We start from the raw sequence: 65,479 nt of genomic DNA, 5'->3' as shown, positions 1-65,479 counted from the left end.
TGTGGGGTGCAGACCCAGGGGCTGGTGTAACTCACCAAAGGGGGTATTGTGGAAGACGGACTGCACGTAGATTGTGAGGCAAGAGGCTCTGAAGGGGTGGAATGTAGAGAAGTGTTACCACACCGAGATTTCGGCAGTAGGTGGCAGGTTCCCACCTCATTTCCTGTAGAGAATGACTTAGCATGCTATTGTATCAAATGAACTCGTACAGAATATGGCACCTGTACACCATTATGGCAGAAAGTGATGAAGAACTAAAAAGTCTCTTTATGAAAGTGAAAGAGGAGAGTGAAAAAATTCAGACAGCTGCCGCTTTTGTTTGCAGAGCTGTATAAGGTCGTGCGGAAGTCCCTGGCTGCTGCACCAGCCACCCACAAATAAAGCATGTCAGAAATCTTCTAGCTCCCCAGCTCACTCCTTACTTACTCAGGGTTCAGTGAAGGGCACAACACAGGTCATGGGTGAACAGCCGACCTGGTGACAGGGGTCTTTCACAGACACACAGAGCGTCACTTCATGAAGTCCAGGAGCATGTGATGGAGGCGACAGGGGCCAGAGAAGTGGGGAGGGTCTTCAGAGAGCCTTGTGCGTGCTTGTCCAGCTTGATGCGGGGCTGGTTGTACAAGTGAACACATATGGAAAAGTCCTTCAAGCTGTACTTTAGTACACTTCATTGTTTGTGTATTACAACTATGTACATTACACTCAAAAAAAGGGAAAGATGGAACATTTCTTCTTTGAGTCAGTCTTCCCATATCCTCCAAAACTAGGCCAGGAGGTTTCAATGTAAATTCTCTGCTTTTGTTATAATCAAGTCTCATTTTTCAATAAATTAATCTGAAGTGCAAACTTTTCAGTCTGAAGTGCAAACTCTATTGGTTAGTGATATAATATTGTGGTTAAAGGAGCAGATTCTGGGACTTCCCTGGTGATCCAGTGGCTAAGACTCTGTGCTCCCAGTGCAGGAGGCTGGGGCTCAATCCCTGGTCAGGGAACTAGATCCCACATGCTACAACTAAAGATCCTACAGTTCAGTTCAATTCAGTTCAGTTCAGTCGCTCAGTCAAGTTTGACTCTTTGCGACCCCATGAACCACAGCACGCCAGGCCTCCCTGTCCATCACCAACTCCCAGATTTACCCAAACTCATGTCCATTGAGTTGGTGATGCCATCCAACCATCTTATCCTCTGTCATCCCCTTCTCCTGCCTTCAATCTTTCCCAGCATCAGGGTCTTTCCAAATGAGTCAGCTCTTCGCATCAGGTGGCCAAAGTATTGGAGTTTCAGCTTCAACATCAGTCCTTCCAATGAACACTCAGGACTGATCTCCTTTAGGATGAACTGGTTGAATCTTCTTGCATTCCGAGGGACTCTCAAGAGTCTTCTCCAACACCACCGTTCAAAAGCATCAATTCTTTGGCGCTCAGCTTTCTTTGTAGTCCAACTCTCACATCCATACATGACTACTGGAAAAACCATAGCTTTGACTAGATGGACCTCTGTTGGCAAAGCAATGTCTCTGCTTTTTAGTATGCTGTCTAGGTTGGTTTTAACTTTCCTTCCAAGGAGTAAACATCTTTTAATTTCATGGCTGCAGCTATGAAGTGAGCCACTGTTTCCCCATCTATTTGCCACGAAGTGATAGGACTGGATGCCATGATCTTAGTTTTCTGAATGTTGAGCTTTAAGCCAACTTTTTCACTCTCCTCTTTCACTTTCATAAAGAGACTCTTTAGTTCTTCATCACTTTCTGCCATAAGGGTGGTGTCATCTGCATATCTGAAGTTATTGATATTTCTCCCAGCAATCTTGATTCCAGCTTGTGCTTCCTCCAGCCCAGTGTTTCTCATGATGTACTCTGCATAAAAGTTAAATAAGCAGGGTGACAATATACAGCCTTGACGTACTCCTTTTCCTGTTTGGAACCATGTCCAGTTCTAACTGTTGCTTCCTGACCTGCACACAGGTTTCTCAAGAGGCAGGTCAGGTGGTCCGGTATTCCCATCTCTTTCAGAATTTTCCACAGTTTATTGTGATCCACACTGTCAAAGATTCTACATGCTGCAGCTAAAAGATGTTGTATGCCACAATGAAGACTGAAGATCCCACTACAAGTAAGACGTGGTACAGCCAAATAAATAAATATATTGTATGAAAAGGCGCAGGTTCTGGGGCCAGACTTCCTAGGCTTAAATCGTATTTCTGCCTCCTACGAGTGGTATAGGCCTGAAGAAATTGTTTAACCAGTTTCCTCATTTGTAAGATGAAATATTCATATAACCTATCTCACAGGAACGTTGATTTAAATGAGTTACTGTATGAAAAGTGCTCAGGATGTCAAGAACAGAAGAGTGCATGCTGCTGTCGTTGGTGCTCCAGGCCCTCATCATCTGCCCCTTCTCAGCCTCCCACCATCACCTCTCCCCCTTCATCTTCTGGTCTCCACTCGCTCAAGTGAACTTACCCATGCTCTTTTACTTCTTGTCTTTTCCTGTGCCACTGCTTCCACCTGGAATACTGTTCCCCCACCCTGGAGCACCGAACATGTAGTTTGAACACCAACAAAGCAGGGATCCCCCCCAAAAAAAGAAAGCGAGGGAAAAAATACCTAAGGTGTTTGATGGTTGATATCCATCCCCCCAGCCCCCAGGACAGAGGAGTTATTATGGGAAAGCCAACACTTTACTGAACCGCATTGCACCTGTATTGTGGCCTAGAGTTATTTGTATTTGGGTTACATTTCAGCGGTGGGAAGAGACACAGCATAGTCTCTCCAGTACTCGGGGCTCTTACAGACCTTCTGAGCAGATTGTATTTTCCAAAATGGCCACAAAGATATCACCCATCCTACATCCTCTGATGAAGTGACATTGATATAACCACCACGAGAAGCAGACTCTTCACCTATGGCGGATTCATGTTGATGTTTGACAGAAAACAACAAAATTCTGTAAAGCAATTATCCTTCAATTAAAAAAAAAGAGAAGCAGACTCTTCCCTCAAACCTGGGAGAACTTTTGACTGGCAAAATGAGGCCATTTGCTTCCAGATGAAGGTGGGATAGCTTTCTCCTGGTTCCTTCAGGATGCTTACTCTTGAAATCCAGCTGAGGACATCCAGGCTGCATGAAAGGTTCTGGTAACCCTATTTGTGGCTCCAGCTGGTGTCAACCATCTGATGTTTCAAGGTTGAACCCAGTGCCAGCCACCTCTGTAAAACTACAAGAGATCCTGAGAGAGAACATGCTCGCCAGCCCCACTGACCATGAGAATTTGTCATACAGAAATAGATAACTGGAATGGCTTTCACGGGTGCTCCTCCCACGCTCTCTTTCCCTATCCGGATAATCCTATTTGTTTTTCAAGACCTGGTCCCAGGGACCCACCCTGACCTCTATGGCTGGGTGAGCTGCCCATCACCTGGACCTGTGCAGCCTCTGTGCACCCCTCCTCATGTTTCCACCAGGCCTGATAACCACTGTCGAATTGTCACATAACCCCACTTAAAACTAAACTTCTATGGACAGTGACTGCATTTTTCATCCTGTGTTCCCAGTGGCTAGGACAGAGCTAGAAAAAAAAAAGTAGGAACTGGGGACTTCCTGGCTTCCCATTGGTTAGGACTCTGCACTTCCACTGCATGTGTTCCATCCCTGGTTGGGGAACTAAGATCCTCCAAGCCTCATGGAGCAACCAAAAAATAAAAGCAGGGGCTTACCAGTCAAGCAATGGCTGGAATATGGCAGACAGGGTCAGAGTGGGCTTAGAGAAAAGATTGCCTAGTTCCCTGTTCCAGCTGGGCAACCCCAGGCAAGTTAACCAGCTGTTCTGTGTTCAGTTTCAGGACTACGATAATGGTTGAAGGAAAAAACCCTGTGTACGAGGTTTTTTTTTTTTTTGCCAATATGGGAAATGCAAGATCTTAGTTCCCTGACCAGGAATCAAACCTGTGCTTCCTCCTGCAGAGGAAGTATAGAGTCAACCACTGGATCACCAGGGAAGTCTCCTTATGTACAAATTTTGAGCACTGAGTGAAAATAAGGCATACATTACTTTCATGTAATGCATAAAGTCTGGTTTCCAGAAAAACTGGCTAGCAGATGAAAAGGGATACCATGTAGAGTTCAGATTATTATATACAATCAAATCTGATGGGGTAGTCTTTTTTATGAAAACCAGATATTCCTATCTTATTCATAAAAATCAGGATATGGTTTGTCTGAGATGCCAGGTTTTTGGTGTTTGTGCTTCAAGGATTTGGGGAGGCTTCTTCATCTCGGCCTGTCTCAGAATCCAAGGTTTTTAGAAATGTAAACCTTTTTACTTTTTGTAGTATAAACATCTTTTGGTGAGGCAGGTTTAAGAGTGGTGCATCAGTATTAGGATAGAGCTAGTCTCTGTAACCACTTCATTGATCTGTCAGGAGGGTGTTTATATTAATGGAACACTGCTTGGTACAGAGTGTGTGCTAAGTCGCTTCAGTTGTGTCCAACTCTTTGTGACCCTATGGACTGTAGCCTGCCAGGCTCCTCTGTCCATGGGATTCTCCAGGCAAGAATACCGGAGTGGGTTGCCATGCCCTACTCCAGGGGATCTTCCCTACCCAGGGATTGAACCTGTGTCTCCTGCATTGGCAGGCGGGTTCTTTACCACTAGACCCACCTGGGAAGCCCATCTACAGAGTAAGTATGCAATAAACATTAGTTGTTGCCATTACTGTTTGTATCACCGCCATCCTCATCCTCAAAGGCTGACAAAGCCAGACTGCCAGTGCTCGTTCTGCCACAAAAGCTCTGAGCCTAAATAGGGCCCCTCACAGGAAATTAATGCCTATTTCACAGGGCTGTTGTGACAATTACACAAAAGTGTGGATGGTAAAGTGGTTGTATCAAGAAATAGAAGAGGTTATTACTATCTTAAATATTTTCCTAAAGAAAGTTAAATACAGGATAGCTTAATTTCAAAGAAGAAAAATTCAATACACTCCTCAGTTTCATGTCAGTATTAAGTAAGATCCATATTCAGTCTTTGCTCCATTTCTGCCAGCAAAAAGGCACTTTACAGATGTGTTCTTTGCATGTGATGTTGAGTAGGAAGCTATTTCAGAGCCAGACCTTAAAAACTGGAAGTCTTAACAAAGGGAGCTTCAGAAAGAATTGAAGATGTGTTAAAGAGAATGTTCTGCACCATGAAGTGTTTAAATTAATCTATTTAGGGACTTCCCTGGTGATCCTATGGCTAGAACTCCATGCTTCCAATGCAGGTGGCCTTGCTCAGGGAACTAGATCCCACATGCTGCCTATAAGTGTTCTCGTGCTGCAGTTAAAGATCTTGCAAGCCACAATGGAGACAGAAGATCCTGCATGCTGCAACCAAGACCTGGCACGGCCAAATAAATAAATAATAAAATATTTTAAAAAATAATCTATTTAAAATAACCAATCTTAAATAATGTAGTTTTTAAACAGTTTGTTATAATCACAATTTAAAATAATTAGTTTGATGGGATGGTGAGTTGAGCGTGGTCATAAAATCCCATCCTCTTATGCAAAATTGGGACTGGTGTGACTATAACTTGTTTGTGATTAAAATAAATTTTTCTTGCAAGTGTTATTTGAACACAGAATCTTTAGAAACTGTTGCCACATTCTGCAAAAGCAAAAAAAAAAAAAAAAAAAAAACCTGCAGAAAGGATATTATTTCTACAGGGTTATATTAGTTGATAGTTTGTGGCTCTGGGGGAGTCTTGTAATTGAAATCTGTGTATTTTTTTTTTTAATCTGTGTATTCTTAATAGGATTTATCTGTTACATCTGACGACAAGGATCATTGGCCCCTTTCCTTTTCCCACGTGCATGACAGAAAATGTCCAACTCTCCTAGGATTATTATTTAACAATGGGTTTGAGAGTTTAGATGAAGAGTATGAACTCTGCTGATTAAGAAACTGTGATCATTCAAACTGCTCAGGACAGAAGCTGACAGTAGCATCTAGAAAAACTTTTCCCCTGACACCACAGTTTTAGTGTTTGAATATAGTGGGCAGTACTAATTTCAAACTGAAAACCAAATAATACTTTTGGAATTACTTTATTAACACAATTATGGTTAGAAAGTCATAACATAATTTGGAGAAATTTTAACATTTCAAGATATTAATCACCACCACTTTTTCTATCTAAAATAGTTGAGGAAAAGAGCAACCAAGAAAACCAAAATTGATTAATATACACAAATATGATCAAAAATAAAAGTATGCATATTTATTAGTATGCTTTTTAAAAATAAATGCCTTAAATTATTAAAAAAAAAATTTGGCAGGATCTTTCCGTTGCAGACATGTGGGATCTAGTTCCCTAACAACAGATGGACCTCAGTCCTCTGCATTGGAAGCAGAGTCAGCCACTGGACCATCAGGGAAGTCCCATTAATGATTTTTAAGTATTAAATAATATATAATTAATTCTTATTATAAAATAACTCAAATATTACAGGTGTTCTCCTTCACCACATATTAACTATGATTGATGGATTTGTTTCTTCCAGCCCTTTAATATACACCTACATACAGTCTTATTTTTCAATAAACATTACCATACTACTTGTATTTTTCCATAACTTGCTTTATTCATGTATCTTATATAATTTCAATATTAGTGTTGTTGTTATCGGCTTCCCAGATGGCTCAGTGGTAAAGAACCTGTCTGACAATGCAGCAGATGCAGGTTCCATCTAAGTGGTAAGGATCCTTGCAGAAGGAAATGGCAATCCCCTTCAGTATTCTTGCCTGGGAACATCCCATGGCCAGAGAGGCCTGGCACGCTGCAGTCCTTGGGGGTCGCAAAGAGCCAGAGGCGTCTGACAGACAGCACAGCACAGCATTGATACTAGCGCTTAGAGACCTACGTCATCCATTTTTACAGCTGCATAGCGTTCCCTGCAAAGTCTAGTCCTCAGTTTACTGAATCATTCATTTGCCTGTTAATGGTCAGTTAGCATGTTCTCGGGAGAAGGCAATGGCACCCTACTCCAGTACTCTTGCCTGGAAAATCCCATGGACGGAGGAGCCTGGTAGGCTGCAGTCCATGAGGTCGCCGGGAGTCGGACACGACTGAGCGACTTCACTTTCACTTTTCACTTTCATGCATTGGAGAAGGAAATGGCAACCCACTCCAGTGTTCTTGCCTGGAGAATCCCAGGGACCGGGGAGCCTGGTGGGCTGCTGTCTATGGGGTCGCACAGAGTTGGACACGACTGAAGCGACTTAGCAGCAGCAGCATGTTCTCAGCTTTTTTCGCAATAGGAAAAGAAAAGGCTGTGTTAAACAGTGTCAACCGTGACTCAGTTGGGAACTGCTTTGCAAGGATATATTGTGCTTTACTTTTATTTATGTATAAGGCTGTTCTGATTACAGGGCATTTGAAATCATTGCTTACAATTCAAGTAGAGAGCATAGAAATTCTCCCATGTTTGGATGACCAAATTCATAAAAAAAGTGCTTGATATTAGGGGCACATTCTTGAAACCGAGTCATATTTGTAAGAACAATAATACTGGAATACTCATCATATGTAACATTAATAGAGATGAATCACATAGAATTTGTAATTAACTTAAGATTTCAGAGTTCACTTTTTTAAAACTGACACTCCTTTAACACATCCTTAATGTGCCTTACTTCACTCGTGTTTTAGTCTGAGAATGATTGCATTAGATTCTACTATAAAAATTTCTTTGGGTTAATTAGCTAATTAAACATTTATATTTGAAGACCTGCATATAACCAGAGGGCACTGCTGGATACAGACTTTAATAAAACAGAAAAATCATTACCATCATGGAGTTTTCGTGCTACTGAGGAAAACAGTTAATTTTTTCAAAAAGTGAGTAAGTTCTTTGGGTAAGGAAATGAAGGACTGGTGGGGGCGGGGCGGGAATCGTAAAGTCCAACAGGCTGGAAGGAAGGCCTCGCCGAGCAGGCGGCGGGCAGGTGGCCCACGCCGCCGGGTCGCGAGCTCCAGCTGCCAGAGCATCTTTTATTTCTGTCTTTTCTCTCCGGATGCGGGGCGCATTTGAGCGACCCCGAGAAACCCGCACCTGCCCTCACGGACATCCCGTACCAGCGGGGCCGGCCCGCAGGTGGACAGGACCGCTCGGAGGTCGCGGGACTCGCGCTCCCCGGGCTGCGAACGTGCTGCCCGACGGAATGGCGACAAGTGGGCCGAACTGGACAGAGTCCGCAAATATGTGATACTCTGCTTCCCACCCGGAAGGCCTGACTATGTGGAGCACCAGTCCGAACTCACCGGATCCGACTCAGCGGACCGCTACCGGGCCCGGCCCAGCAACCGCCCGCCCCTGCCAGCCAGTCCCTGCGGCAGCCCAGCCGGCGCAAACCAGCCCCGTCCCGCCTCCGCCCGCGCCCCTCGGAGGGCGGGAAGTAACCAATTCTCGTCAGAAGTCTCCTCCGCCGACCAATGGCGGGGAGACGGGGCGGGGCCTCCGCAGCCCCACCCCGCCCGGCCAGCCCGTGGGGGAGGGGCGCGCCTAGCGCACGCGCGCCGGCCGCGATGACGTAGCACCGCCCCGGCCTCGGCGACCTGCAAGCGCCTCGCGGGCGGTGCCCGCCACTCAGTCGCGCTGCTCCGCTTTGTCCCGGGCCCGTCCATCAGCCGGGCCGCCTGCAGCCTCGCGCCGCGCTGGCGTCGTCCTCGTCCCCGCCGGCGCCCCGGCCCGAGCCGGACGGCGAGGCCATGGACGCGGAGCTCGTGGTGACGCCGCCGGGCTGCGCGCACCTGGGCAGCTTCAAGGTGGACAACTGGAAGCAGAACCTGCGCGCCATCTACCAGTGCTTCGTGTGGAGCGGCTCGGCGGAGGCCCGCAAGCGCAAGGTGCGCCCCGGCGGCGCGGCTCCGAGGCGGGGGTCGTGCCTCCGCCGTCCCCTCCCCCACCGCCTGCGGCCGGCGGGGGCGGGGTGGGCGAGGGCGGACGTGGGGGGCGGTCTTTCCCGGGGCTGCCGGGTGGGAGGGGGAGGGTCTCCGACGTCGCCGCGCGGGGCGTGTCCTGGGGACCCTCCGGCGGGGGCGGGGCGGGGACGCAGCCGCGGAGGGTGCGGCCTGTGCCGCCCACGGTGTGCTAATTCTCCGCGGTCCTGGCGGGTGCTTGGGGGTCGCTGGGCCTGGCGGTCGGGCGGGGTCCCCGGGACGCGAGTACAGCCGCCACGCGCCTGGGGTGTGCAGAGACGCGCGCCGCTCAATTCAACTCTGGGCGCAGAGTCCACAAGGACGCCCTCCCCCCATTTCAGCGCTGGGCGCAGAGTCCACAGGGACGCCCGTCCCCCCACCCCCCATTTCAGCGCCGGGCGCCCTCGAGACGCAGGATCCACAAGACACCCAACCCCTACATTTCAGCGCGGGGCGCCTCCCCGGCCCAGATCAGCGGGGACCCCCGCCCCTCCACTTAAGCACAGGCCAGAGTTCGCAAGGACGCCCACCTCCCCCCCCCCCCCCCATTTCAGCGTGGGGCGTCTCCCCGGCCCAGGTCAGCAGGGACCCCCGCCGTTCCACTTCAGCGCGGGGCTCCCTCGGGTCTCAGGGTCCACAAGACGCCCCCCCCGCCCCTTTTCAGCTCGGGGAGCTCCCGGCCCAGGTCCGCAGGGACGTTCCGGGATGCGGCCCCTCCCACCAGGTGTGCGCGAGCGCAGATGCCGAGCGCCGCCGACCGTGCGCTTGGAGTCGCGTCGCTCTTGGCATAAGGGGATTTACAGGTTGCCTGTCGCTGCGCAGGAGCGGTGTAAAGAGGACATGTCTGACGGCACGGGGGGCCGGGGGGCCGGGGGGCCTCCTGTCTGACGCGGGCGCCTCCCCGAGGGAGCTGTACTCGGTGTCCTGCCTTTGGGCTTGTTAGCTATTTGGAAATGAGAAAATGGCGTTATTCCCTCCTACCTGAAGAAAGCATGTTGTTTGGTGTAGGGCGATTTTGCATTTCGCAGCCCGAGGGCAGGCGCTGTTAGGCAATGTCCACCTTGAATAGCATTTTTTTATGGTAAAACTAACATCTGCTGACCACGTAGGGAATGTTAAGCACCAGTTTTCTTTCTTTTTATCAGTGTGGGTGTTGGGAAGAACTGGCTCTTAGGATGAACTGAAATCGGAGATAAAACAGGCTTCTACTAGGATGGGAGTGAGGTTCTTGCTTATGGAGTTGTGTGCCCTTAAAATAAATCACTTGGTTGATTCTGTTCTAAAGGCGATAATCTTGTTACTTACTGCTCCATGTTGTTGGTTAAGATGTGTAATTTTTTAATATTGCTTCAAGGAGTCAAGTTTAACCCCTCGTTAACTTTGCCGAATTTCCTGAGGAAAGATTCACTTTTTGTTGTTGTTGTTACATGTGACTTGGATTAATCTTCTAATGTTAATTGCTTAGTTTGAAAATTGTTGACACACGTCTGTATTACTCGCTAATGAGAACTTGAGCCGCAGAGAGACAAGAAGTGAGGTAGGAGCCTCTTTCAGAACTCGGGTCTGTCGGGTGTTGCCGGGCGTTATGGTCATACCCCGCCAGTGAATCCTTGTGTCCTCCATCCATATTCCCTGAATGTTGGGGACTCCGTGCACTTCTAGAATCCTGGTGGCCCAGCCAAGAAGGAGTTTGGTTTGAGAAACAATAATGTACATTTGGTAATTTGCAGAGGTTTCACAGAAGAGGTGCAGGCTTAGTAGTTTGGTTTTAACACTGGAAAGTTGCCTGTAAAATACTTCAACCTAAGTTAAACTTCATTGAGGTTGCTCAAAGAAGCTACAGTGAAGTCTCAGCTATAGTGTAACTACAGGAGTTCAAACCCTCCTTTAAGTAGAGGTGGGTTATGACTTCTGTATCCAAACTCTGCTGCTGCTCTTGGTGGGAACGATCAGATTTGAGATTTGAGGACTCAGTACTGCTGTACTTTTCTGGCGTGGTACTTGCCACTTGAGGGATTGTATGTGAAGATGGAAACCAACAATGAGGACAGCAGGAATTTTCAGTTCCCCTGGTTGTTATGAGTTAACCCAATCTGTATTATATTTAAATAGATATATAGACATTTTGGGGGGACAGGTAATGTTTTTTAAGCAATCATTTCTCTCTTTTTGAACTGTTTCTGTGATTCTGAAGTTTTCCTCAAAAACAGCCTTTTCTGTAGTCATAAGAAGTGTTTTTACTGAACTACTTCACCACAGGTGAGGAGGCATCAGAACTCGGGCCATTACTGATTCTGGTGTAGTTTGGACAGTAATCTGGAGGATGACAAACCACTTTTGAAGTCTTCTCAGTACAACATTTGGTGACAGCATTTCTAATCCTTTGGGTTGCAAATCTCTGAGGGGTTTTTTGAGGAAAGGGGCTAGAGACCGTGTCTTTTTGTTTCTGGGTAGTCAATATTTTAGAACCATGGTTCAAGCCTTTGGTTGTGGTGTGGAAAGGGAGGCATTTCAGATGGAAAATGGTCTTATTTATCTTGAGTCAGTGTTACTTTACCATGTATTTTAGGAAAAGGTTTAACTCTAGGGTTCTTACTGGTCACCTCTTTTAATCAGTGTTGCTTCAATTCTAGAGTCTGAGATCTGAATGAATCTCTTATGTTTGAACTTTTTAGTAGAACTCATCTTTGGAGAGTAACAGTTCTGCTGTCACTGGCTTAGACAAAATACCTGGAGTGACAGCATACAGCATCTGGTAGGTAGATGGTAGACTTAGCTGTTAAATGTCCAGTGTTACTGACTGCAGTGACTAGTCTTTTTCAACCAGGCACTTAGATGATGGTGAGAATGCTGCAGACAGCTGTCTCCTGTCCCTTCAGTTTTGGTTTTTAGTTCATTTTTTGGATATGTCCATTCTTTTAAGTAAAAGGTTTTCTTTTTCAGAACTTCTTGCTTTGAGGAATTAACTTCTGCTTTATTCATTGATGAATTAGTTCTTTCAGGTTATTACACCTGAGCATTGCAGCACTCACAGGGAGCAGGAGACAGGCGGTTCCAAGTAAAAGATCTAAAATGAAAACATTGTTCCTTTTGAGGTAATGTAGATTAACCTGCTGTTGTGAAAAATAGAGAACCTTGGGGGTTTATCCTTATGGTAACATCCAGCAAGACTAATTCACTGTTAAAACCATTTGCCCACGTGGATACAATCCACAGCTTTATTTCTGATTTCTCTGGTTTCCACTTTTGCTTATTTGTGTGTGTATTTAGTTCTATGCAGATTAATAACTAGTTTTAGATTCAGATTTTAGATTTACAGAAAAGTTATCAGAAATAATACAGATGGAGAAGGAAATGGTAACTCCAGTATTTTGGCCTGGGAAATCCCATGGACAGAGGAGCCTGGTGGGCCCCAGTCCCTGGGGTTACAGAGTTGGACACGACTTAGTGACTAAATAACAGCAGAAACAATGGAAGTTCTAGATGATATATGAGAACAAAAAGTTATAATGAATGGGGAGTTGAGGCTGAAACAAAAATCCTATTGTTTACAGATGTGATTATTTAGAAAAACCAAGATAAACTGTAGGCGAATATTTTTTAAAAAGATGATACAGAGAGCTCCTGTATCAATCTCTAGCATCTCGCTGATGGTGAAGTTTTTACATTTCTGTGGTACGTTTTGTTACAAGTAATGCATAAGCTTGATATCTCATTATTAACTAAAGATCATATTTTATTCAGGCCTGATTAGTTTTTCTCTCGTCCTGTCTCAGGAGATATTTGGTCCGTGTCTCCTCAGGCTCCTCTGTTGCCTCTGCCACCCGGCTTGTGGGATCTTAGTTCCCTGACTAAGGATTGAACCTGCACCCCCTGCAGTAGCGTCCTAATCACTGGACCACCAGGGACATCCTTTTGTCTTTTCTCTCCCCTGTTTTCCCCCCTCGGCTCCTCTGGATTGTGATGGTTTTTCAAGTTTGCCTTTTGTTTGTTTTTAATGACGGCAGTGGTTTTGAGGAGTATTGATCTGGTATTTTGTAGGATGTGTCTCAATTTGGATTTCTCTGATGTGTTTCTCATGGTTCACAGCTGTGGTTCCAGGTTTGGGGGGAATCTGGAGCCCTGTTTGTGAAGGTCCGTGCTCTGTGCGGCAGGCGCAGGGTCAAAGTGCCCCCACCCCCGCCCCAGCCCATCTTCCCTGGGTGCTGTCCCAGTGTGGATGTTGTGTCTCGGTCTCCTTGCCCCTCTCATTCCTACAGGGACCTGCTGAAGAGCTCCAGGCTTTGCCAGGATCATTCCTGAGTCTGGATTTGCCAGCTGCAGGCTTAGGTTTCATGTTTTGTCATGTTTTGTTCTATTTCCTGTAAGTTGGCAGCCAACTCAAAGGCTCCATCGGATCTGAGTTTGGTCCTCGGGCAAGATCTGGAGTGGTGCTCTGTCTTTCCTGAAGTTTCTGATGTCTTGAGCACCCATACTTAAGGGGTCAGGTGTCCAGCAGATGTTGAGAGGTGAGGTAGAAATGAGGGAACTTGGTTTCTAGGGAATGAGCTGACCTGCCTCATCTTAACCTGGGCCTGTCAGTCACTTGCATCACCTGATCAAGGTTCTAGGGAATGAAGTGGGACCAGCAGGTTACATGAGGTTCTAGGAGAATCAGATGGCTCCTTGGAGGCACTTGTAATTGACAGTGGGGAACGTGATCGAAATGTGAATTAAGGACTGATTGAGGTGGTCAGTACTGAGGTGGGGGGCTGGGTGTTTGCCTGAGTCTTGCTTCTGCCCAGGTATGTGGCCTTTGACCTTGTGTGGTCCCACATCTCTGGGGCTCACAGATTTCTCATTTATAATACTACCACTTTGTATTTTCATAGCGTTTTTCATCTTATAAAACATCTCTCACAGTATTACATTTTGATTTTGAACTCAGGTTACATTTTTTAGGTGGCCTTGGCAGTTAAGTTTCCTGACCTGTTCAAGGTTGCAGGTTAAATGCCAAGTTTGGACCTTGAAATTAAGTCAGTCTGACTCAAGTTTGTGATCCCACTAAATTATTTGGGCATGTTTTCCAGCACCACCAAGTAATTGTCCAGTCTGCACCAACACCAACTGGGTGTCACACAAACCTGACCCAGTCTGACTGCCCACCTGGAGTTAGTGTCTGATCCTGCAGGTTCCAGCGGACACCCCCACTTCAATCTCCAGTCATAAGACTCTGCTTCCCTCCTGTAGCTCGCAAAGCTCAGGGAAACATTTACTCAGTTTTACATGTTTATTGTAAAGGTTATTATGAAGACCACAGATGAGCAGCCGGATGAAGAGATACTTGGAGTGAGACCTGGGGGACCCAGAGCAGAGGAGCTTGTGTCCCAGTGGGTTTGGGGTGCATCCCGCAGCACAGCGATCCATTCACCTCCCCAGAAGCACTCTGAACCCCATTATTTAGGGGTTTTATGGGGGCTTTATTATGTAGTCACGATTAACAGGCAGTGATCAAATCATTACACAGGTGTGGCTGATTAAATTATAGGCTGATGAGGGGGTGGAACTAGACATCAAAAATGAAAAGATAACGAGCAGAAGAGGTTCTTGTTTACTGATGTAGCAATTCTGTATTGGTAACAAAGAAGTAGCAATTGATTATCTTACAGTAGCCAAGTAGCCTAGCCTGTGCACTAATGAATGAACCATTGTGAAATGTTGATCACCCACAGCAGTCACAGTCCCCTTCAGAACAGTCGTATTAGAAACATTGTTACATTTATGTAACACCATGAAAAGACTGTGCAGTGCACCATGAAAAGACTGTGCAGTGCGTGTGTTGGTATAATTTCAGAGTGGACTTGGGTATTTTCTGTTGTTGTGGGGTGTACAGTCCATTACTTTTGTTACTCATTTTTATGCTCAAATCCGGCCAGAATTGCCTCGGGGATTCCAAAAGCAGCTCCTATTCCTTCTCAGGCCCATCAGGGTCAGCTGGAGTCAGTGGCTTGTAAGAGGTGCGGTTTGTGTTTGTTTTTATTTGCAGAACACCAATTAACCCAAGAGTTGTTTACTCTGGGGTATGTGGCAAATCCTTGGTGTTTACAGAAAATGGATTTGTGTTTGGGACTGCCTGCCAGTGGAGCCCTAGTTGTAAAATCTGAATCAGGACCTTAAAATGAGCCCTGAGCATGGACTTTATTTGTGTGAAAAAGACTTAGTCACATTGTGTGTGTCTGTGTTTGTTAGCTCAGGCTTTCTTTCCCTGATCTCTTCAGGATGTCACCAATTTCTTTCTAGTTGTAGCCCATCTGCCTGTGCTTAATTCTTGTGGTTCCCTTTTTGTGTAGCTAACATTCTTGACGCCTTTTTTCTTTCAGCAGATTTTTCTTCTTGAGAGGTGCTGCAAAAGAACAGGTGACACAGATTTGGATTTAAAATTCAGGGCTTAAATTTTTATCTGTTTTTTAAAACTTTTGTGTGTTTTCCTAGTGGGACATAACTTACAGAGGTATTCCCCATCCCATCCCCTAGAGCCCAATAAAAAACAAAACAAACAAAAAAAAAAAAACTTTTGTGTGTTTTAAGGGGAAATAATGTGTTAAACTTATGTACTTAACCTGGTATGTTTATATTTTAAGAATCATGCTGGTCTTGAGTTTTTTCTTGAATTATATAAATAGAATTGGATTTTTTGTTTATTAAGGTCATAGAAGAGTTTTTTAAATAAAACTGTGGTCATGTATTTAATGTATCCAGATTGATAAAAACAAGAAACACCTCTTAATCTTTTTTTTACATCTGTAGCCATAGGGGGCAGTAAACAGATTCCAGGAGTCTGTTCCTAACAATATTTTTGTAAAAGGAAAACATCCAGGCTACTGGGAAGCATTCATTGTTACACATCAAGTAACCACTCTGTAACTTAAAACTTCCCTTGTGTTACTGAGAACAATTAGAATTAATTAATTTCTTAGATTGATCATTGGTAGAATAAATAGGTGATACAATTACTGTTTCCTGTATTGCAACATTTTAGAAGTCTTTCCCATGAACCTCTTACTCCTGTGGAATTGCACCCTGGAGCAGGCTTCCTGCTGGGAGGGGGGAGCTACTTGGGAGGTTTGGGTGGAAGAGAGTTGTTTACCACAGTGCTCATGATTGCTGAGGTTATAAAACTTCAGGTTTCTGTGGTCTAGTTCTCACCCACAAACTATTCTTTTTCTTGTTTCTGTGTATTGCTTTGATTCATATCCATCTTGATTGATTATAGATTTGCTGTGGTCTTGGAACCTGGAATATCAAACTTGAAACGGTGTGCTGGTTATGGGTGCCCTGGGGGTGGGGGGCCCTCGGATGCAGAAGGACCTTTTCTGCTCCTGAAGCTTCACACGCTTGGTCTGAGTGGCTTTGAGTTGGTGGTTGAGACTGGGCTGAGTCCTCTTTCGAGGAGCCAGTCTGAACTAAGTGACCTACGTGCCTTTTGGGTCGATTGACAAGATTAAGGAAAAGATCTTTTAGGTGGGGAGACCTTGAGAGGAAACTCAGGCTTCCACTTCCTCCCGAGCTGTGTCTGTCGGAATCGCCTTGCTCTGGTGTCTCTGAGAAGCCCAGGTTCCCAATTCTCTCTTCTGACTTTTAGGCGAAGTCGTGCGTCTGTCATGTGTGTGGCCTCCACCTGAACCGGCTGCACTCCTGCCTGCACTGTGTCTTCTTCGGCTGTTTCACGAAGAAGCACATTCACGAGCACGCCAAATCCAAGAGGCACAACCTGGGTAAGACCCTCCTGATGCACACCTGCTGGGCTTTGGGGTCATCTTCCCAACTTCCCGCTTTGACCTTCCACTCTCCCAGGAGCCTGCTCTTATCTGAAGTGGTGTGTGCTCTCCTTGGAACTCCTGTGGGGAGGGGAGAGAAACAGCCCACAAGTGTTACTGTCCAGCCTGCCTGAGGTCACGTGGAGTTGTGTGACCCTGAAGGATGACTCTCTGAAGAGTGCGTTTCCTGCAACGGAACATCGGAGACTTGTCTCTCCCTCCGAAAAGCATGGTTAGGTGTTAGATTAGGCAGAAATCTGTGAAGGCCTTCCATGCAGCTTTAGGTTATTGGTGTCATTATGGGGTACTGGGTGAGTTTAGCACTGTGAGGGGTTTGCCTTGTTGTTTGTTCATGGAGAGGCTGGAGGTGCTGGCATCGAGGTGGGGTTACATGAAGCTGAGTTTTGCTCCAGTCTTTATTTTCTGACTGCTGTCACTAAGTTTTTCTCTCCTTGAGAATTGTGTTTTCCGTCAAACGATGGTGAGGTGGTAAGGATTTCTGTAAGGAAATTGCTTTCACAAGGTCCAGGCCACAAGTCCAACAGCTTCCTGTGACCCAGTCTTCCTGTGTAGAGATGGTGTCCGAACTCAGTCATTTCCAGAGGTCATGTTTCATCTCTAGCTGAGAGCTTGAACTGGGCGGGGGAGGGGTCAGCCCAGGACGAGGTGTTAACTGGCCTTTTCGGAAGGAGAGCCGATGGCACTGATGGTGCTTCATAGGCTGTGGGTGGGCGGCCGCCCAGTAGGGCCAGCAGTCAGCAGTGGGATCTCCCCCGGAGGAACCAGAGAGAAGTGCTGATGGTCACGGTGAGGGGTGGGACCCTGTGGTGTGCTTTAGAGAACTTTGTGCTTCATTCCATCTGACTCTCAGACGAGACCATGTAGGGTCTCACATGTGGGCTGTGAGTCTGTGGTTACAAGGGTCGTGCAATCTGACTCTCAGACCAGACCCACGTAGGGCTCTCACATGTGGGCTGAGAGTGTCTGTGGTTAGGAGGGCTGCAAAAGTGGGAACACATTTACACTTAAAAGACTGTCTGAAGAATCTTACTGAAACCCAGTGTTGTCTACAAAAGTCACTTTAGAAACATGGTATTTGTTCACATTATCAGCCTGCTTGATAAACTCTGTCTCTATTTTGCCAGAATGAGTCAGTTTTAGAAAGTTTGTTTTAAGAGACAAAAGCACAGAACAGGAGCAAGATCCTACCCATTGCTGTGTTAGAACGCAGTTTATGGAAGAGTGTGTGTGTGCGCGTCCACTTAAGGTGCGTCAGGTTTACATGTTACAGAAGAGGGAGAGAGTGTGTCTGTGTGTGTGTGTCCCCTTTCAGGTGCTCCAGGTTTACATGTTTATGGAAGAGAGTGTGTGCGTGTGTGTGTTGGGAAGCCCTGGGCACGGGTCCGGGTTGTTGGCTTGGTGGCTGTGCTGCCTGCATCCTGGCACTGTGAGGGCTGCTGGGTGCCCGGGTCACAGAGCTCTGGTCCTGGGAGTCTCCGTAGGCTGATAGGAATGCAAGTTTCCCTTGTTTCAAAGGAAAGGCAGAGGGTCCTGGTACCGAGAGGTTGGGTCCGTTGTAAAGTACAGACGTGGCACCTCTTTCTCCCTCAGATTGCTCAACCCTTGAGGGAGCTTCCAGGGAGAACTCACGTGCCTCACCTGCTTTGGACACACTGTCTGAAGTGGGGGCACAGCCTTTGGTAACAGTGGGATTTTCTGGTTAGAGAAATGATACCTAGAAAACTTAGGTGTTTGTGTCTTGAAGCATTACCTTTCAATCTTTAATTAAGTTTTGTTCCCTCCTTTCTCTTTTTCAGCCATCGAGCTCATGTATGGAGGTATCTACTGCTTTTTGTGTCAGGACTACATTTATGACAAAGACATAGAAATCATTGCCAAAGAGGAGCAGCGGAAAGCTTGGAAGATGCAAGGTTTGGTTTTCCGGAGCTCTGTGAGCCTGGTTGTGACTCAGCCTGCATCCCCTGCCCCTCATCTGTCAGGGCACGAGGGGAGGGAGGTGGGGGGAGGGCGGAAGAGCCCCCATCCCTGCCTGCTCCCTCCTGCAAGCTCTGGAGGAGCCCGGGGAGGCAGGTGCGGTGCCCAGTTTCCTGGACCTGTGCTTTTGCCTGAGTCCCCACGGGCTTGCGACTGCCGCAAGGGGTTCAGCCTTGCTCCCTCTACTCAGGGATTAAGGCCGAGGAGGTGCTGGTCTCAGGACCGCTGACACTGCTCTGAACAGCTCTGAACTGGTCTTGCTTTCCTCTTCTCTGGGAACGTGGCTTACTCACGGCACTTTCTCTGAAGGAAGCTCCTTTAAGTGTCTGGAACAGGGTTCATACATACAGTGTAGCTAACAGCACCCTCCACCGCTTAGGTGTCGGGGAGAAGTTTTCAACGTGGGAGCCGACCAAACGGGAGCTCGAGCTGCTGAAACACAACCCCAAGCGGCGGAAGATCACGTCCAACTGCACCATCGGTGGGTGGGCGCGTGCCCAGGGGGGCCTCAGGGGTGTGTCGGGCAGGGTGGGGCTCTTCAGGAAGCGGGTGTGAGTGTGAGCAGTCTCCCCGGCCCTGCCAAGACTGCAGGGGACACGGCATGGCTGCCAGCTTGTCGGGGAAACTTCTCTCTGACCTGTGCCCTTGTTACCGGAGGCCTTCAGGCAATTTTGGCAGAATGGTTGATGCTGAAGTTGGGGGCCGAATGCTGGGGGTCAGCACTCCTAGGGCCTTTTCCCAGAAGAGGAGCGCAAGCCTTGGAAAGAGGCTCCATTCTTCTCACACGAGTGGGGCCATGGGCTGGCGGGGTCCTGATGCTGGCTGACCCAGCCCTCCACCGCCAGGTCTGCGCGGCCTCATCAACCTGGGGAACACGTGCTTCATGAACTGCATCGTGCAGGCGCTAACACACACGCCCCTGCTGCGTGACTTCTTCCTGTCCGACCGGCACCGCTGTGAGATGCAGAGCCCCAGCTCCTGCCTGGTCTGCGAGATGTCCTCCCTCTTCCAGGAGGTGCGGGGAGGGGAGTGGGAGGGAGAGGGGTTCTGTCACCTCACCTGCGGTGGGCATCTCATACACGCCCCTGTCGTGGAACCACATGTTCTTCCCGAGAGGGTCTCCAGCCGAGAGACTCCTGCGTCATTCTCAGAGGCTCGCTGCTGCCATAGATGGGATGTGAGCAGCAAACGTTGGCCCCCTTGCCCCCCCAGCACCCAACCCTCACCTACAGCTTTGTCCACGGGGCAGTGGGTCTCGTTACCAGCCTTGCTAACTGTGTCACCAGAGGTCTCTGTCCCTGATGGGCTCGCAAGCTGACCCTCCAGGTTCAGGGCCCAACTGCAGGACAGAGTCCTGCTCCTCAGGTGCTGTAAGGACCCAGGTGTCTTCAGGTGTTGGCCCCAGGCCTTTGATTGCATCCTCTTATTTCCCTGTTGCACCCCGGCTGCCTGGAGCCTGCCTGACTGTGGTGCTGGAGTTATTCACCATCTGGCCCTTTTCAGAAGTCTCCCGATCCCTGGCCTGGCCTGGCCCGGCCCATCCAGTCCCCATGTTCCTGCAGCCTGCCAGCAGTGGCTGGCGTTACAGGAGTCAACAAGCTGAGTGGTATTGTTGGGCCAGAACAGTCTGGTGGGGGTCTTATTCAGGCACTGTTGGTGGTCAGTTCATCTTGTCACGTTGCTCTTTAGGCTCCGGTTTATGGGGGTACAATTTACACAGAACAAAAGTCACTTTTTAGTGTATATGTGTGAGTGTGTGTTTAAAAAAAAACTTTTTATTCACCTTTGACCAAAGTAAAAGTGTTAGTCGCTTCATTGTGTCCAACTTTTTGCGGACCCATGGACTGTAGCCCAGCAGGCTCCTGTGCCAGTACTCCAGGCGAGAGTTCTGGAGTGGGTTGCCATGCTCTCCCCTGTGTTTCGATGAAAGTTTGCCACAGTTCGTCACTTGGACATATTTCTAGAAGACAGATGGTGGGAATGGAGAAAATTTACATGCAGATTCCAAGTAAAAACACAGTTTGCATGAAAAGGAGAGGAAATGACCATCTTGGCCCACTCATTGTCAGGTATGCACATGGGAGCTCTGTGTTGCTCCTGACGAGGCTGCCGCTCCTTCTCTCTACACAGTTCTACTCGGGGCACCGGTCCCCCCACATCCCGTACAAGCTGCTGCACCTGGTGTGGACGCACGCCCGGCACCTGGCAGGCTACGAGCAGCAGGACGCACACGAGTTCCTCATCGCGGCCCTGGACGTCCTGCACCGGCACTGCAAAGGTGGGGCTGCGGGGGTGGACGTTCCAGGGTGGGCTCTGCAGGGGTGTGGGCTGCGAAAGTGAGGGCCCAGGAGGGGTGGGGACAGGGCTGCTCCTGGACCAGTTACTAGACATGAGATAGATTTAGTGTCAGACCGATGGCAGGCAGATGGTCTTAGGGAGAAACAAGGGGAGAAAACACAACATATGGCAGGTCCATCCAAGCCCTCCTGCTGCTGCCTGTCCTAGGGGACTGGCCTTGTCCCTAGGCTCAGCGGCTTGATGGCAAGCTGCCTTGGGGCCCAGGGTCACAGAGCCATGGTCTCCCCAGGTGACGATAATGGGAAGAAGGCCAACAACCCCAACCACTGCAACTGCATCATAGACCAGATCTTCACGGGGGGGCTGCAGTCTGACGTTACCTGCCAGGTGTGCCAGTAAGTGCTCCCCCCGTCCAAGGATGCTGGGGCCTTGTTGCTCTGCTGCCCACAGATCTGTCCTTGCTCACATGTCCCCCTGCTTGCTCCTAGCGGGGTCTCCACCACCATCGACCCCTTCTGGGACATCAGCCTGGACCTCCCTGGCTCTTCCACCCCCTTCTGGCCTCTGAGCCCTGGAAGCGAGAGCAGTGTGGTAAATGGGGAAAGCCACGTGTCAGGAACCACGACCCTCACCGACTGCCTGCGGAGGTGAGGTGGCCACGCCTCATGGGGAGGGGGGGGCCCTCCTTGTGGCTGCTTGGGGAGAGTCCTGAGAAAGCCAGACCTCCCCAGGCCCACCATGTTCCCACATAGGAGCTGAGGGGGCACATTTTAAGAATGTATCAGTGGAATTGTACATCACATAATCTCTCAGGGTTGACTTTTCCACTTACCCTAATTCTCTGAAGACTCATCCAGGTTGCGTGTATCACCAGTTGCTTTCTTTTAATTGCTCAGTAGTAGTCTGCAGTGTGCACTGGTTAACCACTCGTTTGCTGAAGGACATCTGCATTGCTTTCAGGTTTTTCTTGGCCTTTACAAATAAAGCTGCAGTTCGTAACCACTCACGTACAGTTTTGTGTGAATTCTGGTTTTCACTTTTCAGGGAGTAATTTGCTGCGTCTTAACGGTAGTTAGAAAATCATTACTTAGGGTGAGAATTCTTTATGATAGAGAAAAGGAAGAAGTAGCCTTTTTCTTTTTTCATTGTAATGTTATAAGCGTCCTTAATTGTGTATGTGTTTAGGAGCAAAATGAACCCACTGAAAGTGATAAAATACACTTTTCTCTCTTTCTTCTCTTAGTATTCTCTTTTTTTTTTTAACTAAAAGTGCACATTTTTGACATGTTGCAGATTTACCAGACCAGAGCACTTAGGAAGCAGTGCCAAGATCAAATGTAGCGGTTGCCATAGCTACCAGGAGTCCACCAAGCAGCTCACCATGAAAAAGCTGCCCATTGTGGCCTGCTTCCACCTCAAAGTGAGTTCCCCGAGCACGTCCCGGGCCCAGGGTGGGTGTGCAGTGCCCACCTCGCCTCTGGAGCACACAGGCTCCTGTAAGTGACTGTTCGTGTCTGTTGTCAGGAGGTTTGCTATGAATCAAAAAGGAATTACTTTATAACTGAAACAGGGCAAGTTACTCTGGGTAGGGGGTGGTTAGGGGTTTACTCCTCCTCCCCTCCAAATTCTTCCATTCTCAGCCCAAGTTTTCTGATTTTCTTTTCCTTAAAAGCAAAGATGCTTTGCAGTAAGGTCTAATCCCGGGGTCAGCATGCCTTCTGTGAAGGGCCAGTGGCAAGTGTGAGTCCTGTGTGATGAGCTAAGAAAGAATACGTGGCAGAGCTGTTGTGTTTGCTCTTCTTGGGCGTTTTTTAATGGTCTCTGTTGCTTCTTCTGTTTTGTGACCCTTTAAAGGTGTAAGACAACCCAGAACCCGAGCCCTGGCTTGCTAGTGGTCCAGGGTCCCGTCTCGTGGGGAAGCGTCCGGTCTGGCAGGGGGCACAGGCCGTGGGGCGTTTGCTCTGTTTCTCCTGCCAGATTCTGTGTCATGTCCACACCTGCTGTCGGGCCCATTGTGTCAGGGCTGGTGGGCTAAGCCCTGTGGGGTTTGTCATCCTGTGGATTCTGAGCTCTGGCTCTGGGCAGAAGCGGGGCACTTCAGAAAACACAGAAAGGCACGTTAGAAGGCCCAGAGATACAGTGGGAGGAGCCCTAACCTGTCTCCCCCATCCCTCCGTTTCTGCAGCGGTTCGAACACTCAGCCAAACTCCGGCGTAAGATCACCACCTACGTGTCCTTCCCCCTGGAGCTGGACATGACCCCCTTCATGGCCTCCAGGTTTGTTCTCTGTCCATGGCTGGGCAGGTATGGTGCCAGGTCCCTGATGAGGCCCCAGTGAGCCCTGATGTCATGGAAGCCCCTGACCCCTCACTGTTCTGATCCCTCCCCGTGTGAGGGAGGCTGGCCCCCGCCTATCTGTCGTGGGACTGGCTCAGGTCAGACATAGGCTGTCTGCCCGTCAGCAGCATTTCAGCCGCAGGCGCCGGGGTTGGATACAAATCAGCAGGGTGGTTTTGCAGCTGCAGATGTCATTTGTTTTCGAGTCTTTGTTTCCTGGACCACTTAAAATTTACCTTCACAAAACGCCTGGACACTTACTAGTGTGTCAGATGAGGGCTGCTTTGGTGGACGACTGCAGGGGGTGTCGAAGCAGCAGAGACCTGAGCCCATGTAGGCCGAGCCCAGGTGGGTCCAGTGAGGCTGACCCCCTGGCCAGGGGTGGAGTGGGGAGACAGGATGGGTTGGGGGAACCGAGGGTCCTGGCTGACTCCAGCTCGGTGTGGAGCGTCCATTTGGCCAGCCTGGGCCTCGGTTTCCTCATTGTAAGTCGGAGGCCATCTCTGCCTGAGGCAGAGTTTTTGGGAGAAGGCTTGGAAGCCACATAGGCGTGGCTTGCAAGTCCCTGGAGAGGGTGATCAGTTAACGTTTTGATCGAGGCTGAGTCTGCCGCTGTCCTTGCAGCAAAGAGAGCAGGATGAACGGGCAGTACCAGCAGCCGACAGACAGTCTCAACAACGACAACAAGTGAGTGGCTCCACCTGGCGGGCGGGCCAGCATCTTGAGCGAGAGTGGGCCCTGGGCCTTAGGGAGGCCCCACCTGCATTGCCCGGGAGACTGTGTGTGTGACTGTGTGTGTGTGTGTGTGTGTGTGTGTGTGTGTGTGTGTGTGTGTGTGTGTGTGTGTGTGTGTGTGTGTGTGTGACTGTGTGTGTGTGTGTGTGTGTGTGTGTGTGTGTGTGTGTGTGTGTGTGGCTGGCCATGGGGAGGGGATGGCCAGGCTGTGTGCCTTCTGGTCACTGGCTGGCTCCCTATGGTGCTGCGACCACTCTTTTGTCAGGGCAGGGCCTCCCCCACCTGCATCTAAGCTCGCCTCCTTTTGCAGGAGCCTGACCTTCCTGGCACCTTGACTAGGCCCTATCTTCCTTTCCCATCCTTCCTGCTGGCGGCCGAGGGGAGGCTGCAGCAGCTCCAGTGTCTCCTGGGTGGCCTGTCCCCTTAGCCTTCCCCGTCAGCGTTCATCCTTGGGCTGCTGCCTGTGGGGACTGTGGTCCCGGGTGGTGACAGGGTTGAGTGACCTCCGTGTCCCTCCTGCCATCCCATCAGGTACTCGTTGTTTGCGGTGGTCAACCACCAGGGGACCCTGGAGAGCGGCCACTACACCAGCTTCATCCGACAGCACAAGGACCAGTGGTTCAAATGTGATGACGCCATCATCACCAAGGCCAGCATCGCGGACGTGCTGGACAGCGAGGGGTGCGTCCCGCAGGTCCAAGGTCCCCTGACCGCTGCTCCCCCTGTGCCCATCTGTGAGGCTCCTGCCCCAGATGACCTGCTGTGACCCTGACAGCATTTGGGCTCTTGGAGTTCCAGGCAGCGTGGCAGCCTTGAGATTCTGCGGTGGCCTTGAGAGGGCTGGGTGGGTGGAACCTGGGGCAGGCGTCCTTCAGGGAGGGACCCCCAACCCAAGGGAGGGCGGGCGTGGGCTGGGGGCCTCGGCTCTGGGGGACAGGTGCCCCGGCTGGGAGGTGAGCTTGCCTTCTCCTCCACAGGTATTTGCTGTTCTACCACAAGCAGTTCCTGGAGTACGAGTAGCCCAGCGGGTGCCCCCGCACACCTGGGGCCACGCTGGCAGATGCTTGGCAGGAGGTGGGCCCAGGGGTTGGGGGCAAAGGAGACAGTGCCTGCATGTCTCCCATGCCCCTTGGACTGCCAGCAGCTCCAGGCTGGGGGCTCAGAGCGGGCCGAGGAGAGACGCGGGCCTCGCGATCTCTTTCTCCGTGAATTTGGGGTCTTGAGTGTGCGTAGTGTGGATCCAGGGCCCGGAGCCTGTGGAGCTGACAGCCCTGTGCGGCCTCCAGCTCGTCTGTCCTGCAGACGCCAGCGTTGTCCTGCATGCGGAAGGACCTCCCTGTTTTCTAGAAATAGGCATTTTCTTATTCTCTCTTTACTCTTTTCCATGATCGTGAATTTCATGAATGCAGTGATAGTAATGTAAACAAATTACCGAGTTCAGACTGAACCTTAGATCGTTTTCCCTTGATTCTGGAGAGTGGGTCTTGCTTCTTCACTGGTGCTGCTTTTGTTGCCCCCATCCCTTATCCCCAGGGACCTCCGTGTCCGTGTCAGAGCCGCGGGTGAGGAGTGGGCTGGGCAGGGAATGGTCTCCATCTTCAAGTAACTCAAGTGTGTCTGGTGGTTTCACTGTTTCTCTCCTTGTGTTTCCTTCCTGGCCACCTGGCCCACGAGCTCTCCCAGTCGCTGCTGGGCAGCGGACGTGTTGGATGGCGTGGGGGGGGGCCTTGCAGAGATGGGGGGTGTTGCTGTGTTCCATGCTGGGGGTCTCTGCTTTCTGTTCTGCTTGTTTCTGTTGCAGCAGGAAAGACGGCCGGGACAGAGCCAGTGGGATGGGCTGAAGGAGCAGATGCACCCATCTGTCCATACCCTGACTTAGATTGTCCATTCTGAGAGAGTCCAACCTGGAGACAGGAACGAGCGCATCTGCCCTGAACTGTGAGGTCTACTTCGTGGAGAGGAACACATCCCCCTGCAGCTAGGTCCGCGGACTTTCCGCAGAGGGCCAGGTGGTCAGTGCTCCCGGCTTGTGGGCCCTGTGGTCTCTTTGACAGCTAACACATAGATAGATGTAGCTGTGTTGTGGAGAACTTTACATGAGCATGGAAGTGTGAACATCACATACTTTTCCCATGTTACAGGGTGTTAACTTTTCATTCTGTAAAGGTGTGCGCATAGTTCTCAGCCAACAGGCAGTGGACTGGGTCCAGCTCATCAGCTGCTTAGGTCCAGGAGCGGCGTGGTTGCCATGCAGGGTGGAAGGTGCTGGCTGGGGTTCCTAGGCCAGGTCGTCATACCCGGTGGATACGGCCCAAGCGCCTGCCAGGGTCACTCAGTTGTGTTTCTGTATTTTAGAAACACAAGTTGTTAAGCTTATTTTGAAACAGCCATGAGCATCGTCAGACATGCGGGTGGGCACCTGTACTCAGAAACCACCCTGCATGGCCCGTGCACTATGCCTGCTCTGAGGGCCCTGGGCTGGAGGTGACTATGGAGCTCTGGGCCCGGGTCCTCCGTGTTAAGTGGGAACAGAGTGGATATTCTGGCTTTCTGTTGGATCAGTCTGTCCCTCCCTGCACTCCTTCTGGGCCCTGCACTCATGTCCATAGCTCCTGGATGGGGAGACAGTGAAGCCAGGCTTCTCTTTTCTAAATGTTATTTTTGAATTTTTATATCTGGATTAATGCTATTTACTCCCTCTGGCCTGGTGTTTTGAGCACTTAGCTGTGTGTCTGCTGACGAGATCACCCCCTGACTGGAAGAGCCACATGGGGTGGAGGCGGGGTGAGCGTGATGCTTCGGCTGTGCCGAGGTCCTGCTGTGATGTCAGGAACAGAGGCTGCGTTTGGGAGTCCTTTCTCTCAGCTCCCGATGCAACTGCTGGAAAGTTTGCCGTTTCTCACAACCACTCGCGTCGATGTCCAGACCACGGAAGACTCCTGGGCGACCCCTCCCCCCGCACTTGTGTATCAAAGTGACTGTGTCTCTGAGACACTGGCCGCTGTGTCGACGCGTCACGGGGAGGCGGCAGCGCGCTCTGGGGTGTCCTGAGTTGGGGGGTGGGGGCCCTCCTGCCTGCACCAGAGCGCCCGTGACTCGCCCTTCTGCAGTGTGTACACTTGTGCTATCGTAGCTTGCTCGGTGTAGATGCTCCTGTCGTATAAAATTGCCGTTCTTTTGATAGTTCAGGTAACTGATTTGCTATAACTCTGACAACAAAATCATAAGAACAAGATGCCAGTGATCGTGCTGTGGATTTTACCATGGGGATGTCTCCATGTCCCTTTCCTTGCCGTTCTGAGGGACTGTTTGGCTCCTCTCCTCCCTAATGGCTTGTAGTCTTTCCTGTGTCGTAATAAAGCTACATTTTATTCTGAAAACTGGTCGGTCTCCCATTACTGGCAGTGCCCTGGGCCAGGAAGTCCAGGTCGTTTGCATCTCATCCTGGGCCTGACAGTGACTTGAGGAGCCTGGGGCTCTGGGCCATGTAGTCCATCAGATTTTGAATTTAATGTCACCTGAGGGGCTTTAAATGCAGGAATCCTTGGAGACTTTGAGCACAAGACCTGGGATGTGGTGCAGGGACACGCATGTGGGGAAGGCCACCCTGTTATTGAGTAGGTGGAAGGTGTGAGTCAGTGAGTAGAGAAGGTCCCTGGCCTGGTCAGTGCTGTTTGACTCTGCGCTTGTCATGGGCTGTGGCCCCTTCACCCCATCTACCCTTCATTTCTGAAGTGTCCCTTTCGAGATGCGAGAGGTGCAGACTCCTTCAGTTCTCTCATGCGGAAATACCAGGAAACGCCAGCAAGTCCACGGGGCTCCAGAGTAGCTGTCCTTGCCTTACCCCACAGTCTCTCCACGTTAACCAGGACCACTGTTGCATCCCTGCAGAAAGGCACCCACCCCACCCCCCACTGCCTCCAGGGTCTTAGACCTTCAATCCAGAGTTGCCCAGGCTGGGAATGAAGACCTACAATGGGGTTGTTGGTATAAAGCTGTAGTGTTCCAGTCCTGCCCCAGCCTTCGCCCTCCATTCCAGGGCCTGTGCGCTCTGACCATGGTCTAGTTAAAAGTGTGAAGTTGTCCTGGAAGTTGTGCCTTCAGTGGTCGGGCTCGTGGAGCGACATGACCTGGGGAGTGTGGACAGACAGGGCAGGCAGAGCTGAGTCCAGAAGATGGGTCCATCCCACAAAGACAGATGCTGACCCCTGTGTAGTCGGCCGGCCAGCAGGTGGCCACCTGCTGCTGTGATATGGCAAGTGACCTCCAGGCTTCAGAACTGGTTTGGGAGCTGGACTGGGCAGGCATCCCGCAGGAGTGGCTGGTGAGCTGGGCCCGGGGCCTGACATGGAGCCTGTTCTAGTATTCCCCTGCTACCCCATTTTGATGGTTTCTTCGTTTGTGGGCCCTTGGAGCAATGGCGTGGGGGCAGTGAGCCATCAGCACCCGCAACAGGCGGCTTTGTCCACCTGGTGAGTGTCCTCTGTCAGGCTTCTTGGTGAGCACAGTCTGTTCCTGACCTGCAAGCTCTGTCCCCACCCACATCTTCTGTCACTGGCCTTTTAATCCTGTTCCTTCTGAGTCTTTAACTGTCCAGTGAGCTGTTGGCACTGCCCCAGGAGTCCACATAGGTCAGTACTTGTGGCCAGTCTCGTTCCTGACAAGGTGGGTGACCAGATAGAGTACTCAAGAGTTCTGCTTGGAGCGAGGACTTCCCTTTGTTGCTGTCCTTCGGGATGCCCCTCGGGTCCCTGGTCACAGGGTGCGTGTGGATGTTGGCGCCACCACGCCTGCTGCCCGTGAGTGTCCACTGCTGCACACTCACACTTGTGTGTTCAGGGCACTCAGGCCATGTGGTTGCTGTGTCCGTGTCAGGTGCTTGGCCAGAGCAGCGGCCCTTCGTGTGGAGGAGGACGGCCCCGAGGTGGGATGAGGTCAGTGACTCAGCTCTTCCTATGGAGGAGGACGGCCCCGAGGTGGGATGAGGCCGGTGTGCTCGCAGCATCTGTGCTGGTGCCCTGGCGTCCCTGTTGGACTCTTGATGCGTCCTAAGGCTCAGTGGTCGTGCAGCGCGCTTGAGCTCCTGCAGGTCCTGCTTTAACTGGGAGCCATGTGCTGCCAGTGTGGACAGGTGGACTTAACATGCCCAAACGTGTCAGTAGGGCTGCCTGTTCACACGGGAGGTGTGGGGGTGCAGCACCTTGTCTTCCTGCTTCAGACCATAGAATCCCTCGAAATGCCACCAAATTGGGGGGCCTGTGAGTTTGGGGGTTTCTCATGTGTTTATGATTTTTTTAACTCTTATTTGCTTTTTTATTGGAATATGGCTGATTTACAATGTCATGCTGGTTTCTGCTGTACAGTAAAGTGAATCAGTTATACATACACACATGTCAACTTTTCTTAGATTCTCTTTCCATGTAGGCTATTGCAGAGTACTGAATAGAGTTCCTTGTGCTTTACAGTAGGTCCTTATCCGTTGTCTAGGAGGGTGTATATGTCAGCCCCAGTCTCCTAGTTTATCCCTCTTTGTTTTCTACATCTGTGACTCTTCTGTAAATAAGTTGACTTGTACATTTTTTTAACACAGTGCTTTATTTAGTTTACTGTTACTAAAGTAGCAACTAGTCAAAACCAGTCTGCAGAACATTGTCATCTTGGGGGCCAGAGTGATGCTTCATGCAGTACTGAGATGGTCCATGCTTCTGAGGACTCCAAGCAGAAGCAGGTTCAGTGTGCCCCTGAGGCTCCAGCAGGAGAGACACAGGGCTCCTGCTCTGGGGGGGAGTGGGGTGGTGAGCAGCCAAGACAGGACCCCATGGGAGGAAGCGCTGAGTGACACTGTTGAGGGAGGCAAGAAGGCGCACAGCAACTGGGGAGCCGCTCCCACCTGAGAGCATGACCGCGGGGGTGGGTGAAGCCAGAGGCCCCAGGGTGATCACAGCAACAACCACCACCCAACCAACTCAGCCAGTGACTCAGCGACTCGGCCCCTCACTGATGGCCAGGCAGAGAAAGGCTGGCCAGTTCCAGGCATGGAAACTTCATATCTCAGCCTCTGGCGCCCCATACAGATCTGGTGTTCAGTAAGAAAAGCACAGGATTCACAAAAGAGCAACAGCTTCCTGCCAAGAGACAGAGCAGCAGAGCCAGAGTCCGATGACCTGAATGTTGAAACTGTCAGGCGGACAGTCTGAGTCATTAGGGTTAATGTGTTGAAGGCCCTTGGAAGCCGTGCAGAACAGATGGGCCCTCAGTGGAGTGGGGGGATCTGCTTGGAAGGACCTTCTAGGAGACACGATCATGGTGACAAGAAGGACACCCTTGACAAGCATGACAGCGCTGCGTGACAAAGGTGTGTACTGGCTTCAGCCTAGGGAGGAGGCGCTGGGGCCACCAAAGAGAGGGATGGGGTAAAAACCCAAAGAATAGGGTACCTCGGTGTGGGGCAGTACCCAGCAGTTGGAAGGGATGATAGTAACTTTATAATGAAAAAAAAAAATTGCAGATGCAAGCTTTCTCAGAGAACCCCAAGCAGAATAAATAACAAACCTACTCACAGCAGAAAACTCCAGGACACATTTTCAAACTGCTAAAAAACAGAAGAATTTATAGGCACACATTGCATGCAGAGAAACAAAAGTGGGAATTCTAGCAGCTGTCTCATCAGAAACTGGGAGCCGGAGAGAGTGGAGCAATGTCTCTGAGATGCTCAAAGGAAGAAACTGGCTTCCCAGAATCTACCCAGAAGAAATTTCAGAAATGAAAGAGACTTTCAAACTGAATAAATTCATCACCTGCAGATGCACACAAGAAGTGCTGAAGGAAGCTCTTTGGACAGACCTGGGTCTGCACACAGAAAATGATTTCTAGACTTGAAGGTAAATATACATGGCGTTGTTTTTCTTATTTTTAATCACTGTTAAGATACTGAGTCTCTAAAGCAAAAATAATACTGATGGATCATGGGCTTCAGGACAGTGACACGAAGATGAAGCAGCCAAAGGAACTGAGGCTGTTTGTGGGTTAAGTGACATCAAGTAAAGGTGTGTGTTGCAAATAGCTCTTGCAAAAATGTAGAGAGGGGTAAGCATGGAGACCAGTGTTTAGAGAAAGTGCAGAGTGGTGGTCACCTGGGGCTGGAAGTGAGGAAGGGGGAGATGCTGGCCAGAGGCATGAACTCTCAGGAGTGAGACTGACACGCTGTGACACTGTGTCACATGAGAGATCATCTCACAGGGTCCGGAGGGTTGTGGTCAGGGGTCCAGGTGTTCCTGGACCACGCCACGTAGAGCATATCCCAATGTATAAATGTGTCATGTGTCAACTTGCACAGTGTTACCTGTCAGTTACATCTCAGTAAAGCTGATCGTAAAGACAGTGAAGTGGGGCGGGCAGTCTGAGTTGGATCCCCAGAGCCCAGGCTGACCCACTGCCTCATCCTGGCCAGCCGGGTATAGCCACAGTAAGTGGCCATAGTGGGTGAGTGCTGAGTAGTCGCTACAGACTCTGTCATCCCTACCTTCTCAGAAGAGCTTCCTGAGCTCTGGGCCTGGAAGACATGGTGGCCTCAAGGAGGCCAGTGGGGACTGGTATCCCGGGAACTGGGCTGGAGCTGCAGCAAGCAGCAGGAATCAGATCCATCAGAACAGAAAACATGGATAAGATGGTACTTAAAAGTTTCAGATTTTCTTTCCAACAAGGAAACTCAGTCTTTTTTAAAAAGGCAGTGGGGAGAGGATGCCAAAAAAACCCACATAAACTTTTACAAAAGACCAGTGGAAAAACAGCAAAAGATTATTTTTGCCTGTGGAAAGCTATATAGTCAGGCACGCATTTCCCTGTTTTCAGCAGCTCCCACTCCCCCCCTACCCCCTGCTTCAGAAGTCTCCCCTGGGGTTCAGAGAGCTGCAGAGGAAAGGGGAGTCTGCACATCTTTGGAACAAGCCTATCGTCACGTCACGAGCACATCGGTGCAGCTCAGAGCTGTGCCAGGACTCTGCTGGCATCCAGCAGGGCTGCCCAGAGACTCTTGCACCAGGCCGTCCGTGTTGCCACAGGAGGCCCTCTGAACACAGGTCAGAGCTCTGCCTTCAGACAGCTGAAGCGTGTTTTGGCCAGGATGTATCCCCCCACTCTCAAGGGTTAAGGTCCTAACCCTAAGAACCTCTAAGCACGACACTATTTGCAGGCTTACAGACATCCTCAAGTGAAGTCATGAGGGTGACTGGTGGCCTTATAAAGGGAGATTTGGACAGAGACACGCATTGGCTGCTTGCAACCCAGGGTGAGGGCGGGGCAGCCCTTCCCATGACTGCCAAGGCAGGAACAGCCCGACACCTGGGTGGGGAGGCAGGAGGGTCCAGAGCTGAGACCGCCCAGTCTGGGAAGTGGACAGGGTCTGTTAACAGGGGATGGGGAAAGAGGGAGTGTCTTTTCTGTCTGCACCTCCAGGAATGTGTGTGTGAAACTTTGGTGCATGTAGGTGTGCCAGGCAGTTTGGGGAGATACAGGATGAATGGTTTGCATAATCTTGTCTTTATCTTTGTAGCTGCTTAGAATAGTTTTGTATTTTCAGGTTTAAAGGCTACTAAAATATAAGTTTCATTGCTCATATAGATATTGATATATATGTATAATATATGTAAAATATATAGAGAATATATATATATATCATATAGATACTGATATAAAAATATGGGCTTCCCCGGTGCCTCAGAGGGTAAAGAATCAGCCTGCAGTGCAGGAGACCTGGGTTCGATCCCTGGGTTGGGAAGATCTCGTGGAGAAGGGAAAGGCTACCCACCCCAGTATTCTTGCCTGGAGAATCCCCATGGACAGAGGAGCCTGGTGGGCTACAGTCCATGGACTCACGAAGGGTCGGACATAACTGAGCAACTAAGCACACAAAATATATGTAACATCAAAAATTTGTGAATGCTCAGATACAGTGTTACCAGTCAAAATCCACAAAATTTACCAAGTAGGTCTGAAAGAAAAGTTGATGTAAAGAAAAATACTAAACAGTAGTGTAGGTTGGTGTTTAAATGAGAACACTCCCGCCCTTGAACCTGTGGCATGGTCCCAGGCTTTCCAAGCAGCTTGATGCCTGGGCTCAGCCTGCCTGCCCTTCTGTCCACCCCACGCCCCTGACTGGTGGGGACAGCGCTGCACATACACATGTACAGGGCACACAGAGACACGCTGCTTCACACCTTCCCGAGGAGACACGGAAGGGAATGGGTTTTGTGAGATCAATACAGGCTGGCACAGCCCTAGTGCACCATGTGTCGGCCACGTGCAGAGCCCGCCACCTCCGTCCACATGTGATCTCAGATCCGCGGAGACCAGGCTTGGAACCCAGGGGCAGCAGGAGCCGTGAAACTGGGTGGTCACCACAGGGAGACACGACCCAAACCAGGACAGTGAGGAGCGGCCAGTGTGGGAGGTTTTATTTCCGCGAAGGGGCCCCGGGGCTGAGTCCAGCAGGGGCGGTGCCTTTACTGCAGGTGCGTTGAAGTGACGGTGACCTACAGTGGAGATCTGGGATCAAGAACGGGGTCCCTGGCCCTTTCCTGCAGCTCTTCTCCCCTCCTCCCCCATTACCTCTTCCTCCCCTTCTGCCCACCCCCGTCCCCCACTTCTCTCCCTGTCCCCCCTCCTCACCATTCCCCGGTTCACGTGGCCAGGCCTCCTTCCTGCGCGGGCGTGTACACCGCTTCGATCCCGCCGTTCGCAGCGTGCACGCAGGGCTGTCCGGCTGCGCTCTGGCCGGGGCGCGCCCTCCTCTCTGTGCGCTCGGACCTGGGTGTCGGGGGCGCGCCTGCGCTTTCCTGGGTGGGCACCCTGCACTCCGGGAAGCAGAAGCTACACGTCTCCACCGGCTCGGGCGGCGCCCCTGCCACGCAGCCGGCTTCCATCCAGTGATCTGTGCAGGGAGGAGAGGGCGTTGGCCTCGGCGCAGACCCCTCGTCCTCTGCCCTCTCCTCGAGGCAGCCCGGCCACGCCCTCCCCTTCCGCTGGGGCAGATGTGCGGGTGCGGTCTTTACAGTCCCAAAGCGCCAGGGGACCCACCACCTCCGGTTTTAGTGCTGCGGGTCCCGAACCCCCACCCCACCCCCATGCGTCCCCCCACCCTTCCTCAAGCCCCTTCTCTTCTCGCCTTGATGTTTGACCTGGTTCATCTAGTCTGAGCGGGTGCTGCACCGTTTCCAGCCCCAGGGCTCTCTAGGAGGAGCTGCCTGGCGCTGTCCACTTAGAAATAGGGCAGGGCCAGGGCAGAGAGATGCCTGGGATCCCAGTAAACACTCACCCTTGGAGGTCTTGGCCTGCGTGGGACACGGCCCTGGGCGCGTCGGGAAGGAGACCTGGACCCCCCTCCTCTTGAGGAAGCAGGCCACGGCCAGCAGGAAGCAGCAGACGATGGCACAGAGACATAGGCCCAGCGTGCTGTAGACCAGGGCCAGTTGGTCAGCACTCAGCTTCAGCCCTGCAGGCGCTGCAGAACAAAGCCAGGGTGAGAAAGAGAAGGGCCTCCTGAGGCAGCTGTCCTCAGGGAGCGGCCCCTCCTCCCCCAGGCTCGCTCTTGCCCTGTCAGCCCAACGCAAGCTCTGTGGTTACCCTTCACCCCCTTGGAGGGCCAGGCTCAGCCTGCTCCCACCCCGGCCTGGAGTAGCCTCTGAGATGGTGGAGCTGGATGTCGTTTTTCTCGTCTCCTTTGGCGTGTGACTTGGGGCAGTACCAGAGGTGGCTGGGTGAACAGAGAGATAGCTACCCAGGGAGGGTGTGTATCTGTCTGACCTTGGGGGCACAAGCTTTGAGAGAGAGACAGTGCAGTTGCTTCTGAGTTTGGGGGGCAGGGGTAAAGCCAGGGGCCCTAGGGAAATGGGGCACTGGTCCCTCTGCCTCTCGGGGCCTGAGCCAAAGCCCTGCCCTCGACACCTGCCCTGGACCTCCCCCCACCTGGAGGGCCTGCTGCCCTCGGGTCATGCAGCGCTTTCTTTAGCATCTTCCAGATCCTCGTGCTCTGGGGGTGAGGGCTGGTCGCCTCTTTAGGGACTGAGGTGTAGTCCGTGGCTACATAGCTGTGAAGCGGAGGAGGCAGGGGTTCAGTGTGTTTGCAGGGTTGTGCAGCTGCTGCCTGTGTGCCTGGGGCCGGGTCCAGCACCACACCCATCGTGGTGACCCCCCTCTCCCAGACTCCACTAGACTGTCTCTGCACCAGTTCCGGCCACCGACAGACTCTTGCAGCACGGGGCCTTTGTGTCAGCCCCTCAGCGTGTTTCCAAGGCTCAGGCCTGTGGTCACGTGTGTCACTTGTTCATCCACAGGGAACATCAGAGTCGTGTCACCCTTCTGATGCTTGCAGGTTTCCATGTAGACCTTGTGTTCACTCTCATGGACGCATCCCGGGGGTGGAGTGTGGGGCAGACGGCAGCTCCATGTTGAGCTGTTTGAGGAGCCTGACGGTTTTCAACAGTGGTTGCACCGTCTTACAGTCCATCTTGCAGGAAACAAAACTGAGCCTCAGAATCACCATGGTCCCAAATGCAGAGGTGCAATTAGGGGCAGGCCTGATGGACTCCAGGCCAGGGCCTGGCCAACCACACACAAACGTGATGAACGTGGACATTGATCCTCTTCCTTACACACACTCCCAAGAGAGAGTTGTATAAAGTGACTGCTGGCCTATGCTGCCTTGATGTTTACAGAGCTCTGAGCGGGCTGGTGTCACCACCCCAGGCCAGCGGTGCTGACCAGAGCTCAGACAGGCCTTGGGTGGGGGAGGGAAAGCAAAGACCCTGTTTGAGGCTACAGATCTGGAGGCCGAGATTCTGAGAGGTAAGAGGATCCAGGGAGAGGTCACAGGGTGTGCAGAACCAGGTGACACCATGTTTCCCAGCTCCCAGGTCTCTCAGTCTGCTCCTACGCACCCTGGGATAAAGGGAAACTATCAGGCCGGCTGGACAAGCCTTCCCATCAGAGGCGGAATTACCAGCCACCAGCATCTATTCTCTGACGCTGCTCAGTACACAGAACCGCCAGGTCAATTCACAACCACACATCTGCATATTTCAGGTGTTTTCAGCATGAATTCCAACACTCAGACTGATTGGAGACTGGCTGCTGGCATTCGGAGATGGTTCCTGATTTCTGCCCTTCAGGTCAGGCTGGGCTGGGCCCCCCGATGCGCCCAGCAGAACGTAGTGAGGGTGACACAGGGGCTGTGCCCCAAGGGGGCCTGTCAGCTGCTACTCTGCTTTCTTGTGTGCCCCGAGCCCCCACGTGAGAAGCCAGCTGAAGAAGGCCCATGAAGAGTGTCCCCCTTGAACTAGAGTGAGGAGAAGCGTGGTTCAGTCACTGCAGCATCAGGGCCAAGCCTCTAGTTGACTCCATCCACAGCACCATCCACCTACCATGGTGACCCTGGGCACCATCAGCAGGGACCTGCCGCCCGAGCCCCCCTCCCCCCTTCCTCTCCTTGCCCAGACCTGCAGAACCAGAAGTGAGAACAGGGGTGGTCTCCTGCCATCTGAGAGAGAGTTCAGCTGCTTTCAGATGCCACACTAGACAACCTGAGCAGGGACTCTGCTTCTGAAAGGCAGGTTCTGCCTTCTCTCTGTCCCTCAGCCCAGACCGAGATCTGGGGCTTCCCAGGGAAATGGAATTAGTTCCTGCCTGGCCCCCCTGGCCCCTGCACATGCCTCACAGAGGCCCTGGCCCGGAGGAGAAGTGCAGTTAAAACCACAGAACATGTCGCCTTCCAGCTGCACCCAGGCTGGAGACGCGGGCATGCTTTCAGAGTCCCACGGACTCTGCACTATCACTTCCGGTGATGTGGATGCAGTCCTTGACTGGGGACCAGCTGCATGATGGATTCTGAGATGGGCCAAACCCCAGGGGCAGGGAGTGAGGAGGGAGGGGAAGGCAGGCACTTTGGGTACAGCCTGGGATGAGATGTGCTTCGATGGGAACACCTGGGAATCGACAACCCCACCTCCAGCAGGCATTGCTTCTAGGGAGAGTGCCCCAAACCTCGGTCTTAATGCCTTCTCTCTCCCATCACAACTCATGCATGTCACCCCTTCCAGACAGAAAAGCGGGGGGAGACTGCTGGCTCCCAGATGGGAGGACAGGGTCCTGGCTTCTGCTCTGCTTCCTGTGCTCAGTCACCAAGCCATTCAGGTCTGCAGCTTGGTTGCTGCCCTGTCTCGGCCCTAGTGACCTGGCCCTGGGATGGAGCGGCCTGGCCTGGTGCCTCGCTGTCTGCTGACCCCAGGCCCAGGGACTTCTGTCTGGAAAGGACGTGACCTCGGTGCTTGCCTGAGAACCAGGCCGGCAGGCGCAGTTCTGAGCACTGCCACCAGGGGCAGCGCTTGGTTCATTTCCAAGCAGGTTTTCCAGTGATCAATGCAAAGAAACAGAGGAAAACAATAGAATGGAAAGACTAGCGATCTCTTCAAGAAAATTAGAGATACCAAGAAAATTAGGGAATATTTCATGCAAAGATGGGCAGGATAAAAGACAGAAACAGTATAGACAACAGAAGCAGAAGATATTAAGAAGAGGTGGCAAGAATACACAGAACTATACAAAAAAGATCTTAATGACCCAGATAACCATGATGATGTGATCACTCACCTAGAGCCAGACATCCTGGAGTGTGAAGTCAAGTGGGCCTTAGGAAGCATCACTATAAACAAAGTTAGTGGAGGTGATGAAATTCCAGCTGAGCAATTTCAGATCCTAAAAGATGATGCTATTAAAGTGCTGCACTCAATATGCCAGCAAATTTGGAAAACTCAGCAGTGGCCACAGAACTGGAAAGAGTCAGTTTTCATTCCAGTCCCAAAGAAAAGCAATGCCAAAGAATGTTCAAACTACCACACAATTGCACTCATAGCAAAGTAATGCTCAAAATGCTCCAAGCTAGGCTTCAACAGTACGTGAACCAAGAAATTTCAGATGTTCAATCTGGATTTAGAAAAGGCAGAGGAACCAGAGACAAAATTGCCAACATCCGTTAGATCATCGAAAAAGCAAGAGAATTCCAGAAAAACATCTGCTTTATTGACTACGCCAAAGCCTTTGACTGTATGGACTACAACAAACTGTGGAAAATTCTTAAAGAGATGGGAATACCAGACCACCTGACCTGCCTCCTGAGAAATCTGTATGCAGGTCAAGAAGCAACAGTTAGAAATGGACATGGAAAAACAGACTGGTTCCAAATCAGGAAAGGAGTACATCAAGGCTGCATATTGTCAACCTGCTTATTTAACTTATATGCAGAGTACATCATGCGAATTGCCGGGTTGGATGAAGCACAAGCTGGAATCAAGATTGTTGGGAGAAATATCAATAACCTTAGATATGCAGGTAACTCCACCCTTATGGCAGAAAGCAAAGAACTAAAGAGCCTCATGATGAAAGTAAAAGAGGAGAGTGAAAAAGTTGGCTTAAAACTCAACATTCAGGAAACTAAGATCAGGGCATCTGGTCCCATCACTTCATGGCAAATAGATGGGGAAACAATGGAAACAGTGACAGACTTTATTTTTGGGGCTCTAAAATCACTGCAGATGGTGACTGCAGCCATGAAATTAAAAGATGCTTGCTCCTTGGAAGAAAAGCTATGACCAACCTAGACAGCATATTAAAAAGCAGAGATATTACTTTACCAACAAAGGTCCATCTAGTCAACGCTATGGTTTTTCCAGTAGTCATGTATGGATGTGAGAGTTGGACCATAAAGAAAGCTGAGCGCAGAATTGATGCTTTTGAACTGTGTACTGGAGAAGACTCTTGAGAGTCCCTTGGACTGCAAGGAGATCAAACCAGTCAGTCCTAAAGGAAATCAGTCCTGGATATTCATTGGAAGGACTGATGCTGAAGCTGAAGCTCCAATACTTTGGCTACCTGATGCAAAGAACCGACTCATTGGAAAAGACCCTGATGCTGAGAAAGATTGAAGGCGGAGGAGAAGGGGTTGACAGAGGATGAGATGGTTGGATGGCATCACCAATGCAATGGACATGAGTTTCAGTAGGTTCCGGGAGTTGGTGATGGACAGGGACGCCCAGCGTGCTGCAGTCCAGGGGATTGCCAAGAGTCGAACATGACTGAGCGACTGAACTGAACTTTCCATTTGATTTGTTCAACCCTTTACACTGTTTTCAGAACCAGTCTCGCCTGGAAACTGCTGCTGCTGGGCTGGAACTCTGGCGGCCAGACTGGCAGTGTTGTGACCATCCTGAGGGCCCTGGTGGCTTTGGCTCAACTGATGTAGCTGAGGGAGGACAGGATTTGAGCTTGGGCCCACGGCCACTGGTGCTAATGGTCAGGTCTGCCTTCTGGGGGAATGGGACAGACACTCTGGCCTCCATGCTATTGGTGGCAGCCAGACGCAGTGGAACGTTTGGCCAGCATTCCTGCGGCCCCAACCTAGCAAGTGGGCGGGCTGGGGAGGAGTGAGGTGGGTGCACAGGCTGTCTGCACCTCTTCCCTGGCTTCAGGCCTGGGGCAGCCCTCACAGTGGTGACGTCGCATGTGGCAGTGGCAGGGATGGGAATAGAAAACACTCCATGCCCCACGGTAAGCAAAAAGCCAGGGACAAGACCGACCACCAGGCTACCATGCCAGTGTGCCCCCAAGGAGCCCCCAAGGCGGGCACCGCCCCCACACACATGTGCCCTGATTTGTGAGAGAGGAGCCTTTGTGGATGTGACCAAGTTAAGGGTCTGGGGAACTTCCCTGCTGGTCCAGTGGTTAAGAATCTGCTTTGCAGTGCAGGGGCAGGGGCCGGGAAGTTCTCACATGCTATGGAGCAACTAAGCCCATGTGCCACAACTAGAGAGCCGCCCACAACTCACCACAACTAGAGAAAACCTGCTGGCAGCAACAAAGACCCAGTGCAGCCAAAAATAAATAAAGTTGGGGGAAAAAAGAATCCATCTCACAATGCAGGGGGTGAAGGTTCAGTCCCTGTTTGAGGAACTAAGATCCCACATGCCACAGAGCTATTAAGCCTGAGAGCTGCAGTTACTGAGCCCTGGAAGATCTTGCATGAGGCAGGGAAGATCCTGTGTGCTACAACTGAGACCCAATGCAGCCAAAACAAAACTTTTTTTTTTTAAATGTAAGGATCTGGAGGTGAGGCCACCCTGGATGAGAGTGGCCCTGAATTCAATGACAAGTGTCCTTAGAAAGAGGAATACAGACCCACAGAGAAGCCCTGTGAAGACAGAGACAGGAGGGAAGTGGCCACAGGTGTGGCCTGGAGGCCCAGCCCAACTAAGCTTCCACTGTTCCCATCAAACAAAGGAATGGCCTTTCCGAGAGATGTGGAGTGGGCTGAGGTAGGGGTTGGCAGGGTGTGGATGAGGGGGGGGCGGGTGCAGGATGTGGGGAGCAAGAGGGGATGGAGAGAGGTCAGCTCCGTTGTGTGACCATCCTCCACGCCCCACCCCCGCCCTCAGGACCCAGGGCCTGGACTCGGCACCTTCTGTTTACCATCCTTGCCAAGCCCCCCTCTGGCCTCACCTGCACACACACGTGTCGGGACACAGTGGGAGACACGTAAGCCCCAGACCTCCAGAGGGACACGGTGTGGGGCAGACATGGCCTGTAGGCCCTGATGAGTCTCCGTTTCTCTGAATGGGATTGGGGGTCTTGCTAACAGGTTGGCTGTGCTGGTCCCTCATGGCCCTGGGTTCTGAGAGCTCATTTAGAGGCTGTCAGGAGACACCCAACTGTCTGGTCTTTTTTTCTTCTGTTGCTTTCTTGCCCACAGACTTCTGTAAACTTTGCCCAATTTTTCTTACTGTGATGACCACCCCGCAGTCTGGCTTCTGGTTATTTGCATGCATGGGACTTCCTGCTTCACAGTCCCTCCTAATTGAGGCCTGATGCCTGCCTTCCACCCACTTGGACCTTGAACAAAGCGCAGGCCAAACACAGCAGGAGGCTTACCTGGAACCGCATCCAAGCCTCTGTGCTCTGGCACCTGGTACCTCCCCAGGCTGTCCGCTCGGGTTAGGGCCTCTCCGGCCCGCTGTCTCCTGACTTCTGGTAGAAGGCTCACTTGGCTCCTCAGCGTGTTCTCACAGTAGTGTGTGCACTGCTTGGGGTGACGTCCGCAGATGGAGGCACAGCTGACGCAGTCCCTCAGGAGCAGGTCATAGTACCTGCCTTGCTCTTGGCGGCAACTGAGGGACTCTGGGAGACAGAGATCAATAATGTTACTGGGTGATGGACACACACAGGACCTGCAGGTCTGACCTCAAAGGGCATCTCAGTGAAAAAAAATCCTAGTCCAGTTCCCTAAAAGCAATTCCAGAGCAATCCCAGTCCTTTTCCATGATACTAACACTAGACAGTACCTTGTCCACTGTGTACAGTTTAGCTGCACTGTATGTGTTTTGATGTGTAGTATTTTTTTCTATATCTAGTTTAAAATGTTATTTTTATTAGTATTTGTTCTTTGCTCTACATATGATTTAAAAGTGCATTTCCTAGTACTAACCATATAAGGATTTTCTAGTTATATTTTAACATTGATATCTAAGTTATTATGTTGTCACAGGAGTTCTTTACTTGGATTTTTCAAATCTCATAAAGGAGAAGCATATCTCTCTTTTTTTTTTTTTTGAGAAGCATATCTCTTATAAATACAAGGAATGGAGAAGGAAGCCAGCATACCCCTTGGTGAGTTAGGGAGGGGCCTGGACAGGAGGTGGGAAAGCTTGAACGACAGTGTTCTTCCTATCCTAATAATAAATGAGAGTCACAGGAACTCAAACATGTATCACTACCAGAGGCAGAATCGAAGCAAAACAAAGGTCATTCACACTTGCTCAGAGAGCAGTTCTGAGTGCATTACAGACCTGCCTTTCTGTAGGGCGGGTCTCCTTTGTCTCTAAGGAGGATTCTGTTCTATGGAACTGTGACCTGCAGGCAGGTTTGCAGGCATTTTGGAGGCAGCACACGACAGAGGCCCAGAAGCCAGACCTTGAAGCTACTCAGGCTTGGGGCACACTCATCCCCACTTCATGTGGCAGCTGGGCCTCTCTGTGACTCAGTCTCCTGTTTTCCAGGAGAGGGGTAATCACAATATAATATGGTGATTTCTTACAGTTGCTATGAGGATTTGAAGTCCCCAACACAGTGCCTGACACATAGTGAATAATGCTCAAGTTTAAGTAGAACATTCACCACGCCTCTTTGCAATGCAGACAAGCCAGACCTTATGTCCTTTTCAGAGTAGAGGACAAGACCAGTGAGGTGTGGATCTGAGACCCTCCCTTGCCCTGCCTGGACCTGGGCCCCTGACCCCCTCAGGGAAGACTCAGCAACCACCCCTTGTCCTGCCCCAGGCCTGGACCCCCAACCCCAACACAGGGGGAGTTAGCCTAATGGTGGCCTTGTCCCAGGGTTGCCATGACCTCCTACCCTCCTCGGGTCCCCCATGTGCCTGTGTAGGCGACAGCTCCGCAGGCCACCACCCTCACTGCCAGACCTCACAGACTCCCCACTGGACCTCAGTGTTTCTGCTGTATTTTCTGGGTCTTGTGCCTTTGTCCACACTGGTCCCTTCTCGGGGGATGCCCTTCCCCCTCATCTGGCCTCCACATCCTCAGCTTTCAGTGATCAATCTCAGGTGGTACCTCCTATAAGAAAACTTCTGTGCTCCTCAGCCCATCAGCAGGTGGTGGTCCCTTCCAGTCGTGGTGCTTTATGGTTCCTCTTTTAACTATGAAACTATGAAACGTAGTCATTTCTATTCCTCTTTCCAGGGTTTGTCGGCCAACATAATGAATGATCACCTCACTAATGGATAGTGGCTCAGAGTCATGGTGTTGGTGTCAAAGAGTCATTTTTCAAATCCTATCTCTTCCACTGTTATGCTGTGTGTTCTTGAGCAAGTCACTTAGCCTCTCTGAGCTCCACTCAGCCAGTATTTATATGAAGTGTGTGTCAGGCACTGTGCTAGGCTTAAGAAAGGAATTGAGCCCACAATCTAGTGGTTGAGACACACATAAAACAAACCCACAGGAAAGAACATGATACAAGTCATGATGAGTTCCATCAGGCAAGAAAAATACACTTGTCAAGACAATCAGAATATGGCATGAGTATAGACGATGTTAAAGAATTACTTCTGGGAGTGACAAAATGTTGAGCTTGTATTTTGAAGGCCTATGTATTAAGGATTCATGATCCACTATTCACAGGTCAAATGATATGAGTTCTTGGATTTACTTTAAAATACACAAGTTAAAACATTGGGGACCAAAAAAGCAGTATTTCTAAAGCTGCTGATAGGTAGATGGGTTTGTTATACTGTTCTCTCTGTTTGCTATCTTCTGTAGTAAAAAGACTCAGAAAGAAGTGCAAGCAGAGAATGGAGGAGGGCCCACTCTCCATCCGGCAGTCAGAGAAGAGCTCTGACTTGGTGCTGAGACCTAAAGGTCAGGCAGGAGGAAGCCCTGGTTAAACATCCCTGTGCAAAGGCGCTGAGGCAGGAAGGAACAGGGCACCCCGGGGAAGCTGCAAGCTGGCAGGAGGGTCAAGCGGCAGAGGGTCCCACATTGTCCATCCTCCTCCACCCCCCCTCAGGCCCCATGTGTGAGGAGTAGAGGCTGCTCGCCTCCAGCGAGGGCCTGGGCCCCAGAACTCACTGCAGAAGGCCGCACAGGTGCGCGGAATCTGGCTGCTGCAGGTGGGTTTGCAGGAGACGCAGGTGTTCAGCAGTGAGTCCCAGTACAGCTCTTCGGGGCAGGGCTCCATGGCCACCCCCCGCCGCGGGCCCTGTGGGGCTGAGAGGCGGGAGCGTGAGGGCAGCTGGAGGCCGGAGCCCAGGCGGCCTCCCACTCTGTACGTGGAGGGCGAACAGACAAAGCTGGCCTCCTCCCCAGCAATGCTGCTGGGCAGCCGGCGCCCGCCACGCTGAGCCTCAGTTTCCCAGCCGGGACTCGCTGGTTTGGAGGCCTCTCCTGCGACAGTTCGCCCTGCTCGGCCCTGTTCTTTGCCCTTGTGGACGCGCGCCTTCATGGGATCCTTGCGGGCGCTGGTCCCTCCGCATACCATGCTCTTCCTGCTCCGCGGCTGCTCACTTCCTCCTGACCCGTCGGATCTGTTTCAAGTTCGCTCTCACGGGGAAGCCTTTCTGACACCCTGTCCTTGACCCCCATCTGCATGGACTCCCGTCACTGACTCCCGCTCCCTGGTGTCTCCCCGGTAACCAGCAGTGCCTGGCAGGCACAGGCGCTACGTGTTTGCTGCTGGGTCCCCAGGATCTCAGGGGTGCCTTGGACATCGTAGGTGCTCATTAAATGAATGAATTAGAAAAGCAGACCGAGCCAGTGCCTAGCAAAGAGCAGGCACTCAATAAATGTCCGTTTCCATCCCTTCTGCTGAGACACACAGTGACACGTCTCAGAAGTGCAGCCTGACAAACCTATCCATGTATGCACGCCTGTGCCACAGCCACCATGTCAAGGTGGTGAATGTTTCTTGCCCCCTGGTGAGTCTCGTGGGCCCCCCACTCAACATCTGCTCCCAGCGGTGACTCCTGGTCTGAGCTTGAGAACTACAGGCCCACAGGATGCTGGCATCACCCAGTCTTGAACTTCTGTGTCTGGTTCTTTGGCTCCACAAGGCGTCTGGGACTCATCCCAGCTGGTCATGCGTTGTTGAGTCTTCTCTAAATTTCTGTCTGATTTCATGGCATTTGCATCCCCAACAAATTCTCTTAAACGTATCGTGAGGTTTTTGCTTATTCTTTAATGAAAAACCACTGAGAAAAGACCAGCGGCTCCCACTTGACTTGGCAGCTTAAGCACAGGGGCTTATGTTCCTTCCCTCCTGAAACCAAACTAAAAGGACCAGAAAAGAGGGCTGTCCTCGGGGGCTTCCCTTGTGACTCAGTGGTAAAGAATCCGCTTGCCAATGTAATAGAGGTTCGATCCCTGATCCAGGAGGGTCCACCATGTTGTGGAGCAGCTAAGCCCACACACAACTACTGAGCCTGTGCTGTAGAGCCTGGGAGCCACAACTGCTGAAGCCCGAGTGTCCTTGAGCCCGTGTTCCACTCAAGCTCATGCTCCACAATGAGAAGCCCAAGCACCGCAACTAGGGAGTAGCCCCCGCTCAACGCAACTAGAGAAAAGCCTATGCAGCAATGAAGACCCAGCACAGCCAAAAAAAAAGAATAAATATTTTTTTAAAAATATAGTCATCCTCAAGAGTAGAATGGAAGAAGTAGCTGCAGCAGGGGAAAATGACAGCAACATCTTGGAAGACGGAAAGCAAGTGGCCTGGGGTGACTGGCTTCAGGAGATGTCTTTCTCTTTTGAAGTTCAGAGTTGGGTCACCGAACCTTAGGAAGCTCCTGGAGCTGGAGGCTCCAGTGCCTCTGACAGCGGGGATGGAGTGCAGAACCGTGGAATAGGGTTGGGGAAACTTTACAGAAAGAGGACTTGACCCCAGGCAGGTGATGGCCCCTCACCCACTCAAGCAGGAGGTTGGGGGTCTCCTCAGACACAACTGAGGGTGGCTTTGAGGTCCATTGTCCCCGCAGCCATACCTCATAAGTGTCATGGTTAGGTCTGTAAAAACGTATCCTTCCCCATTCTGCAAGTGGCAGAAAACCAGCAGACTTGGCTCTGGAAAAACTGACCCAAAGGAAAAGGCCTGGAGGCACTGCCTGGGAGATTCTCTCAAGAAAATGACCACACTGCTGCCTGACCATTCAGAGCAAAACTTCTACATGAAAACCCTGTCTGTTTACCTACAACTTCCAATCAGCTGTCAGGGCCACAGTCTGAATTGTAAACCACAGCCAGGAGTCACCAATATTGGAAAACCACCTCTGCATGAAAGAGACCTGGGACAAAGCAAGCACAAGAAACCAACCCCGAGCAAATAGAGACAATGCAGGGAACAGAGGAAAACTAAGAGACAATCAGTAGACATCCTCAGAAAGAGAACTTTTGCATCCATGAGAAAGATAATGTGCTACTTTTATTTTAGTTAGGATCTTAGTTCCGCAACCAGAAATCGAACCCAGGCCCTTGGGAGTGAAAACACGGAGTCCTAACCACTGGATGCCAAAGAGTTCTCAATGATGTGCTACTTTTAAAAGAATAATCTGCATTGAACAAATAAGAATGACTAGAAGTTTTAAAATATAATAGCTAGAATCAAAACATCTATAGAAGTGTTATAAGATGTACTTAAAGAAACATCCCAGGAAATAGAGAAAAGATATGAAAATATGGAATTATTTCAGGAGATATAAATGTTGACCAATGGCAGTTTCAGAGACATGTTTGAAAGACATTAGCCTTCAGATTCAAAGACCCAATCAGGTCTCCTGTACAATAAGTTCTCTCAAACCAAGACCCATCATCATGAAATTCAGGAGCAACAGAGACTTGGGGAAAATCTTTGTCAGGTCACTGGCTGACTGCAGAGATGAACAGAAACTTTGGTGACCACACACAAGGAATACATACTTTACAAAAATAGTTCGGAAAAGTCACAAACAGACTCCAGCTCACAACAACAACAGCAAAATCAGCAATCCCTGAGGAATGAGGGAATTAAATTTCCAGAGTTACCACAACATAATGCTCAAAATATTCAGTTCTCAAAAAAAGTACGGAACATGCAAAGAAACCGGAAAATATGGCACATTCACAGAGGGGAAAAAAAAATGATTTGACAGAAACCATCCCTGGGGAAACCTAGACATTGGAAATACTATTCAAAGATGTTAGATCTACTGTCTTAAATGTGTTCCATGAGCTAAAGGAAACCATGGACAGAGAACTAAAGGAAATCAGCAAAAGGATGTATGAACAAAATGAGGATATGAATAAACAGAGCAATTGTAAAAAAAGGAACCAAAGCTTGGAAGCAGCCAAAATGCCCTTCAGTAGATGACCTGATAGATAAACTGTGGCTCATCCAAACAATGGAATTTATTCAGCACTAGTAAAAAGTGAGCTTTCAAGCTATGAAAAGACATGGAGGAAACTTAAATGAATATGACTAAGTGAGAAAAGCTAAGCTAAAAAGTCTACACACTGTGATTCAGCCATATTACATCCTGGAAACAGAAGACAAATCAGTGGTTGTCAGGGGTTGAGGGGAGGGAGAGAGAAAGTTGGAGCAGAGGGGACTATACAGAGCCATGAGACTCTTCTGTGTGATACTGTCATGGTGGGTGCAAGTCATTATACATTTGTCAGCAGCACCAAGAGTGAACCTGATGTAAACTGGAGTTTGGGTGAAAACGATGTGTTGAGGTAGCGATGTGCCACTTTAGTGCTGGTAGTGAGGGAGGCTATGCTTGTGTGGGGATAAGGAGTATATGGGACTTCTCTGTAATTTCCACTCAACTTTTCTGTGAACCCCAAACCATTCTCAATATTCTATTAAAAGATGGAAATGAATTCTGGAATTGAGAAGTCCAATAATTGAAATGTAAAGACTCCCCAGAGAGGTTCAGTAGCAGATCTGAGTAGCCAGAAGAAAGGATCAGTGAGCCTAGAGATAAGACTATTCAACTATTTAGAATGAGAAGCAGAAACAAAGAATGAAGAAAAGTAAACAGAACCTGAGGGACTCATGGGAGTCCATCAGATATACCGCCGTATGGAATCATTTGGAATTCCAAACCCCAGGGAGAAGAAATAATGGCTTGAGACTTCCCAAAACTTAGGAAAGACATGTATATACGTGTTTGAGAATCTCAGTGGACTCCAAGCAGGATAAACTTAGAGACCCACACTGAGTCACACTGTAGTAAAATCGTGGAGATCCAAAGACAAGGAGAGAATTGTGAACTATGAAAGCAACAGCAGAGAAACTAACTCCTCCCTTATTCGAAGAGTCAGACATTTAAGGAAACCTTAGCTGGACTGACTTAAAAAAAAAAAAGAAGAAACCCAAATTACCAAAATCAGAAATGAAAGTGGGACAACTGGTACACATTTTATAGATTTTAAGAGAGTATTGTGAACAGTTGTGCACCAACTGATTGGGTAATCTAAATAAGTAGACAATTCCTAGAAACATGCAATCTATAAAAACTGATTCATGGAGAAAGACTATCTGAATAGACCTATAACAATTAAGGAGGGTGAATCAGTGATCAGAAACCTTCCGGCAAAAAGCCCAGGACTCGACGGCTTAACTGGAGAATTCTACCAAACATTTAAAGAAGAGTTAAAACTATCCTTCCCGTACTCTTTCAAAAAGGTTGAAGAGAGAGCACTTCCCGAGAATGAGTGACCAGTGAATAGGCCAGCATTATACTGATGACAAAGTCTAATAAAGACGTTGTCAGAAAAGAAAATTGCAGACCAATATGCCTTATGAATATAGATGTAAAAATTCTCAATAAAATATTAGCCAGTCAAATCCAACAGCATGTTAAAAAAAATTATACATTATTACCAAGTAGGATTAATTCCTTCCCAGAATACAGTGCTATGTTCAACATATGAAAATCAATTGATGTACATTACTACAGTACAAGAATGAAGGAAAAAACTACAGGGACATCTCGATGCAGAAAAACCATTTAACAAAATTCAGCACCTTTTCAATGAATGAAAGCATTCATTGAAGTGTGAATAGATGAGAACCTCCTCTACATGATAACAGCCATATATGACAAACCCATAGTTGACATCACACTCAGTGATGAAAGATTGAAAACTTTTCTCCTATGACTGTTAACAAAACAAGAATGACTACTCTTATTACGTCAATTCAACAAAGTACTGGAAGTTTCAGCCAGAGCAATTAGGCAAGAAAAAGAAATAAAGGTATTCAAATTGGAGAGGAGAAAGTAAAATTGTCTGTTCAAAGATGACATGATCTTATATGTAAAATCTAATAATTTCAAACACTGAAAACTATTAGAGATGAAAACTCAGCAAGGTTGCAAATACAAAATCAACACACAAAAATAAGTTGCATATACATATATTTGCAATGAATGATCCTAAAAGGAAATTAAGAAGACAAATCTATATACAGAGGCATAAAAATGAGTTAAATAGTTAGGAGTAGGAAGGACTTCCCTAGTGGTCCAGTGGCTAAGACTCTGTGTTCCCAATACAGGCAGGGGACGCAGGTTTGATCCTTGGTCAGGGAATTAGATCCCGCATGTTGCAACTAAGACTGGCAAAGCCAAATACATATATAAGTAAACAGTTAAAAAATACTTAGGAGTGAATTTAACCAAGGTGGCAAAAGAAGTATACCCTGAGAACTAGACAACATTGCTGAAATTAAAAACGATCCCAAAAAACACACCCCATGTTCATGGGTTAGAAGAGTTAATGTTGTTAAAATGTCAGTACCACCCAAAGTGATCACAGATGCAATATAATCCCTAAGAAAATCCCAATGACTTTTTTACACAAATAGAAAAACCCCCCTCCTAAAAATTCCACTTGACCCTGAATAGTCAAAACCACCTTGAAGAAGAACAAAGTTGGAGGGCTCATACGTCCTGATTTCAAAACTTACTACAAAGCTAAACTAAGCAGTGTGATGATGAAATAAAGACAGATGCTCAGACCAGTGAATAGAATGCATGCATGCATGCTAAGTTGCTTCAGTCATGTCCGACTCTTTGCGACTCCATGAACTGTAGCCTGACATTCTCCGCTGTCCATAGGTTTGTCCAGGCAAGAATACTGGAGTGGGTTGCCATGTCCTCCTCCAGGGAATCTTCCCAACCCAGGTATCAAACCCATCTTATGTCTCCTGCATTGGTAGACGGGTTCTTTACCACCTGGGAAGCCCAGTGAATAGAACAGAACCCAGAAGTAAGCTTTCCGTCTGCGTACAGTCAACTGATTTTCAACAGATGGAGGAGAGGGAAAAGCAAGTCCATTGCAGCCAAGAAGTGCAGGTAGAAATTCTCAGAGTGGTGGTGGAGAAAGTCCCAGGACTTGGCAGGAGGCCGAGCGGGAGCTGTAGCTCAGCTAAAATAGGTGGGAAGCGGGAGGAACATCTCCAGTGGAAACGCAACTGCAGATAAGGGAGTCTGGTTACCCAGTTGAGAGGCTGGATCTACCGCAGAGCTGGGGGTGAGTTACTGAGGTGAGCTGCACATGGCTTAACTATGAACACAGTTTACATCATCATAACGATTGAACACCAGTTGGGGAATAACTCAGACTTTGAATTGTGTTTACTGTAGAATAGTCACTCACCCGTGACAGGGGACACCCTTCGACCACTGTTGTAAACAAGGCAATGACAGGACTTAAGTGACAGGAAGGAAGGAGGGAGAAAAACTACAGAGGGTTTTGCATTTGGGGCAAATGACTTAGCTGGCAGCAAAGTGAGCAGTCTCTCCTTGAGCACCTGGTGGGCTGGGGGGGTCCGAGAGAATTTGAGCAGTTTCATCATTTGGGGCGACACGTGGGAAAACGACAGTGTTTACAGTCTCTCTTTTATGAATCAGGAAGGAGGAGGAAGAGGAGAGGAGGAGGATAAGAAGGAAGAGAGAAAGGTGGGGATGACTGTTCCTCCTGTTGTTAATTTCGGCCTCCTGTTGGCTCATTCTGAAACCTGATTTGCCGTGTTTCAGCGACAGAATGTGTGTGATAGCAGCAGCGCCTGTGGGGGGTGGCGACTGGGGGGCAATGCAGCTGAGTCACCACAGTCAGCTTGGGAAAGCCGGGCAGCACCGCCCTGGTTTTCCTATTCTGTAAACTGGACTGTGTGCACTCCTTTGCAGAGGAGGTTTCCTTAAGGACATGCATAGAGTTGACCCAAGACATAGTTGCCAGGTGGTAGTTATTATTTGGATAAAGTGGTTTAAAAACATAATGGATTAATTACAATCATTTCATAATCACCAAACTCGTGCTCTAGACCTGAAAACTGCCCCCAGAACCTCAACTTGTGGCTGAAACACTGTAATTTCACAAAGACATTTGTTCCTGCGCTGCCATGTCGCTTGAGGCCTCTGAGATATCTCAGGTAAGCCTTCCTGGATGGCCATGTAGTCTGAGCACCCTCTACCTGGTGGCATTTCTTTCTTTTTAATATTTATTTGGCTGCGCTGGGTCATTGCAGCACTTGGAATCCTTAGCTGCAACATGCACACTGTTAGTTGTGGAGTATGGAATCAAGTTCCCTGACAAGGGATGGAGCCTGGGCCCCCTGCACTGGGAGTGCGGAGTCTCAGCCACTGGACCACCAGGGATGTCTCAATCTGCTGATGCTTCTTATTTTGAATTGGATATTTGGGGGTGTAGCCATCTGCCTGCTTACACTGTCTCCTCTGTCTCTGAGCCCACTATAGTGGGCATCCATAGTACCAGGCGCAAGGAGGTCCTGAGCAGATGCTCACAGAGCCATCCTCAGGGAGGACGGGTGGAGTGGGAAGCAGTCCTCCTTCCTGCACTGTGAGTCCATTGATGCCCTGATTGTGATGCTGCTGAAGAAGAGGAGTGAGGATACTCTCTCTCTCTTGCTCTGGAAAGAACTCTAAGATATATTAAGCGGAAAAACAAACAAAAACCAAGTTCCATAACAGCATGGCTCATAGGCTCCCTTCTTCTCTTTCTTTTTGCAAAAAGGGAGAAAGTTCTAATCTACATTTACGGGTACATATATAAAGAAACACTGTAAGGAAACATAGGAAACCAAAACCAGTGTTTTAAAGAAAATACTTAAGAATACATTGAGTGAAAGAAGTACAAAATTTGTACATTGAAAACTACAAAACATTTCTGAATGAAGACCTAGATAAATGGAAAGATATCCCACATTCACAGATGGAAAGACTTAATAGTGATAAGATAGCAATACTCTTGAAATTATTCTACAGATTCAATGCAATCCCACTCGAATCCCCAGATGGCTTTTCTGCAAAATATGACAAGCTGATCCCCTAAAATCATATGGAAATGCAGGAGACCCAGAAGAGCTGAAACAATCTTCAAAGAGAGCAAATTTAGAGGACTCACACTTCCCAACTTCAAAATGTACTACAAACCAGCTGTAAATAAGAAAGTGTGGTGCTGGCATAAGGACAGACATGGGTCAATGAAATAGAATTTAGAGTCGAAAACTAAAGCCTAGCATTTACAGTCAGTTGGTTTCCAACAAGGGTACCAAGAAGATTCAACAGGAAAAAGTATAGTCTTTTCAACACATGGTGCTGGGACAGCTGGATAGCCACTTTCGTTAAGAGTGAATGTGGACCTCTGCCTCACACCAGAAAGTAACTCACAGTGGATCATAGACCTACCTGTAACTAGACAACTTTTAGAAGAAAACAGGAGTAAGTCTTCATGCTTTGGGGCTAGGCAGTGTGACCAGATGCACAAATGATTAAAGAGAAGATTGAGAGATAGGGCCTAATAAAAATTATAAACTTTTGTGTTTCACAGAACACCAAGAAAATAAAAAATAGTTCACGGACTTGGAGGAAATATTTGCAAATAGAGTATCTAATAAGGGACTTGTATCCAGATTATAGGAAAAAAACTTTTGCAACTGAATAATGAAAAGACAAATAACCCAGTTTAAAAATGGGTTTGGGAGTTAACAAGACATTTTTCCAAAAAGCTGTCTGAATGGCTAACAAGCCCATGGGAAGATGCTGAACGGCATTTCTCGTCAGGGAAACAATCAAAACCGAACTGAGCCACCTGCTGGGATGGCGGAAATGAATGCGCGGACAACAACAAGTGTTAGGGAAGATAGGGGGGAACGGAACCCTTGTGTGTTCAGCAGCATCTTGAAAACAGTACAGCCACTTTGGAAGACTGTCTGGCAGTTCCTCAGAATGTTAAACACAGAACTGCCATAGTAATGTAGTAGTGTGTGCTCTGTCATGTCAGACACTTTACGACCCCATGGACTGTAGCCCACCAGGCTCCTCTGTCCATGGAATTTTCCAGGCAAGAATATTGGCATGGCTTGCCAGGTCCTCCTCCAGGGGATCTTCCTGACCCAGGGATCGACCCTGTGTCCATTGCATCTCCTGCGTTGCAGGCAGACTCTTTACCACTAGTGCCACCAGGAGTCATAAGAGATGCGGTCCGTCCATACAACGGGATGTTACTTGGCCGTAAAACGGTGTGAAGTACTGACACCCTGCCACATGGATGAACCTCAAAATCATTGTGCTTGTGGAAGAAGCCAGTCATCAAACAGCACGTTCCATTTTTAGAAAATGTCCAAAATAGGCGAATCTAGAGACAGTGGTAGCCTAGGGCTTGCGGAGGGGAGGACTGAGGCGTGCTGAAAATGCTCTAAAATTAGATTGTAGAGATGTTGCGCAGCTCTGTAAATATACTGAAAACACTGTGTTGTAGACTTTAAACCGGTGAACTTTATGTCATGTAAATTCTCTTAACAAGGCTGTTTATTGCAGAAGAGACAGGAAAACTGGGCAGATGGAGGACCTGGAGGAGAGGAAGGCTGTGTTCTGTACCTTTTATACTTTCTGGGCCCCCAACCTGGGACTGGCATCTATTCATGAAGCAAAGGACCTAAATTAGGGGTTTGGGGTTAGCAGATACACACTACTATATATAAAATAGATAAACAACAAGATCCTACTCTATAGCACAGGGAACTATCCTCAGTATCCTATAACATCCACAGTCGTCTTGCTCTACAGCAGTAATTAACACAAACATTGTAAATCAATTATACGTTAGTTTAAATAAAAAAGCAAAAGGGCCAAACAGAATTGAAGGGAGACTCCTGATGATCCTTCCTTCATTTGGGGAGAGAAGGGGGACACCAGCCACCCCCCAGCCCTCTGGGAGGTGATGGCTGGTGGACAGAGGTAGATGGGATGCAGGCAGCCTAGGCAGCCACCAAGACTCACTCATGGTCGAGAGGCACGGAGCCACTGGGCCTGACGGGGACATAGAACACACTTGGCCAGATGACAGCCGCCCAGCTGACCAAAGGGCGTTGTCCCTGCCCACTCCTCCTCCACCCCCAGGACCTACGTAAGGTTCCAGAACCATCCTCAGCCCCAAAGAAGGGCAGGAGACACCCGAGATTGACCCTGGCTGGCAGGATAGAAGCAGTGCTGACCACAGGGAAGGACGGAGGGCTCTTGCAGGCCTGGGCTCCCCTGCGCCCCAGCCGTCTGCCGTCTCCCTCACATGCCTAGTCTCGTAGGCGCTGGATCGAGAAAGGCCCCTGTGGTCAAGTTAGTTTGAAAAATGCTGGGCTAAGGAAAGTCAGAGTTTAGTTTTGTTGTTTCCAACTGCAGTCCTTCTCAGAGCCTTCGCCTATGGCCCTTCAGGTGGGGCTCTGGCGGGTTCAGGGTTCTGGTTTTCTCAGGGATGTCTGGTAGGGCAGAGGCAGACCTTTGTTTTACAACCGAGGGAAAGGAGCCCAGAGAGGTGAAGGGGCTCCTCCAGGGTGAGATCTTAACCCCCGAGCAGGCATCAAACCCAGTCCCCTGCATTGGGAGGGGAAGTCTTAACCACTGGACCACCTGGGAAGTCCCACCCCTTACTCTTGTAGAATATCTCTACTTTCTTTAATGTCCTTTGGGGTTTTACCACTTCTACCAAACAGGTGGGTTAGATCATTTAAAACATTTTTTTTCCCCCAGGCAAATACACAGGCTTTCCTAAGGAGTTATAATTAACAACACATCGAGTCAGTGGACCAGGGAAGCCAGGCCCAACTCTGCTGCTCCTTGCGGGCTCTGGCAGTGCCAGGCCCAGGTCTGGCAGCTTCTGACTTGTGGACTTGAGGGGTCCACCCTGTGTCAAAGCGACCCCTGGTCCCCGCCTGGTCCAGCTCCTTCAGAAGTCTTGTATATTCGAGCCTGTATCTGGGGACACGTCTTGGGATGTGGCTTTTCCCCACAAAGAGAATCACAGAAGGGCACTGCTCCCTGCCCGGCGTGTAAGAATGGAACAGCCTGGCTCTGCACAGCGAGGGACCTGGGTGCTGCCTTCTGCTTTGGCGTTTGAACAAACCTTCAAAACCTCCTCTGGTAAAAATTCTATAGGATAAATGATCTGGTTTCTTAGGTTAAAGAAAAGCAGCAAGGGAAAACATGAGGCATGATGGGAATGTTCTAGATTAAAACATGTAACCAGAAGGATGGCGATTGGGTCCTGATTTGAACAAACCAGCTGGAAAAAACACAATACAGCCGGGAAGTGTGAACACCGGCACCTGTGACACTGAGGAACCGTTCTTTGCAGGAGTTGTCCTGGCATGAGGGCCTTTGGGGTTTTGTTTTTAAGAGAGAGAGCCGTGGAGAAGGAAATGGCAACCCACTCCAGTATTCTTGCCTGGAAAAGTCCATGGACAGAGGAGCCTGGCGGGCTGCAGCCCATGGGGTTACATGACTGAGCATGTGTGCACGAGGGTGGAGGGAGATGGGTTGGTAGCAATAAAGTGGTAGAACTTAAAAAAAAAAAAAAAAAAAGAGAGATCCAGAGGTATTTACAGATCAAAACTATGATGGCCTTTGAAGGCCTTGGCAGGGCCAAGCAGTCCTGGAAAGCACATGCTGGGCCACGTCTGTTGGAGGCTCCTTAAGCTCTCCTACTTTTGCATGTGTTGACTTCAACATAGAATATCTTAAAAATGTCCTGGCCCACCCGGCTCTGGGTCCTGGGCAGCAGAGGAACTTCCTGCCCATGTGGCTGACCCTCCGGCCTTGTGGCTGCTCCCCTGGAAAGCAAGGCCAGCCCCCACCCTGGGCCCCCAGTCTCTAGGCACTCCACATGCAGGTGTGTAGGAAGACCCGAGCTCATCCATCTGCCATAGGTGCCATTCCCCCTACACCCCCAAGGCCACACGGAGCCCCCAGCCAAACCCCCTCGCAACCCCCCTCCCCGAACCGCCTTCCCGGCTACTTACTCGACTCCTCCTGGCCCGCCAGGCTGCGGCCACCTTGCCTTCTCCGGCCTAGGCCACTCATTACTCAGGACGTTTATTCTTAGCCCAGATTTGGTTAGTGCCCGGCTGTACTTCCTGGGTTTTCCCCCCACCTATAGGATGTAAATCAGCGGCTCCCTCCTGCCGCACCTGCGCTGTCTGTCTCGGCCAAGGGGGTGGACTCGCCTGATGCTCCAGGAGCCCTGAGTGCTCTCTGCTGAGCCCCTGGGTGCACTGCACATGCTACATCGCAGCAGGGTGGCCCAGCCCTCTTTCTCAGCAACCCTGTTCTCTTTCATTGCCCGGTCATCTCCTCCTCTTCCTTCTTCAGGCCCACCTCCTTCAGGAAGTCATCCCTGACTGCCCCCAGGTCAGGTGAATTATGATTCTCTGTGCTTCCCAAGCCCTGACCTGACTCCCAGCAGAGCAGTCGTGAGGCTGAACTAGAGGCGGACAGACTGGGCTGGGGTCTTGGCTCAGCCACCTCCCAGCAGGAAGCCATGGTGGCAGTTTAGTAGTTAACTTATCTGTACCTCTGTTTCCCCCTCTGTGAAGTGGGTGTAAAGGCAGCCCCTGGTTCACAGGTCACAGGTGGCGATGAGAAGGGGCTGAGTGCACCGTCAGGCCTCAGGGTGGTTCTCAGGGCCCAGCGTCTGGGACGAGCACCGCGGTCCCTGTCAGTGTCACTTTTCATCCCCCCAGATGACAAAGTCTTAAAGTGTGCTGACATGGAGAGTGGAAAAAATCTGGGGAAGCACGAGCCCCGGCCCATGGGAGAGAGTGTGTTGGTACCTCTGTGTGGATGGCAACACAGATGGTACCTCTGATGTGCATGTCCACATCCGGTAACATGGAGAACCTACGCCTGACGCATGACCCAGGAGCTCTTCTCCAGGGGCCACAGGCACCCACGGAGCGTGCCCAGCAGAGCATGGTTGTCGTGGAAACCGCACCAGTACCCACCAGGCAGCAATGGCCAAGCACATAAGGCTCACAGGCACAACCTAGAACACAACACAGCCATCATAAAGAGTGAGAAAGTCTGTACCCGGGCATGTGGAGAGATTGTTAAGACCGATGGTTGAGTGAAAAAAAGTAGTTTGCAGCATGATTCTTGCAGTAAGACGCCTTTCAGTGAAACAAAGACAAGCAGGCCTCCTCACCCACTTGCACACCCCCAGGGCTGGGGCTCTCACCACTTCACAGAGAAGCTGGCTCCCAGGAGTGAGCAGATGGTACCTCCGGGAACAGACCCATTGCACCGACTGCTGTCTCTATGGGCACACACGGTCTCGTCCGTTGGAGTTCTAACACCAGCAAAGTTAGGCATGAAATGAAAAACAAGATCCATCCTGGTTCTGGGCAATGAGAGCTGAAGTCTCAGGTCCCCCAACACCGGTATCACTGCTGATCACAGCTTGTTAATGCTTTTGTTCAAACACTGTTTACAAGCAATGGGTTTTGTTGACTCTCTTTTCTTTAATTGGAGGTGTTATTTACATGCAGTAAAATACAATATTCTCAGCAGGCAGGCCAGCAACTACTTACCAGGGGGCAAACCCAGGAAATGCTCCCCAGATCCAGACCTGAAACATTTGCAGCCCCCAGAAGGCCTCCCTTCCCCTCACAGGCAGCCCAGAATAGCCCTTATTCTGACTCTACCACAGACTCATCATGTCTGCTCCTGGGCAGGGAACCTACAAATACGATCGCCACTTCTTTCTTCCAGCCTCTTTGCTCAAGGTTAGATTTTATTACACCAGACAGAACAAGCTGGGGGGCCTTTGGGAATCTCAGGGAGCCTCATCTTCTTCTGCCCAAACAATGAACATGAAGCTCATATAGGACGGCAGCCTGTGGGACCCGTCCCCCGCCACAGCACCCCCCACCGAAGCAGGAACTACCCCACTGTGTGACTGTGCCCCCAGCAGAGACTGTCACCCCCCAGCAGGGATGACCCCCTGTGTGACTCCCCCCCAGCAGAAACTGTCCCCCCGTGTGACTCCCCCCAAAGTGGGAACTGCTCCCACAGCAGGAACTGCCCCCTGTGTGACTCCCCCCAAGCAGGAACTGCCCCTCCAGCAGGAACTGCACCCCCAGTAGGAACTGCCCCTTGTGTGACTTCCCCTCAGTAAGAACTACCCTCCCAACAGGAATTGCCCCCTGTGTGATTCCCCCCAGCAGGAACTAACCCCAAGCAGGAACTGCCCCCTGTATGACTCCTCCCCAGCAGGAACTACCCCCCCCTCAGCAGGAACTGCCCCGCTGTGTGACTCCTCCCCAGCAGAAACTACCCCCCCAGCAGGAACTGCCCCCCTGGGTGATTCCCCCCAGCAGAAACTGCCCCCTGTGTGACTTCCCCCCCAGCAGGAACTGCCCCCTGTGTGACTCCCCCCCAGCAGGAACTGCCCCCCTGTGTGACTCCTCCCCAGCAGAAACTACCCCCCCAGCAGGAACTGCCCATTGTGTGATTTGCCCCCCCAGCAGGAACTGCCCCCTGTGTGACTTCCCCCCAGCAGGAACTACCCCGTCAGCAGGAACTGCCCCCCTGTGTGACTCCTCCCCAGCAGAAACTACCCCCCCAGCAGGAACTGCCCATTGTGTGATTTCCCCCCTCCCAGCAGGAACTGCCCCCTGTGTGATTCCCCCCAGCAGAAACTACCCCCCCAGCAGGAACTGCCCCCTGAGTGACTCCCCCCAGCAGGGACTGTCACCCCCCAAGCAGGAACTGCACTTCCGTGTGACTCTCCCTGCGCCAGGAGCCCTCAGAGCAGGTGCCAAGATTTCTGCTCCTCATTCTGAAAGCAGCCCTTTCTCAGTGTCTCAGGGGAGACTCAGGATTCTAATTTTAAGCTCCACCATCAAGGGGACGTGAGAGTTCTAGAACTGGAGCAAAGACAGGGTAACCTCAGGGTTTGGAGCTGGTTCCACTCCACTGTGTCCTTAAACAGTTAAGATAGAATATGGTAAAGAGTAACCTGAACCTGTGCAGGAAGGGCCTCTCCTGCCAAGCAGGAAAGCAGGCTCTGCCACGGACAGTGCGCTGATCTGGCCCCTTGGCCTCCGGCAGAACCTGGATGCACGTTTCACCAGGTGATGGATTTTGCCTCGTCATTCCCCACACATTTTTTTCTTGCAGATTAAACACTGTTAACAGGGTTCTTTCCCCACCTAATACATCCTATCAATCAAGTCCTTGTCTTTTTAGATAAGCTCTTCTGTGCTCATCCGGGAAAATAAAATAGCTCTGCAGGCTCTGTTTTAAATGTCCCGTCTTCATTGCACGTGTGTTTTACCTTTTCTGTGTCTCATGCTAAGGCTTGAGTTTCTTAGGTGGAATTACTCAGCCAGACGGAATGTTCCAGCGAGATGGCTCCACTGTCCACATGTGCGTATGAGGTTTGGGCCCTGAGGTCCCAGCCCCTAAAGTGGTGTCGGTCGGCCCCCCAGGGCCTGGTGGCTACCACTTCCCCAGCACTGTCTGCTGCCCGCCCCCAGCCCCCCACCCCAGGCCTGGAGGCCCAACCCGCTCTGAGAGAGTCCCAGGGGAAGACAAAAGCAAGAGTATCCAAAAAAGGACATTTCTTAGAAATGCAGCGAAAGCCCTGATTTTCATGATTCAATTTACATACCCGACTCAGAGGTGCTGAATTTCCTCTTTGCTACAGTTTGTGCTAATTTCTCAGAAATGCTGGAGGCTGGCATTTTAGCAAAACCCACTTCGAAGAAGCAAACAGTGGTTTCTTTATAGTGAATTCCCAGCTCTTTGTGGAAAGACTTATTTTCCATTAAAAAAAAATTTCCCCTCAAAACTTTTTTATTATGAGAACTTCAAACGTCAGAGAAAGGTTAAAAGTGGGGTGAGATGAATACCCCTGGGACCTGCAGGGGCTGAGCCCTGTTCACGGCAGGGTCTGCCATCCACAGTTGGTTTCCACTGGTACCTTCTGCTGACCTTAGGATGGTGCTTTTAGACACCTCACAGGCGTCTCCAGAGAAGTGGACCTTCTTGCACACAGACTGTCGTGTCCATGGCTAAGAAAATCAGTGATAATTCAAAGGCATCATCTAATACCTCATCCACATTTAAGGTTCCCAGTTGTCCTAAGAAGCTTTCCTGGCTGCTTCCTTTTTTTTTTTAATTTTTTTTAAAATTTGTTTATTGTATTTTTGGCTGTGCTGGGTCTTTGTTGCTGGGCGGGCTTTCTCTAGTTGCAGCAAGTGGGGGCTACTCTCCAGTTGTGTGCTGGCTTCTCGTTGCGGTGGCGACTCGTTGCAGAGTGCGGGCTCAGTAGCTGTGGCTCACTGGCTTAGTTGCCCTGCAGCACGTGGGATCTTTCCAGACCAGAGATCAAACCCATGTCCCCTGCATTGGCAGACAGATTCCTAACCACTGGACTACCAGGGAAGTCCCATGCCTGCTTCCTGTGATTCAGGATCCAGCGAGGGTCACGCCTGCTGTTGGTTTGTCTCAGGTCCTTTTTCTCCTAGCATCATTCCCTCCCTTTTGCTCTTTCATCTTCTTTGCTCTCTTCTTTTCCCGTCTTCTGTCGCATGTCCCGTGGAGTGCCCTGCAGCCTCCTCTCTGCTTGCCCCTCCCTGCCTGGTTTGACTCTGTCCTCCTCTTCCTTCTGTGAGTCCTGAACGCTGAACAGTGTCTCTGTGGGCTCCCCTGGGTCGGGCCACACGTTCTGAGAAGACCCCCAGGTGAGGCGTGTCCTTCCTATTGCATCTCATCAAGTGGAGCCCCGTGTCAGCTCACCCGCCTCGCATGACACTGACGGGGCCAGATGTCCCCATGTAAAGGCCCCGGCACACCCAAGCAGTCACCTGTGGCTGATGCTTTGGCGCCCCGTGCGTCCTGGTCCCCAGCCACTGCGGGTGATGGCTGCAGCTTTCACTGATGGCTTTCCAAAGCTGTCTTTCCTCCCATGTTTCCTAGACTGTGCTCTCTTGTGAAGGAGAGCTTTGTTTTGTTTCCTTTGATGAAAAAAATATAGAAAATAACAATGAATAATATAACAAAACCTGTATTTTCACCACCCAGAATCACGTTATAAGGTTGGCATATTCGCCTTCAAGTTTTTCTTTCAAAAAAGAAAAGATTACAGTGAAAGCTCTGAAGCTGCCTGACCCCGCCTGACTCCTCCCCTCACCAGGAGGAACCACCCTCAACAACAGGGCTCTGTCCTCGAGGGTTATTTTTATACCTTCAAAAGAATGTGTTTATCTCTGAACTTAGAGTACACAGCACTATTTGCATGTTATTTTTAAATGTTTTGTATAAATAGAACTCTGTATATATCATCATGTTTTTACCCATTGTTGCAATCAACTCGAATTAGTGCACACATGGTTAGTGCATTCCTGGTGTGGACCTAGAGTGTTCTTGGTGTAGACCTGGTGTGTGCCTAGTATGTTCCTGGTATGTTCTTGGTGTGGTCCTGGTGTGTGCCTGGTTTGTTCCTGGTGTGGACCTGATGTGTTCCTGGTGTGGACCTGGTGGTTCTGATGTGTTCCTGGTGTGTTGCTGGTGTGGACCTGGCGTGTTCCTGGTGTGGTCCTTTTCACCACCCCACACCCCGTCTGTCCGCAGAGGAGGAACACCTAGGTTGTTTCTCATTCCTTGGTGTTATGAGCATCGGTATCCCAGGGATACCTGTGTAATCTGTTTGTGCCAACACACAAGCATCTCTCTGGGGGGTGAGTGTTGTCCAGCAGGACCTCAGACCTTGAGGTCTACACATCCCGATTTCAGTGACTGTTGACGTCCTACTCACTCCCTGTGGCAATGGGCAACCTTCCTCATTCCTCTGTGTCTCTCTTTTTTTTTTTTTCTCTGTGTCTCTTTCTGTGCAGGCAAAGTTGTTTAAATTTTTTGGCAACCTCACATGTGACAAGTGTATGTTGTGGCTTTAATTTCCCGATTGCTGGTGAGGCTATGCACACGTGCTCAGTGGCCATTGAGAGAAGGCCTGTGATCACTCAGGGGGAAGGAGGGGGCCTAGGGAGTGCACCTGGGCCCCCGAGGCCAGAGGAGATGCTGTGTTAGTGACTAGGGGAGCCCTTGGAGCCACCGTCAGGTGGGCCTGTGGAGGTAGTGTGCTTATGCTCAGCTCATAAGGCTCTCACGTTTCTATTAATAATAGCACTTGCCACCCATGGCTCACCATGCACCAGGCACTTTACCTAGTCAGACCTTATTTGATCCACTTGGAAATGCTTGTATTTATTATCCTGTTTTGCTGAAGAGGACACAGAGGGTCAGAGAGGTGCACCCACCTGCCTAAGGTCACAGAACTGGTAAGTGTGCTGCCTCCAGCCCCAAACCTTTCCCTCCACGCGGCCCCTTCCACCTGCCCAACACTCCCAGAGGGGAGAAAATGGCTCGAGCTTTGCTTCCCCTCCCCTGAGCTGTAAGCAGAGAAATGGTTTGTAAATGAAAAAGTCCAGCCTTACAAATAGTTGCCAGCTTTCTAAACAGGATTTCTGGGTCAGAAGGCTGTCCAGTGCTCCTCCCCAGGGCAGCTCAGGAAGGAGAGGGGGGTGGTGGTCTCCCAGTTTCTTGTAGTTTTTGGACCAGGTTGTAGCCAGGTAGGGGGACACACCTGGTTGTGTCTTGAGTTTGGGAGCATGAGGAACCGCTCTCCCCACTCCCTCCTGGCCCCTTCCCCAGCCCTCTGTTTCACACATGGTTTTGGGGGAGACGTTTCCAGGCCCCCCCCTCGACCCCCAGCAGCAGGGCTCCAGGAGCAGGTGCCTCCGCCCAGGTCCTAGGTGGGAAAGGAGGCTGGGAAGGGCAGCAGAGCGGGGACTGGTCCTCAGCCCAGCGGTGAGCTCTGAGCACGGTATGCACATGTCGAGTGAATAAAGGAAGGACGAAAAGACTGAAAATTAAGAGCAAATGATGCTCTCGCACTTGCCTCCTTGGGGTTCGGCTGGGTGGAGGGAGAGGAAAGAGACCAGCGAAGTGGGTCCTTGGTGAGAAGGTGATACCCGGCCCTCCTGACACGGGAGGCGGTGGTGCCTCAGCGAGGACTTGTCCATGGTCCCCGAACTGGAGGACGTCCTGTGTGAGAAGAAGCACGAAGCTGGCCCGGAACTGGACGAGGTCCTCCTCAAGCTGCCCTGGCCTCCTGGGTCTCCTCCCCACCTCCCAGTCTTTGTTGATTCCGGGCTCTGGTGCTGAGGGTGACACAGAGCTCCAGTGTCTGGCTCCCTGGCACCTGGGCTGATGGTTTCTGGCCCCCAGAAGCCCAGGGCCATTCCCTCCCGTTGGGTCACCTCACCCCAGGCTCATTTTGCCTGATCTTGACCTTGGTGAGAAGCCCTCGGGGACCGTTTGTGCTTGTTGGTGTGGCCCCCACTCTGCCTGTGTCGTGTGTGTTGCTGTGGGTCACCCACCGAGTCCTTAGGCTGATGGACGTTCGGAAGTTCAGTTCAGGGTTGTTACAAACAGCTATGCAAACGTTCCTTTGCTGCAGAGCTTACCTGGGAGTGAAATCTCGAGCTCCGGGGAGGCCTAAGTCCTTGGCCCCATCCCCAGCAAGGATGGCGTTGCACAGACATCCAGGCCCTGTTTTGAGCCAATGAGTCCCTTCTCTGAGCCTCAGTTTCCTAGTCTGTAAAGTGGGCAGTAAAGACAGGTGAAATGAAGGCCTTAAGCTCTTCCCCAGGAGTGACCCTACCTTCCCTAGAATCCGCAGGGAAGCTGCTGTGGCCCAGTGGGCTGGGGGTGAGGGGGACCAAATGTGGGTTTCACTTGTCCCAAGAGGATGAGCCCTGAATCTTTCTTCCAGGAATGACACCGCTGGGGTCAGGATGCTCTGAATCCCAGAGTTCACACTCCCACCCCCTCAGGAGGCTTTATGAGCCAGCTTCCCACCCACCATCCTCTCAGGTGATGGGGACTGCAGCTGGGCCCACAGCAGAAAGGCACAGGGTTCTGCCCCCAGTCTCCACTGCCCCGCCTGGGGCCCCTCCTGGCTCAGGGTGGCTGACAGCCAGGGCGGGGCAAGGCCAGCACCCACTCCGTCTCCACAAGGCTCTCCGTCTGGGTTAGTGGTGCCAGGAGACCCTCCTGGGAACCATGCTAGGGAGAGGAGCAGAAATGGCATACCTGTGTCAAAAGTACATCTGTGTCACCACCACCCCCCACACCTATGTCACAACCACACATTTCACAACCACGCCGAACACCTGTGTCACCCTGGCCCACCAGTCAGCACTTCCCTGCCTACAAACCCTTTAGTGCTTCACCGGCCACATCCTGTGCTGGCTCAGGATCCTCGCACACGCTGTTCCTTCTGCTGGAAACATTCTTCCCTCCCTCCCTCCGCCTGCCTGATGCCCAACTTCCTTTGTGCATCAGCTCCGCCATGGGCACGGGAGGCCTCTCCCGGCCAACAGAGCTCGGGTGCACCCCTAGTCTCCAGCCCCAGCCCCACTCGGCTTCCTGTTTCAGCCCTGAGATGTCATCTCCTGTGTCCTTGGAAGGGACCTGGGCTGGTTCACCTGTGTCCTGGGGGAGCAGCGAGAGGAGACGCTCCGGAAATGCCTGTCCAGCAGCCCCGCATCTGACTCAGGAAGGGGGACGTGGAGAAGAAGGAGACTTGCCCCCGATCTCCGTAAGCAGCAGCCCTGGTCTCGTCACCATCGGAACCGCCACTCCTGAGCCCTCGCCGAGCAGACTGCTGGGTGCTGAGTGGGAATCCGGGGGATGGCACAGCCAGCGGTCAGCCCGGTGCTGCACGCATAGCACTCACAGGCTCCAACTCCCCGCTGCCCTCCACACCCCCATCCATTGAAGGTGCAGGGGTCCCTTCAAGGTGATATTGAGACGACCACTCTGGCCTCTGCCCCGCCTCCTCCAAGCCACTTCCCCCTCACCTGGCCTGGCCAGGTGGCTTCCACACTGGCCACTCCTGCCTGTGCCCCTCATCCTGTGACCCCGCCTGGGACCAGTGCAATCGACAGCTCAGGACACAGCTTTGTCCTTCTCTGCCCAGAACCCCCTGCCTGGGAGACTGAGTCCCTCCTTCTTAGAGCCCACCACCCCACACCCAGTTTCCCTCCTGGGCCTTTGCCTGTGGGGTTCTCTTGGCCTGGAAAGCCCTTTGCCTGGGTACCTGCTCGGGTGACCCACTGGCTCCTGCAAGACTCTGTCTGAACCTCACTCCTCCGGGAGGACAGCCCTGACTGTGTCTGGTTCGTGGCACAGGCCCCACATGGCCACTTTCATTCCAGTGAAATCGGGTCACGGTGAAGCCAGAGAGCAGCCCAGATGGTGCAGAAGAAAAGGCTGCAGAAGGCTGTCACGGAGGGGCGGGGGGCCGGGGAGGGGGGCAGCCCCCGTCTGCCCTGATGCAGACCCCAGGACCCCAGACTGTGCACGGCCCTGGCCCTGCTCCCCTGTGGCTCAGCCTCGCCCACTGGGAGCACGG

The 65,479-nt window shown here is 50.5% G+C and overlaps 2 protein-coding genes and 1 long non-coding RNA gene across 4 annotated transcripts in view; 1 reads left to right on the top strand and 2 right to left on the bottom strand.

Moving 5' to 3' along the window:
- Positions 1–8,693: 8,693 nt before the first annotated feature.
- On the top strand, positions 8,694–27,502 carry USP22 (ubiquitin specific peptidase 22). The gene is made up of 13 exons (XM_061143684.1): positions 8,694–8,889; positions 16,583–16,715; positions 18,575–18,688; positions 19,132–19,233; positions 19,598–19,767; positions 20,883–21,030; positions 21,340–21,445; positions 21,539–21,697; positions 22,344–22,470; positions 23,236–23,327; positions 24,012–24,074; positions 24,654–24,803; positions 25,100–27,502. The coding sequence occupies exons 1-13, from the start codon at positions 8,752–8,754 to the stop codon at positions 25,140–25,142; spliced, it is 1,545 nt and encodes a 514-aa protein (XP_060999667.1). The 5' UTR covers positions 8,694–8,751; the 3' UTR covers positions 25,143–27,502.
- Positions 27,503–30,613: 3,111 nt separating this feature from the next.
- TNFRSF13B (TNF receptor superfamily member 13B) lies at positions 30,614–56,259 on the bottom strand. Of its 2 annotated transcripts, XM_061143681.1 has the most exons (6): positions 56,019–56,259; positions 43,802–43,939; positions 41,094–41,339; positions 34,435–34,620; positions 33,789–34,050; positions 30,614–33,652 (listed from the first exon to the last, which is right to left on the bottom strand). In XM_061143681.1, exons 1-5 carry the CDS (start codon positions 56,077–56,079, stop codon positions 33,800–33,802), a joined length of 882 nt encoding a protein of 293 aa, XP_060999664.1. In that variant the 5' UTR covers positions 56,080–56,259; the 3' UTR covers positions 30,614–33,652; positions 33,789–33,799. The 2 variants fall into 2 exon arrangements, with proteins under 2 accessions (XP_060999664.1, XP_060999665.1); XM_061143682.1 differs by lacking the exon at positions 43,802–43,939.
- Positions 56,260–62,967: 6,708 nt separating this feature from the next.
- The window catches only part of LOC133056016 (uncharacterized), an 11,904-nt gene continuing 9,392 nt past the window's right edge, over positions 62,968–65,479 (bottom strand). The window contains exons 2-3 of the long non-coding RNA XR_009692724.1: positions 63,528–63,658; positions 62,968–63,105 (exon numbers count right to left, since the gene is read on the bottom strand). This is a non-coding gene — a long non-coding RNA (uncharacterized LOC133056016). The remainder of the gene's footprint in view (positions 63,106–63,527; positions 63,659–65,479) is intronic.

This window comes from Dama dama, chromosome 5 (genome assembly GCF_033118175.1).
Source record: "Dama dama isolate Ldn47 chromosome 5, ASM3311817v1, whole genome shotgun sequence".
In the NCBI taxonomy this organism is placed as follows: domain Eukaryota; kingdom Metazoa; phylum Chordata; class Mammalia; order Artiodactyla; family Cervidae; genus Dama; species Dama dama.
This window is presented reverse-complemented; position numbering and strand designations above follow the sequence as displayed.

What these genes read in the sequence shown, in the direction of transcription:
- USP22 (XM_061143684.1), top strand. Translation starts at nt 8,752, where the DNA reads ATGGACGCGGAGCTCGTGGTGACGCCGCCGGGCTGCGCGCACCTGGGC. An exon ending in ATCCAAGAGGCACAACCTGG is followed by an intron (nt 16,716 to 18,574) that starts GTAAGACCCTCC and finishes TCTCTTTTTCAG; the next exon opens with CCATCGAGCTCATGTATGGA. An exon ending in CCTGCACCGGCACTGCAAAG is followed by an intron (nt 21,031 to 21,339) that starts GTGGGGCTGCGG and finishes TGGTCTCCCCAG; the next exon opens with GTGACGATAATGGGAAGAAG.
- TNFRSF13B (XM_061143681.1), bottom strand. Translation starts at nt 56,079, where the DNA reads ATGAGTGGCCTAGGCCGGAGAAGGCAAGGTGGCCGCAGCCTGGCGGGC. An exon ending in GGCGGGCCAGGAGGAGTCGA is followed by an intron (nt 43,940 to 56,018) that starts GTAAGTAGCCGG and finishes CCCGCCTCTCAG; the next exon opens with CCCCACAGGGCCCGCGGCGG. An exon ending in AGGCTTGGATGCGGTTCCAG is followed by an intron (nt 34,621 to 41,093) that starts GTAAGCCTCCTG and finishes TTTGTTCTGCAG; the next exon opens with CGCCTGCAGGGCTGAAGCTG.